Source organism: Chenopodium album, chromosome 12 (assembly GCF_948465745.1).
Source record: "Chenopodium album chromosome 12, dcCheAlbu1.1, whole genome shotgun sequence".
NCBI lineage: Eukaryota > Viridiplantae > Streptophyta > Magnoliopsida > Caryophyllales > Amaranthaceae > Chenopodium > Chenopodium album.
The window spans coordinates 55,057,613-55,127,368 of record NC_137845.1 but is presented as its reverse complement, the minus strand read 5'-3'; the positions used below and the strand labels follow the sequence as shown (position 1 = coordinate 55,127,368).

The 69,756-nt window shown below is 34.5% G+C and overlaps 2 protein-coding genes and 2 pseudogenes across 4 annotated transcripts; 2 read left to right on the top strand and 2 right to left on the bottom strand.

The window, feature by feature from the left end:
- Nucleotides 1-7,264: 7,264 nt before the first annotated feature.
- LOC145571407 (serine/threonine-protein kinase TIO-like) lies at nt 7,265-24,287 on the bottom strand (annotated as a pseudogene).
- Nucleotides 24,288-40,946: 16,659 nt separating this feature from the next.
- LOC145570649 (U-box domain-containing protein 16 pseudogene) lies at nt 40,947-43,290 on the top strand (annotated as a pseudogene).
- A 17,153-nt stretch (nt 43,291-60,443) lies between these two features.
- LOC145572678 (uncharacterized) lies at nt 60,444-62,254 on the top strand. 3 transcript variants are annotated; one of them, XM_081631643.1, is made up of 5 exons: nt 60,444-60,579; nt 60,698-61,198; nt 61,276-61,467; nt 61,576-61,970; nt 62,048-62,254. In XM_081631643.1, the coding sequence occupies exons 2-3, from the start codon at nt 60,706-60,708 to the stop codon at nt 61,314-61,316; spliced, it is 534 nt and encodes a 177-aa protein (XP_081487769.1). In that variant the 5' UTR covers nt 60,444-60,579; nt 60,698-60,705; the 3' UTR covers nt 61,317-61,467; nt 61,576-61,970; nt 62,048-62,254. The 3 variants fall into 3 exon arrangements, with proteins under 3 accessions (XP_081487769.1, XP_081487768.1, XP_081487767.1); XM_081631642.1 differs by having other exon boundaries at nt 60,488-61,198; nt 62,057-62,254; XM_081631641.1 differs by having other exon boundaries at nt 60,488-61,198.
- A 6,019-nt stretch (nt 62,255-68,273) lies between these two features.
- LOC145571406 (uncharacterized) lies at nt 68,274-69,478 on the bottom strand. Its single transcript, XM_081630443.1, has 2 exons — nt 68,573-69,478; nt 68,274-68,447 (listed from the first exon to the last, which is right to left on the bottom strand). The coding sequence occupies exons 1-2, from the start codon at nt 69,476-69,478 to the stop codon at nt 68,274-68,276; spliced, it is 1,080 nt and encodes a 359-aa protein (XP_081486569.1).
- Nucleotides 69,479-69,756: the final 278 nt, after the last annotated feature.

The following is a 69,756-nucleotide window of genomic DNA, read 5'->3' as shown; positions in this document are numbered from 1 at the left end:
GTTAACAGAACCTCAACAAACTGTTTGTTTTTAATTCTCGCAGACCTACGTGGGGTAAGAGCAATAGTAGAAATGTTCTCTCCAACTCTTCGAAGATTTTCGCATGAATTAGATTCAAGTGGGACGATAGGAGTCTCGCTAGTCGAATTAGCTTGCTCCGACGCATGATTAATCGATTCATGTGCCCTCACCTCTGATGTGGTGTTATCTGCATCCATTTGTTGCTCGTCTCGAATTTTTTCGAGAACTACTTTACTCCCACTTGGCTTTCTAGAGAGGAATTCCTTTTCTAAAAAGATACCATCGCGAGCAACAAACACTTTGTTATCTTCGCGATTGTAGAAGTAATACCCTTTTGTTTCTTTGGGATAACCCACGAAGAAACATTTGTCTGATTTAGGGTGTAGTTTATCGCCTTGTAAACGTATTACATAGGCTTCACATCCCCTAATCTTGAGAAAAGATAACTTTGGAGCTTTTCCATTCCATATCTCATATGGAGTCTTTTCAACTGCTTTGGATGGGCATCTGTTTAGTACTCTAACAGCCGCTTCTAATGTGTATCCCTAGAATGATATGTGAAGATCAGTAAAGCTCGTCATGGATCGAACCATATCTAGTAAGGTCCTATTCCTCCTTTCTGACACACCATTTAACTGTGGTGTCCTTGGAGGGGTTAATTGTGAAAGTATTCCACAATTAATCAGATGTTCATCAAACTCTTGAGTCAAATATCCATCACCAGGATCAGATCGTAATGCTTTAATTGTTTTCCCAAGTTGGTTTTGTACTTCATTTTGGAATTCTTTGAACTTTTCAAAGGCTTCCGACTTGTTCTTCATTAAGTAAATGTAACCAAATCTACTTAAATCATCAGTAAAAGTAATGAAGTAATTAAATCCACCCCTAGCTTTTGAACTCTATGGTCCACACACATCTGTATGTATGAGTCCCAAAAGGTCACTAGCTCTTTGACCTATACCCGTAAAGGGTGACTTAGTCATTTTTCCAAGCAAGCATGACTCACAATTTTCAAACGATTCATAATCAAAAGAAGAAAGGAGTCCATCCTTGTGTAATTTATTGATGCGCTTTTGGTTAATATGACCAAGCCTTCAATGCCATAGGTAAGTTGTGTATGAACCATCTGTTCTTTGCTTTTTATGATCTATGTTGTAAACATGAGTTGCATAATCTAAGACATACAAACCATTAATTAACTTTGCGTTAGCATATAACATATTTTCTTTGGAAATAAAACAACACTTGTCACTTATGTCAAAAGAAAAACCTTCAGTATCTAAAAGAGGAACTGAAATAATGTTCTTGGTAATTATTGGGACATAATAACAGTTATTAGGTACCAAAATAAGACCAGAGGGAAGTTTCAAATGATAATTTCCAATAGCAAATGCAGCAACTTTTGCTCCATTTCCAACTCGAAGTGTCACTTCCCCTTTCGCTAACTTCTTACTCCCTCTTAGGCCCTGCATGTTATTAACAATGTGAGCACCACACCCAGTATCAAATACCCAAGTGGAAGATGAAGTAAGATTAGTTTCTACAACAAAAACATCAAGTAACTCCTTACCTTTTGTTTTCACTGATGTATCATGGGGACACCCTGGTGTGTGGCAAGACCACCTACCGCAATAGAAGTATTCGCTTCCTCCCTTTTTCAGGTACTCCTCAGTATGGTTTAGTAAAAGGTTGACTAATGTCACTGTCGAGCCCTCATCATTATGAATGAGCTTAACTATATCAAATCCATCGTGGAGTGAGAACAAGATGGTATCATGCGCAGAGTCATCATCGAACAGTCTCCCAAGGATATCCATCTGATTGAGTAAACCAACCAGTTCATTGACATGGGTCCTTACTAACTGACCATGCATGAGTTTCTTAGCCATTATCTTACAATGAATATTGTAAGTCTCATACCTTACACTGTCAGTCCAAGAGTAGTAAATCTGAGGGATCGAATTAACGATCTCTCTTACATTATGGTCATTGATACCTCCACTTTCTAATGCCCCAATGCCACCTCGACATATGGCACGAAGACATTCATGCAAGTTGGTCAACTCATAGTGCCCGAACCTTCTTTTCCAACAAGTTGGAATAGATTCTAAAATGAGATTCCTGATTTTTGTTGCATCTGAAACATCTTTCGCATGCCTTTCAGGAGTAAAACCAACAGTTAACCTGCTCTCAATGGGTATATATAAACGAGCTTCAAGCTTTTGGCTTTTGAGAACATTTCTCAGCTCGTTCTCCCATTCCCTGAAATTTCCGAGATTCAGCCTTAAATTTAGTTTCGTTGGCAAAATTGTGTTGCCGTTATAGTTATTCATCTACAAACAAAAACAAAACGAGACAAAGTTCAATAATTATGTTTAATAAAAGTACCGTAAGCGATTTAAATTTGGTAACTTTAAAGCATTTATTCAATATTAATTGATCCCTATTGAATTAAATGATTCCAAGATCCTTTATTTGTGCAATAATTGACCGGACTGAGGCCCTACCATCAAGTATTATATTTTCAAGGTGAGTAAACTCTTTACTAATTACAACTCTTGTAATTCTTGGTTGAATAATTATCCATCACATGTTTAATTATTACCCTTAACTTCAAGGTTCTAAACTCTTTAGGTAACCTTGTTGAGTATAACCAATTAAATGTGTAGAACGTGATCTACCCCAAAACACCTAAGATAACAAGTGACACTCTGCTGAGGCCGACCCATCACTCACGATCAAAGGGTAGTTGGGTATCTAATTTGGAAAGCAACCTCAATATTACTGGGACATAGATTTATTATGTTGTGATTATTTAGTGAACTCTAGTGCATCATCAAGCAACAAAAATAAAATCTAACATGCATAATCTACTAATGTATAAATAAAACATGACATAGTATGGCCCCTTAATCCTAAGAAAACTAATAAAGCAATAAAGGCTCCCACTTGAATCTTCATGGATCTCATCCATTTGGCTCCTTTGGGCCTTCCCTCCATTGGCTTTTTGGATCAACTGCAACATGTAATATTATTCTATTCTATCTACTACTTAAATAAATTAAAATAAATTACAAAAATACTTAACGGTACGCAAACCGTATTTAGATTACAAAAATACGTCACGATGCGCAGATCGTATTTAAAATCTATGGGCCATACTAGTCTATATATATATAGTAATAAACAATATCATATATTATAAAGTGCCATATAATAAATCACTCATCATGCTTTCCTAAACTACAACATCAAATGTTCACAATTAAGGAAACATGGCTCCTAAATATCTCATACTTTAATTAATTACTGCAATTAGATAATATCATATATTATTCATGACCAATCATAAAATATCATATATTTTAATTTAGGTATGAGATAGAATCAAATCTTATTTTAATTATAGAAGATAAATCATACTATTTCCCATGATTATCCTAACTAATTTAGGAGATTCTATCCTAATTACTAGCCAATCACATATTTTAAGTCAATTAATATCCTAAAATAATTATGGGATAATCACATTATTTAATCAATCATTATCCAAATAGAATCTTTTGCTCCATAATTATCCAAAATTAACAAAATTAACAACTTAATCTTGGTAATTACCTTTTTCAAAATCAAAACTAATTTTAAATTTTGAAATCTGATTTTATCCAAAATAAAATAAAATAATTTTTTTTTTAGAAAAACGTGCGCCAAGCCACGGTGGCCGTACACCTTGCGGTATACGCTGCACAGCAGCGACGCAACGGCAGCAGCAGCAGCACACGCAACACTTCCGTGGCACTACTGTCGCTGGTCCTGCTGTCCGAGTCCCCTGCCCAGCCCCGCCCTCCCTCCTAGACCACCTGGTGTGGCAGTCGCCGTGGCAGCGCCACCCAGCCGCGGCTGCCGTACCCAAAAACCCCCTTTTTTTATTTTTCATTTTAATTAAAACAAAACATTTTTGTTAAAATTAAATTAACTTAATGTTGTCCTTTTAATTTTAAAATTAAATCATATTTAATCTCAAAATTAGGGTTCTTCATGAATTTTAATCCCTAATTCAATTTAACTCTTAAATTAAATAATTTGATCATGAAAAATTCATAATTTATCATGAAATCAAATAGATTAAAATCATTAATAACATAGTAAACGAATTAAATCAAAACCAAAACACAAAATTCATAATTTAGGGTTAGGGTTTCGAAATTTTCGAAATTAGGGTTTGAGGGGGTCAAAATTTTCGAGTAATCTAGGGCAAAATTCGGATCTATGCATGACTAATTTGGAGCAAATTAAACAACTTTTAATGATTCTATATTGTTAAATCACATTTAATATGATAATTGACCCTTAATTAAATTATTCTCCCTCCTACTTGAATTGAAATTGTGGATTATCAAAGAATTAATACTCAATATATGTACATGCAAGAGGCTAACTGATACCACTGTAGGAGATTATAGGTACTAATTGCGGAATAAACATGAATCATATTCATAAAGCACCCAAACCAAGGATCTCATGCATAACACATAAAGAGCAAGAATTTATACCTTTTGAAGCGTGATTCCACGTATGATCGGGCAAGAACAAGGGAGACAAAGAACCTCAAGTGTAATTCCTCTACTTGGTCCACGGGCACGGATTAAGACCTCCACTAATGCTAGTTAGTTGCAATTGAACCCTTCAATTGACCTTCTACGGAGAAGAACGAACAACGAACCAATCATGAACCACCACACGCGCCAATAGGGGTGGCCGGCCGTGAGTCCAAGGGGGGAGGAGAGTGTCGTGAGTTTGAGAGAGAGAATTAGGGTTTTGGGATTAGGTTGTCTTGATTCACAATCTACTGTAAGTTGATTATGACTTAATTAATCAACCCTAGGCATGGATCTTATTTATAGATCTCATCTCTAAATAAGAGTCCATGACAAAGCCCAAATCCTAATTCTAATCAAACTACATTAGCCCAATCCTTCTCATGATTAGTTAATTGATCATGAGGCCCATTAATGGGCCTCTAACTTGCTTAACCCAATACCCTTGTGTATGACCTCATAGGATCCATTCTAGCGGGCTTTGGACTATTTGACTAGTCCAAAGATCATCGCTCATAGTCTAACAACAGATGATGACGACCTAAAAGAACGAACTAATTATCTCCATAATAGTGATCCTTGATATATCTAGTAATTGCACTTATCGAAGACACAATTCCTTCATACGTTCCAAGAGTTTTGGTGCGTATCTCTTATACTTTACGTGATTTATCAATTTAACATGTTAAGACTCCAACCAATCAATCAAGAATAAACATAACAACATTCAACACAAACTTCCAATTCATTCTTGAATTAATTAGGGAGCACATACTATTTATTTTAATAAAGGTTTCTTGCCTAGTTTTGTGCACAAAATTGCACGATTACTACATTGCATAGCAGTAGAAGAGTACAAATTTTTTTTTATTTTTTTGTGAAAGTTGAAAATTTCTAAAAGTAAATTAGAGAGGCAAAAATTAGAATAACCCAATAATAGATTAAAAAAAGTACAAATTTGTATAATTTACAAATTTTGAAGGGCCCCTTTGTTCTTTTAGAACAGGGCCCCAAACCATTGCAACGGTCCTGCTACCTTGGTGCATAAAATGCACTATTAACTTCCTTGACTCATAGTTGCCGAATTGACTTGAGGTTTTGGTGGCTGAGAATATGGTAATTTCAGACAAGTTGGAGGAATTTTAGTGTTTTGTTTGGCTTTATTTTGCTAATAATAATGATGTTGTTAATTGCATGTGGTTTAGGAATTAAGATGTCTCCTTATACAAGAATATTGTTATATCCCATGATTAAGATTTCAACCTTGATTCTATTCTTTAAATATTACATCAATCAAATTTAGATTTTAAAATTAGAAAATCTGAATTTGATATATTATGCTTCATAGAGTATATATTGTACATCATATAAATTTAAATCGGCAAAATAGCTAGCGTTTCACAGGAATTTATGGTCATCCCGAGGATGAAAATAAATACAAGATGCGGTTATTGCTTAAGGGGTTGTGGGACAACCAAGAGAGGCCGTGGCTTTGTGGTAGAGACCTCAATCTCATGTTATAGTCAAGCGAAAAAATGGGAGGCCGTGGCTTTTGTAGTGAGGAAGTCGATATCTTGAGGGAGGATGTACAGTACTGTCATTTCGAGGACCTTGGCTATATTGGCCATGATTTTACGTGGTCAAATAACCGAGGAGGAGCAAAAAATATTCAAGAAAGGCTAGATCGTTTCCTTGCAAATTGTGCTAGGAGAGATTTGTTTCCAGGCTCGTTTGTTACTCACCTCACCAAAAGGAAATCCGACCATCTACCGATCCTTTTGTGCATTAAGGAAGCTCTCTATACCGCCAAGAAAAAAAAGAAAAAAAAAAGAAGTTGTATCGTTTTGAGGCAATGTGGTTTCGTGATAAAAATTATGCAAAGATTGTATCTAATGCTTGAGAGAGAGGAGGTGATCTTTGCTCGAAAATTGCTTTTACATCCTCCAATTTGAGCGCATGGAGTAGAGAGAAATTTGGTGATTTCATGAAGGAGTTACAGGCTTACAAGGGGAAAATGGATGAGCTCATGAGTGAGGTACAAACGGAGGAAGTGATTGCTTAAATGAGAGCAATAGATGATAGAATGGATGAGTTGGAAAAAAAGGAGGAAATTTATTGGAAGTAGAGCAGCAGACAAGACTGGTTAAAGCATGGTGATAAAAAACTACGTTTTTTTCACACGAAGACGAAGCAAAGAGCTGCTCGAAATCAGATTAAACAAATAAAAGATGCGGCTGGGGCTGAGTTTGTGGAAAAAGAGCAGATCACAGAGGTGTTCGTGAACTATTTTCAGGAGCTTTTTGCAAAAAATAGCCATGTTGAACCGGAACCAGTAATTGAGAAGGTGGACTCTGTTGTTACTGAGTGACAATACAACGACTTAGCAGCCCCCTTTCACGTGGATGATGTAACACCCCAATAATTCTCCCTTTTCCAAACCACTTAATTTAAATAAAATAGAGGAGAACCATTGGAATGTTACTGCCACGTGTTAAAATGTTAAGGCTTTATTAAAGTATCGCAGCGAAAACCAAACATAAGTCTTTAAAATAACATAGTTTAGAAAACGAATAAGACAAATCAAACAAATTGGAACCATATAAGGCCCTTATTTATCATGGTTTATAAAAGTTCTGAATTAAATTTCAACTAAACAAATAAAATTGCAAAGTCGCATAAAGATAGGTGAGAGACCACCTAACCTCTAAAAGAATCCCCGCATACTTTTCCATGCTCTCTTTAATTGCTTTCGTGATGTCTTCATCCTCCTAATACACACTTGCACCAAGTGAGCTGACATTTAGAAGAAACCCACTATTCAGGGAAACAGTGGCAGACAGAAAACCAAAAGCATTTTCAATGGCAACAAAAGGGAAAACCAAAAACTCAATTGTTACATTGATAATATCTCTCACTCCATTCCTCCCCCCCCACCAGGCCCACTCCAAGATCTAATGAGCTTCAGATGAGCACCTAATACCAAGTCACTAATACCCTTGACCTGTACATTTACTAGCGTCATTTGTCGAAAAATTACAGCACTACATGTAAGGCAGTGACTTAGACATGAAACAGCCCATACAACTCTAACTGGAGACAGCCCCATTAGATCCTGTAAATGATCTTTTGCTTGGGAATCGACAAGAAGATCTTTCCCCAATAAATCCAGAAGAAATTGTGGAGTTCCAGTGGCACAAAATTGTTTAAAAGCCAACTGTCCTCCCCATCTCAATTTTGTTTTGAGCAAGCCAACACATCCATCCCTCAACCCATGCCAAGGTGAAAGCATGTAATTTGTTGTAGTGTGGTTAATCTCCAGATCATCTTTGTGAGTCATTTTCAGGTAGTCACAAAGAGCAGAAATACAAGGGATGTAAGGCATTGCAATGTCAGATACTGAAGGTGCAACAGATGTTCCACTCTCCATAAATAAAATTGATGCAAATGCTAACATGGCCGATGCACGATGAGGTTCAAGTGAGGCAATCACTCCACTAGAAGAAAACAGGCGAGCAAGTGATGAAAGACGTGATTGTTGTTTTTCAGAGGAAGTTGTTAGAATAAGACATGTTGAGTTTCTTCCAACTGAATGAAAATATTGTGCTATTGTTGCAAGCAGCAAACATGAATGCAAAGCAAGTCCATTAAGATCAGTGTATTTGCACTTTAAGCCATTAGCTTCACCAGAGTCTTCATTTAAATATGATCCACCTAGAGATATTATAGAAAATATGTTAGAGACAAGTGTTTCATCGCCTCCACCATTTATCACAGCTTCAACAGGAAAAGATCTCGGAAGACCATAAAGTATACTATGGACAATTCCACTGTGCATGCAGCACCTAAGTAGCAGCTGAACAAACAAAAATTCAGGTTATAATATGAATATGTATAGATTAATAACAAAAACTGAAAGCCAGTTAGATATTGAACTTCTTAATACATTAGATAATATCATTATTCCATCAAAGTAAATCCTATTCCTGACTCCTGAGCCTAAAATTTACAAAAACTATCTAATTTTAATTCCTAAGAACCGTAATATCAGTGGCATTTGAAAGAAAACCTTTTTCATGGTTTTCTATGGCATTCCTATTGACATGATATTAGATGTTCTACTATAACCCTGCATCCAAGAAACAAAATCATCATCGAAAAGACCCTTGTTGACTTGTATGGGATTACAACAATCAAAGTATACGTTTTGACTAGAACATATGCGGGTCTATACTTCATATTGAGCCTATCCTATTACATTTTCCTCCACAACCCTTCCATAGGCTCAAACCATTGAAGTGAGTCCCAAAAGCTTTTTTGTGGGTGGAAAAAATGGTTAAGACAAAAGCAAGCATGCCTATTGAAATCTGCGGTTATGACATTTAATACTAGATGGCTTGATGTCATTGGAGTTGTTTATGTGACTGAAAAGATAGTTGAGTCCTTTATTTCTTGTACACCTGGACAACAGATGAATGTTGACAGGAATAAAATCAAAGAAACCTTTACTAAGTGGCAGTGTGATAGCAGAAGTCGCTCGAAATGAACCTACGTTAAAGCATGTTGTGAATATGATTGACACTCATAGGAAGTGGGAATTGACATAATACGATTAGAGACAAATAAAGTAAAGAGCCGCCAACAAGTTTTTAAGGAACTTGTAAACCGTACACGGATCATAAAAGGCAACCACAAATAAGGGACAACGATAGGCAACAACGATTGACCCGTGAAGGTTACACCCCATTCATAATCCATGAGATTACTAACTCCATATGGTTCGGAACCACGAAAGGAGGATCGGAAATGATGGTACGAAGTGAGTCATGGAGTCACGTTCACCCGTATTGGCCTCTACTCGATTCTTGTAGTGAAAAGTGATTCCTGCGATCTCAAAGGCATACAAATAAAGATTCAATTCGCTCCAAACTATTATTAAGCTAAATTGGTTGAATATTAATGCAGCATATAATTCTAAAATTTAGTGATCACTTGATTTAATAACAAGATTAAAAAAGAACCTAAACCGGTTGTCCAAATTATCTTATAAGACATGATTTTCAATTACATATTCCCTTTAACATGCATTATGGTGATCAGAAATAATAATAGAACAAAAATTAATATTGGAAGCAATTTAACAATAATAGCCTTAGTCAAATCGAATATAAAATAACCTAATCATGATACTAGCAATATTAAAATAAAATAAAGTAGCTAAATTAATTAATTAATCACATTCCGCGCGTTCCTTTAAATTGCTACATCATGAATAACTGTTAGTAACTTCAATAAATAATAAATCAAATGGAAATTAAATTAAATAAATGCAGATTTGAATTGGTCCAAACCCTCAGTTATTTGTACCTTTCACGCCTTGGTTTAAGGACGGAACCTCGAGTTAAGTATGGACTACTTGGAGTGCTTAAGGGAAGAATGGTGTAATTAGGAATATAGGTTTAAGGCTTAGAATATGGGAGAGAGAGAATAAAATGATTTTTGGTGTAAAAGAGAGGAAGAGAGAATGATTTGATGCCCCGAACTGCAGAAAGGAGGGGGGTATTTATAGGGAAAACGAGTAGAGGGAATACACGGAACCCTAAAAAGATAAAAACCCTAAAAATTAACACCACGACACGGCAGTGAACACCGTGACACGGTGCCAAGCACCGTCAGACGGGGGAAAATCCCGTGACGCGGGGAAAATTGGAGTGACGCGGGACATATTTGACCTATGGGAAGTGAAAACGCGTGAAAGGTTTACGCGGAAAAGACACGAGAAAATTCCGTGACACGGCAGTGTCCACCGTAGAACGGTACAGTACACCGTGTCAAGGTATGGGAAAACGCGAAAATTACACGGAAAAAGCACCGTGACACGGTGAGAAATACCGTGTCACGGCAGCAGGTACCGTGTTACGGCAACAGGTACCGTGCCACGGTGGATTTTCACGTATAAAATCTTTGAAAATAGCACCGTGACACGATGTAAATTACTGTGTCACGGCACCAGGCACCGTGCCACGTCAGCAGGCGCCGTGACACGGTGCTTTTATATTGTGCGCGGTAATTCCAGTTTTTTTTACCCATTTTTAAAATTATCATAACTTTTGATCCGTAACTCGGAATAAGGCATATAATATATCATTGGAAAGCTTATCAAGTCTACTTTAAGATATGGCCGTTTTAGTGGAAAGGTGTCGGTTTTGGGCCGAGTTTAGTGTTTTGCTCATATCTTTTTCGTTATAGCTCGGAATTGGGCTTATGATATATGGTTGGAAAGCTTATTTCAAGGCCTATCCAACAAAATGATAATTGGATCAAAATTATAAGACCAAAAAATCAGTTTCTCTCGGTTTTGCGATGTGGACACGAAAAGTGGATAACAAGTTATTGTTTAGGGAAATGAGCTAGGAAATGGATTGGTTTATTAAATGTATTGGATAATGGATTTAAGCACTCCAAAGATTAAATACTCAACCCGACCAATAATGGCGGTGAAAGGTGTTCATCATCGGGTTTGGTTTTGGGGAGACATTTTTAAGTGTCTATAGCCCTTCACTTATCTCTCTTATTCACTAAGCTGCTCTTCCTTTCTTCTAAAATAAGTGTATAGAATAAGAGACCTAATTGCATTCCTAGCAACAACCTACTCAGCATTCCTAGCAATCAGCAACAAACACTCCACTATAGGGATGAAGAAAAAAAAATTAGGGCATTACAAACCTGGATAGCAGCTAAGAGGACTTCTTCAGCACGCTGGTGAAGGCAGTAGCGCATGACAACACGAACTGGTTTGAAATTCAAGAATGCTTTTGTTATAGCCTCAACAACCTTTTCAGATGTTGTTCCAATGTCTGGAAGCCTGTCACAATCCATACTGTTATTTAAAACTAACGAATGTCTGCGCAAAGAGGTGAGTGGAAATGCCCTAGATTTTTCCTTCAAAGAGAGATTTTCCAATGCATCTACCAAACACCAAAGTGCTCTACACCCTTCAGAAGCAGCAATTAAAAAATTATCAGAACCCAAATGGTTTGTTCCTACAGTTTTTAAGCTCATACACAGGCAATCAACTAAGTTGCTTGTTTTTGCATGGACAAGGATTTGCTTCAGCGTCTCAATAACGTTAAGGGGGGCAGAAAAATCAAATTCCTAGAAATTGATAGCATGTACACCAGAGCACTAAAAATTTCTAGAGCAGTCACATATTTCTATATGGCACATAATTTGTCATTCTTTCACATGGTTCCACATCGTAAGCAAATCCAATAGGCTAATATAATCCTCTCAAAGCAAATTGGTTACCTTCTCAGCAAAATATAATGAGTTTACTCCCCTTGTAAAATAGTATATCACATGAAGTAAGAAAGCATATAATTAACCTTTCATGACCTATCGCAATTGTTGTTGTATTCCTAATTTATGGCAGGATCAATAAACTATCGCAATTGTTCCTTTTAAACTCCTAATTTATGTTTGATTGTAGTCAAACACTGCAGTTACTAATACATAGCAAATTGTTACAGCTTAAAGTGCCCAAAAAATGCAAAATCCTCTAGGAAAAGGACTACATGTGAATACAACTCAACTAGCGCAACCCACTGAGTAAAATAAGAGGTTCCAGAGCTGAGTCCGCTACCATCAATCAATATTCGGATGATATACAAAGTCTGCAAAGAAGGAAAATCACATTTAGTAGTAATGATTGCATTCTATAGCACACACCTAGGCTAGCTTAGTTGCATTGGGATTCTGTTTTTTAAAAGAGCAATAAGCTAGGTGTCTCTTAGTAGTAAACAAATCAATTCTCTAGTTAACAACATCCCTTCCACTGTAATCAAATCAAAGAACAAAGAGACAACATACCTTAGCAATCAAATCACACAAGTCATTACTTTTCTCCCTCATAAGAAAAGAAGTAAGCCCCAAAAGATTAAAGATTATTTCATCCACACAAGTACTTGTAACAGCTTCAACAGCCACTAAATTCGAAAGAATTCTGAGCGACTGAGTTGTATTATGAAGCGCTCCTCTTCTGTGAAAGTAAGACATATAAGATAAGTTATAATTCTGCAGCTTAAGCATGCAATATTCTTGCTGTCTGCAAAACTCAAACTTCACAAGCATATTACTTAGTGTAGGGAATATTTTAAGCCATTAACCCCAAGCTTGAACCCCACTGTGATCATACACTTAAGTATGGTGGCGTCCAAAGGGAAGAAAGCTAGAGCAAATGAGTCGCTAACAAGTTTTAGGAACTTGTAAACCGTTCACAAGGTGAAGATTACACCCCTTAACGATCCATGAGATCGTCAACTCCAAAAGGTCTTGAACCAAATAGGGTTCGGGGATGAGGGTACAAATCCAACCTAAAAGAGATTAAACCTGCCCTAAAAATAGGCCTCTACTTTATTCTTCTCGTATTCATGTGCGCTTTCTGACTAACATGCAATCAACAGATTAACCCTAAACCTGTTTATCTATATTGGTTGAATTAAATGCACAAGCAAAACTATTATTGGCGATCACTTGAATTACAATCGAATTAGCCTAAACAAGATTATTAATTATCTTATTAAGCGTGATTACAAGTACAAATTCCCTTTAAACATGCATAAAAGGCGTGATCAAGCAATAACAATAACAATCATCAAACAACATAATAATAATAATCACAACAATTATAATCATGTTAATAGTAAAGCTTAAATATAATAGCAAGATCCTAGGCATGATACCAACAAGATTAATAACAAATCTTAGCATGTCACTAACCAATAAAGATCAAAGCTTTAGCCCTAACATGATACTAACATGCTATTAGAAAAGAGTAAAAGGCACCCTAAACATTATACTAGAAAACAATAAAAACATCCTAACATGATGCTAGGAATTAAAAAAATTTAAACATGCTTTCCACAAGAATAGAGCAATAAGATTACATACTTTGATGTCTCGTATCTCTTTCTAATAACAAAATACACGCGTTAGTAACTTCAAGGAAAATATAAAATCAAACAATCAAATTAAATAATTGAAATAGAGATTAGGGACCAAACCCTCAAAAATTATAACCTTTCACGTCTAGGGCGAAGGCAACTTCGAACTTGGCTAGGTGTATCTAGATCTCGTGAATGCGGAATTTTGTAAGAGGGAAGGTTTAGAAAAAGAATAGAGAGAGAAAGCTTCTAACTTTAGAGAGAGATGATGATTGTTGAATTGTTGATGAATAAAAACGGAGGTTTAGGATCCTATTTATAAGAAAACAATCCGGAAATAGGTAGAATTTTATAAGGAATAAAACTTCACTCTGTCGCTGCAAAACCAACCTGTCTGTCGCGTGGCGACAAGGCTTGTCGCGTGGCGACAGCCTGGATTCCTACGCGCTTTCAAACACGGAGTCCACTTATCAATCAAAATCGATTTGTAAAGTTCGTATGAAAATCGAAATCGTATTTTCCATAAAATAATATTTTATTCCAAATGAAACTTATCCAAATATAATTATTAATTCTAATTCTATTAGGATTAAAGAGAACCTTCTAAAGAATTCTAGAAGACTATAATCAATTCTAATAACTTTAGGAATAATAATTAACATTGGGCCCTCCCCTAGATCATTGGGCCGCATGTAAGGATCAAACCGGACCCAGTTTAGTATTTTGGCCACAACTTCCTCATTACTCATCGGAATTGGGCTTATAATATATCGTTGGAAAGCTCTTTACAAGCCCCATCCAACTACACTATTATTGGACCCTTGTCGTGGAACAAACTAAACAGGATTGGCTGTTTTCATAAAATAGAGTTGTTTTTCGAAAACAGAAAGAAAGAATTTTTAATTAAAACCAACCGCAACACTTGACTTTTCACACTTTCACCTCATTCGATAATCATTCGACGCAAAAGGTATTCATCACTGGGTTTGATTTTGGAGAGACACATTTGGGTGTCTACACTTAGTAAAACATGTGTAAACCAAATTAATATATGTTTAGCTGCAAACAAATTACAAACCCAACTTACCGAGTTTGCATAGAACCATCCAAATAAAATTATTTAAGGTCAGAAAGCATTCTTCACAATAGTACTAATTGATTCCCAAAGATAGTTGAGATCTTTTATTGCAGCTAAAGCTTATCAAACAGCAATAGTCAAAGGCTGAGGAATCTAGGGATTAGGGGCATAAAAGAAACACAATGACATAATAACAACCACAGTCTTACATACTAATACAAACAACAATCACATCCTGGTTCAAGAAGTATATATCATCCAATTTCAAGTAAGAGCTGCAAGTCAAGTAAAAAGAAAGAATCATTTACCTGCTGGAGGTCTGTGCGCCTTGAGAAAATATCTTAATCGGTTCCAAAATAAGTTTCAGTGCCTCAACCTCTTGTCCTATAATCTTTGCACCTTCAACTGTGCACGAATTGTTTTCCAGTCTCTCTAATGGTTGCCAATCTGAAACAGTGTTCATTCTTGACATACATAAACTGACAGAGAAAACTACAACAGCAACAACAACAGTCAACAGACAACCACCACCTAGTATGATCTTCTTGTTGAAACCCTTAACAATGTAGCCAGTAGAGTATGATATTGATTGTGTACACAATCTTATGTATCCAATTTTAAGCATCCATTTTACCCGAAGCTCACTTCCATACAACTTTATGCATCAGCAGATAATCATAAATGGGCTCATAATCACTCGAAAAAGGTAAGTGAACTGCTCAAGGACAATGCGACAAATGAGTGAAGCAATGCATTATGCATGTGTAAGCCAAATTGGATGTGCTAGGCTGAGCATCTCAAAGAAAGCCTGAAGCACCGGGAAGACAGGATGTAATTTCTGCCTATGGTAGATCCATTCACAGTTCTTCAAAAAACATAAATCAAATGAAGTAAATTGAACATTGGAGAGACGGTTCAGGCCTTACTTTCAGAAGTCGGAGTGTTAGAGTGCACAGGCATAGGCATCATTGAAGTTTTGCCTTTCTCAGCAGCTTGACTCCCCGCTGATATCTTTGCAGCAGGAGACTCTTGTGAAAAGTTTCAAGAATGGGTTTGTACGATGTTTGCACATTACAAACAAAAATGCAACCAAACACAGAAAAAGTCTGCTACCTTACCTCCAAATCAACAGAAGATTCTTTGATAAACGGGTGCTCAAGAATGGCAGGCCAAGAGAGTCTTTGTTGCTGGACCAGATTCCAACAAGAATTCTGCACTTAATTCCTCATAAGCAAGTAAGTTAAAGACCAAACAAGGGCCAAAAGTTTTGACATAAACAACCTTATTAAGCAGCCCCTTTAAGAAGCTTTTAAATTCTGGGCTCATTTATTCTGGATACTTCACTGGGTCCTGCTGAGAGAACAAAACTAGCTTAAATATTTCGACACCATTCCTTTTCAGAGCCCTTAATACAAAAATGAGCTTTTTGATACCTATATACCTTGACAATGTGTCTGATAAGTGTATACATTGAATTTGTATAAAATGGAGGTTGGCCAACAAAAAGCTCGTACCTATTGCATGCACAGGTTAGAAATTTCACATTTGATTGAGTTGGTGAAGTGTAGCCATGTAGGCAAAATTGAATTTGAACTGAGTCACGGCAAGAGAATATTAAGGTACATACAAAATGACTCCAAGAGACCACAAGCCAACTGAGTGGTTGTATGGTTGTTCATGAACAAGCTCAGGAGCCATGTATAACGGTGTACCTTATAAATGTTATACTAATAAGCAATAAACCAGAAATAACTTATCTCTTGATGCGTGAACCAAACTGACAATAGCCGCGTCGTGGAGAACCACTGACCTAAAAGACGATTCCGCGCTACCTCCCGGTGCAGTAGACAATTGCGGTCGCCCTCCAGGATAAGCACGGCGCCGGAGTTTATGTGCACTCACAAACCCGACTGGAACTCAAAATACTCGCCCAGAAAACAGAACAGAAAGAACATGTATTTAGATAAGTTTAGAGAAAAGAGAAGACTGATTGTGTTGTGTGTTTTGGCTAAGAAAACCACCGAATATTTATAGGGTGAAGAGGAAAAACGGAAAGCATGAAAGGTGGGAAGAATCTGGCCAAGAAAACGACCAGATTAATCTGGTCAGTCAACAACCGAGGCAAGAAACAAGGAATTAATCAGTCAGCTACAATCAAGGAATTAATGGCTGATTAATTCTCACAACAGTCAGAAAAGAATAAACCCAACAGACAAAAAGGAATATTCTGTTTAACAAAGAAAAGGGAAATAAAATTTCTCCAAAAAGATAACAAGGACCCACGCCCGCGCATCGCATTCCCCAAGACCCCAAGTCCCGAGGCCCGAGCCCGACCCGACCCGACCCGGCTCGGCTCGGCGCGCGCGCGCGCGTGTGTGTGTGTGGAGTAACACACACCTCCAACTCACTCAACTAAGTAGTGCTAAAGCACTACATTATAAAAACAAGGAAAAACCTTCCTCCCCAATCAATGTGGGACTTTTCCCCTTCCATTTATTTCTCTCTCTCTTTCCCTCTTATTTTTCCCAACACTCTTGTTTTATATCAAGAACTTCCAACAATCCCCCACAGGTTCGAAGATATGAAAAAGAAAGAAAGGAAAAATGAATTCTGGGCAAAACAAAACAATTGCATAAGTGTCAATGTCTCGCGACTTGAATTAACACATAGTGGACATCAAGCTATGATCCCTCACCTAACAAGTGACCTTCGTCTTGAACTCAATAGGGAGTTAGGGACCCGTCACTTTGAGCCACACAATTGAACATGTATAATATTCTGAAATTCCGCGAATAAAGATGACGCATTATACTGGCCATACGTCCAGCCTGGATGCTCATAGGTGCTCTAGAGTATAAGCCCACGAAATACTCATAGGAAGCGGCCACACTTCCACACCTAAGTAGGTGAACTCCATCAAGTGTGAGCTACAACACACCTCCAAAAATATGGATATGGGTTCATTAAGAGCCGTATGCTCAACCTCCTTCTCATATGTAGCTAAGCACAAAACAAACATCTAGAGATGGACAAATAAAATAAAAATGTGCTTCCGAATTATTACATAACGTTCCCCTTTGAACTCATAGTGAGTAGGAGTTCATTATTTCACAATTCATACAACGGGCTTTAGCCCCATCTCTTCCGATGTTTCCAAAACTAGTTTTTTACATAGGCCTTTAGTTAACGGATCCGCAATGTTCTTTTCGGACTTAACATAGTCCAGTGATATCACCCCTTCAGACAACAAATTTCTGACGGCTTTATGCCTCAGACGGATGTGTCTCTTCTTCCCATTATAGGCATGGTTGTGTGCAACAGCAATAGCAGCTTGCGAATCACAATGAAGTGCAACTGAAGGAGCTGGCTTCCCCCACAGAGGAATATCTGCAAGCATGTTCCTCAACCATTCTGCCTCATGACCTGCTAATTCAAGAGCAATAAACTCAGATTCCATAGTAGACATAGCAGTACAAGATTGCTTACAAGATTTCCAGGATACGGCTCCACCCCCAAGGGTGAAGACATAGCCACTAGTGGAGTTAACTTCATCATTATCGGATACCCAGTTGGCATCACAAAAACCCTCCAAAACTCCAGGAAATTTGGAGTAGTGCAAACCCCAATCCATAGTACCCTTAAGGTACCTAAGCAACCTCCTTAGAGCAATCCAATGATCACTGCTTGGATTATGAGTGTACCTGCTCAACCTACTAACAGAATAAGCAATGTCAGGTCTAGTGTAGTTCATAAGAAACATAATACTACCAATAATTCTAGCATATTCAGACTGATTAACTGGATTACCATTATTTTTCCTTAAGTGGAAACTTGGGTCATAGGGAGTCTTAACTGGATCGACATTAAATGAGTCAAACTTTTTAAGAAGTTTTTCAACATAGTGTGACTGATTAAGACAGATGCCATTTGGAGTCCTCTTGATTTTTACTCCCAAAATCACATCTGCCTCACCCATGTCTTTCATTTCAAAATTCGAACTCAAAAACTGTTTTGTCTCATTTACACGATCCAAGTTAGTCCCAAAAATCAACATATCATCCACATAAAGACAAATAATTACACACCCATGACTATCATGCTTAAAATAAACACAAGAGTCACCTTCATTAACATGAAAACCATTACCAGTCATAGTCTTATCGAATTTGTCATGCCATTGCTTTGGAGCTTGTTTAAGCCCATACAATGACTTGACTAACTTACAAACCTTCTCCTCTTGTCCTGGAACAACGAACCCTTCAGGTTGGACCATGTAAATCTCCTCATCCAAGTCACCATTCAAAAATGCAGTTTTGACATCCATTTGATGAACAACAAGACCAAAAATGCAAGCAAGAGCAATTAAAGTCCTAATGGTTGCAATTTTAGTAACAGGGGAGTAAGTATCAAAATAATCAATGCCAAACTTTTGAGTAAAACCCCTTACCACTATCCTTGCCTTATACTTGTCTATGGATCCATCGGCCTTTAATTTTTTCCGAAAGATCCATTTACAAGTAATGGGCTTACAACCTCTAGGAAGTTCAACCAATTCCCAAGTGTTATTATTGAGAATTGATTGTAATTCACTATCAATTGCTTCTTTCCAAAATACAGCATCAACTGACCTCATTGCCTCATCATAGGTTCTTGGATCATCTTCCAAAACAAAAATATGCACAAAATCATCATCAATTAAGGAAGATTCAGATAAATAAGAAGTAATAAAATCAGGACCAAAACTATTTTCCTTTCTTCCCCTTTTGCTTCTCCTTGGCTCCAAAACAGAATCATCGTTAGTAATAGGAGCATTAGCAATAGGTAAACTAACAGAACTACTAGCATGCAATTCACTATCATTAGAAGGAGACATTTTCAAAGGAAAAATGTTCTCAAAGAACTCAGCATCTCTTGCTTCAATGATATGACCACCTGCATAAGAATTGTTAGCACCTTTAACAAAGAAACGATAAGCTGCACTTTGATAAGCATAGCCAATAAAAATAGCATCAACAGTTTTGGGACCAATCTTATCCCTCTTGAAGCTAGGTATGCCTACTTTTGCTAGGCACCCCCACACTTTCAAGTATTTCAGGTTTGGCGCTCGACCTTTCCATATTTCGTATGGAGTCTTGTCAAGCTTCTTGTGAGGAACCCTGTTCAAAACATGACAAGCAGAAAGAATAGCCTCCCCCCACATGTTATTAGGAAGCCCAGAACTAATAAGCATAGAATTCATCATATTCTTTAAAGTTCTATTTTTCCTTTCAGCTATACCGTTTTGTTCGGGTGAATAGGGAGCCGTCGTCTCATGAACAATGCCAAGTTGCTCACAAAATGCCTTAAGAGTGTCAGGGCTGTACTCCCCACCCCTGTCACTCCTAACCCTCTTGATCTTTTTGTCCAACTGGTTTTCTACCTCAGCTTTATATTTGAGGAACATTTCCTCAGCTTCGTCCTTAGACCTGAGAAGATAAACCATACAAAAACGTGAACAATCATCAACAAAAGTAATATAATACTTTTTACCCCCTCTACTTTCGTGATTATTAAAATCACCTAAGTCACTATGAACAAGTTCTAGTACTTCAGTCTGTCTATCTACTGATTTAAATGGCTTCTTAGTAAATTTGGCTTCAACACAAACTTGACATTTCGAAAAATCAGTTTTAGAAAAACTTGGAATCAAATTTAAGTGTTTAAGCCTTTTAACAGAATCAAAATTAACGTGACCTAATCTAGCATGCCATAAATCAATAGACTCAGCAATATAAGCAGAAGAAGTACTAGCATTCTTATTCATAGTGTCAATTTTAACATCAAGAGTAAAAAGCCCCCCATTACAAAAGCCCTTCCCCACAAATTCCCCATTGCGAGTAAGAACTAATCTATCAGAATCAAAGGAGAGCTTCAGTCCAGCTTTCATGAGCAAACTGCCAGAAATTAAATTCCTGCGCATTTCTGGAACATGCAAAACATTAGTGAGAGTAAGCAATTTTCCAGAAGTGAGAGCGAGAACGATCTTCCCTTTGCCTTGGATAGAAGCAGAAGCTGAGTTGCCCATGAAGACATTTTCACCTTCAACCTTGTCATAGGTAGTGAACATGTCCTTGTTGGCGCAGATGTGCCTGGTAGCTCCAGTGTCAACAATCCACTCAGCAGCATTACCTGTAAAGTTAGCTTCTAAAACAACAGCAACAATAACGTCAGAATCCTCAATAAGATTTGCTTGACTTTGCCCATTCTTCTTCTTGACCCTGCAATCTCTAGCCCTGTGACCAGTCAAACCACACTCATAACAGATTCCCTTAAACTTGTACTTCTGAATTTTCCCATTAGGCTTAAGGTTACTGTTTTTGGCTTTGGACTGGTTGTTTGATTTGGGTTCAACAAGGTTGGCTTTGGCAGAAGAAGAGGAAGGGAAAACAGAAGGGGTTTTGTCTTTGATACGGTTTTCCTCCTCAATTTTGAGGTGGGCAGCAAGTTCCTCTAAGGTTAGGTCTTTCTTTTTGTGCATGAGTTGGTTACGAAAATCCTTCCAAGAGGGAGGGAGTTTCTCAATAAGAACAATAGCAAGGGTAGTATCACAAATAGACAGACCTTCAGCAGCCATATTAATACAAATACTCTCATAAGCATGAATCTGATCAATAATAGGCTTATCATCAACAACTTGAAAACTTAACCACTTACTAACACAATAACGTTTAGTACCAGCATCATCAGTTCCATATTTTTTCTCTAAAGCATCCCAAATATCCTTAGCATGATAGAAACCCATATAAATATCCAACAGACTATTCGACATATAATGCAACAACATGCCCTTACAAGTTCTATCATCCTTAGAAAACTTAATCTCAGATTCAGACAAATCATCTTTATCAACAGGTTCAACAATATCATCAAGAACATATGCAACATCAATCTGCTCCAAATAAAAATGCATCCTAACAGCCCAACGTTTATAATTCTTTCCATCAAGAGGTTCTAGTTTAGACATATCAGGAACAAGGAATTTGGAAGCCATAATCGTCTTTTAGATTGTTATACTAATAAGCAATAAACCAGAAATAACTTATCTCTTGATGCGTGAACCAAACTGACAATAGCCGCGTCGTGGAGAACCACTGACCTAAAAGACGATTCCGCGCTACCTCCCGGTGCAGTAGACAATTGCGGTCGCCCTCCAGGATAAGCACGGCGCCGGAGTTTATGTGCACTCACAAACCCGACTGGAACTCAGAATACTCGCCCAGAAAACAGAACAGAAAGAACATGTATTTAGATAAGTTTAGAGAAAAGAGAAGACTGATTGTGTTGTGTGTTTTGGCTAAGAAAACCACCGAATATTTATAGGGTGAAGAGGAAAAACGGAAAGCATGAAAGGTGGGAAGAATCTGGCCAAGAAAACGACCAGATTAATCTGGTCAGTCAACAACCGAGGCAAGAAACAAGGAATTAATCAGTCAGCTACAATCAAGGAATTAATGGCTGATTAATTCTCACAACAGTCAGAAAAGAATAAACCCAACAGACAAAAAGGAATATTCTGTTTAACAAAGAAAAGGGAAATAAAATTTCTCCAAAAAGATAACAAGGACCCACGCCCGCGCATCGCATTCCCCAAGGCCCGAGGCCCGACCCGACCCGGCTCGGCTCGGCGCGCGCGCGCGCGTGTGTGTGTGTGGAGTAACACACACCTCCAACTCACTCAACTAAGTAGTGCTAAAGCACTACATTATAAAAACAAGGAAAAACCTTCCTCCCCAATCAATGTGGGACTTTTCCCCTTCCATTTATTTCTCTCTCTCTTTCCCTCTTATTTTTCCCAACACTCTTGTTTTATATCAAGAACTTCCAACAATAAAAAGAGGCAGGAATAAGCAATTATTATCTGCAGCAAAAGCACTACCTTGAAGCAGGTAACACATATGGGCACCAAACATATATATTATTGGTTTGTTTTCAATGGTGCAGATCCAAGACAAATTTGTTCAAGAGTATATTAAGGGTCTTGACAGCTTGACAACATTGAATAAACCGACTGAAATAGGAATCAAAACCTCTGAACACTATAGCAAGTTAGCACCCACTCAAAAATGAATTTTATCAGTGATACCCAACTTTCATTGAAAAAGCAGACTACATTATAGAAGAAAGATATGATAAGCCTGACCTTTGACAGAGTGAAGAACAACAGTCTTTGTTGACATGGCACGTGCAAACCCAAAATCGCAAAGCTGAAATATAGAAGTAAGAATAAGCTTTATACTGTCACCTCAAATAGGCAAAGTGCATCCGTGAAGGTGTGGGAAAGATAATTTAAAAGGAACTGAAGAGAAGAAAAGGTTGTATGGTAATGACAAATGAGAATGAACTTATTAAGGCTACAGGCAATTTAACCTTGACAGTGGAGCCTGAGCAAATGAGTATATTCTGTGGCTTCATGTCTCTGTGAATAATTCGATTGGAATGCAAGTAGTGCAATGCTTTCACCTGGATTTTCGGACAGAGACAATTAGAGACATCTTATTCAAGTGGAAAGAACAATTAAAATGACATGTTTTTTGAAATGATAGTATAGCTTCATGATATAATTCATAAAGCTAATGTAACAGAAGCGAAAAGGAAATAGCACCAGCTGCTTTGCAATTGCTTGAACTTGTGCTTCAGTTAAACATTTGTCATCCTCAAGAATTTGAAATATTTCACCCTATATTGCAACAACATATATTAGTCAGCACGTAGCATAAATTTGTTTACTTATTAATTTAATTGGAGTAAGTGGACTACATTTGGCAAAAATGGAATAAGTGGACTAAATTTGGCAAACATAAACTGTCTGCAATTGATGTGTTGCCTGTTTTGGATCAATTGTAAGCCTCTCCTACCCTCACTAAAAGCGGGAGCCTTTTTAGTGGCAATTGGTAAGGTAAATTTTAAAGTAAAATCATACACTTACGAAATTATAAGAGACAACCAAGAGTATGCTCGCTATTATGTGTGCATTACAATAATAATTATTAAGAACTTGCATGGTTCACATCACCAAGGACACCAACTATGTCATTGCCATAAACCTAATATGCCTATAATCCTGATTGTCCTTAAAAAAAATGATTATGAAAGTAGAGAGAAAATAACCTGAGCGAATTCAGAAACTACACAAAATTCTTCTTCAGTCTCAAAAGAGTCGAGCATATCAATGATATTTTCATGCTTTAGCTTCTTAAGGATCTGCAGTTCATAAAACAATAGTGAATCATGGAATAAATTATATGGAAAGAAAGTGACGTGATAAAGATTCATACTTTGTATTACACTATTATTTTTAGCTCCAGTACATATCAGCATAGATCAGTCCATTGAAAATGTTATTTCTAATATACTCTTTATTACCTCAATCTCCTGCCTAAAATTCCGAAGATCTTTGTCACTCTTTCCATTTTTCATTATGAACTTCATAGCAACAATCTGAAATTCATAAACCTAACTTTCTTAATGAAAAACAATAACATATCATCAAATAGCAAAATCAAACGAAAGATGAGAATTTACTTGGCCTGTATATTTTCTCCTTCCTTTATAGACCTTCCCAAATGAACCTTCACCAACAAGCTCAATCACATGGTAGTTCTCAACACCCATTTTCTGCAACAAATATACAAGATTACGAAAATTGGCATACAGTGACAAAATTAAAATGGAAAACACACACTAACGTTATTTAGTATTGTAAAGTTATTGAACTTAAATTTGTGCTAAGGAAATGTCTATGATCTAGTTACTTTGCCACATGCTTCGAAATCTATTATTTAAATGCGTGCATAGTTTACTCTACCAGTGTTGAATAAATGAAAATTTTGTTACACAATTCTAAAAAAAATTCAACGATCATAACATTCAGACAAAGAGTTAAGATCACAATAAACACTCTAATGAAACAAACTACAAGATTAAGGGGTTAACCAAGCCATCATTCCATCACAATAGGAATCATAACTACATTATTACAACATAGATGCTTAATTGCAATAATAATCTAGAAGAAATTACACATTTGAATCATACTAAAATCATAATACTCGTACGAAGTAACATTATTACATAAAGTTTAACTCACTTTTCATTTTAAGTCATTCCTAACTTAAACTCTTAAAAAGAAATACTCGAGTATTATTTTATCTCAATTAGGCCCCACTCCATGAGGCTCCACTTACGTTACTTAATTCATTTTCCTTATAATCAAACTACACAGTAAGTGGGAAGAATTTTATGGAACGGAGAAATCATTATTTTATACTCTGTAATTATTAATTCCTTATATTTCCGGTAAATCTACTCTCTACATAGTAAATGGGAAGAACTTTATGAAACGGAATAGTCATTACTCCATAATTTAATATTGTGATCAAGCAACTAAACAGAAAAATGAATAAAACTCAATAAATTTGCAACAATTTCATCAACTTAACAAATAATTTTAATGAACAAGATTATACACAAATAAATCCACCCCAAACCCTAATTCTTAAACAAGTTCAAAATTAAAAATCAAGTAATCAAATACATCAAAAAATTGAAGCAATTAAGCTCGTAATTAACTGACCAAATTATGAAATTATCTCAATTTCACCAATTGGAGCCCTAAATCAGAAGAAATACGATGAAAGAAGTGTGATGGACGCTGTTCACGGCTTGCTGTTTCATTGGGAAATTGGAGAGGAGAGAAAAAGCGCGGTTTTAATTCTCAATAATATGTTTGAATGTTTCCTTAAATATGTATGTCTTCCTTATTATTCTAGGCAAAGAATTGGATATAGTATACGTTTTATTTTTTTGTACTGTAATAGTATTTTCTTTTAGTTTAAAACTAGTGTAAGACCCGTGCCATGCACGGATACAATTGAATTATTATATAAGACCTTTTTGTAATGGATTTTGTTTTGTTCTTTTTTTTGTTATTTTTTTTTATGAAGAATTGTTATAGGGCTATATCCATCTATAAGAGATAGGTTTTTTTTTTTTTTTTTTTTTTACGAAGAATTGGAAGTTAAATTAGTAAGTGTTAACCATTCTTATAATCATATACTTTAATACATATATCGTCACAAGATTGTTCTTTTATATTGAATTTTTTTTTATACCATACAACATTTTTGTAGTTAAACTTTTAGATTCATGTATAAGGTCGTGGCAGGTACATACTCCATCCGTCCCTTATTGATAGTCACTTATGATCAATTTTAAATTCCAAAATGATAGTCCCATTTGCTTTTATCAAGTACCATTAATATCATTTTTTTACCAAAATTTCCTCCAATTTACAACAATATTTGTGCAAATTTAATTTTCCCATGTACATTTGTCTTTTCCATGTTCTTTTATTACTTTGTCAATCATGCCCATTTTTTTTTAGTGTTAAATTTTGTCCAATACATAGTTTTAGGCACTTTAATTGATTTAAATAAAATAAAAGGTAAGTGGGGTGGGAGAGTCTACACTACATGACATATATTGCTATATACTACTGTATTAAATTATATACTTCGTATATAGATTTAAAATTTAAAATTTTTTTTATTTTTTTTTTAAATAAAGTCCATTCCTCCTGTAAAAAAAACAAAAGGTTGATCTTTTCCTCGCATCCCTTTTCTCCTCATTCTGCTTTCCTCTTTAATTATTTCATGTAGCTTGAAGCAAATTATAATCGGAAGGAACAAAATCACTCAATATCATTGAAGATTCAATTGAGGAAAACTAATTTGATGTTTGTCAATTTAAATCCCCCTCACAGATCTAAAACACTAATTTGTGTTTCCAGTAATGAATCAATCAATTACCTTCATTGAGTTTCCAATAATGAATCAATCAATTACTTTCATTGAAATCGGTATCATGCCTTTTTACTTAATTTTGAGATTTTATTAAGATATATCAATCAATGAATTTGCTAACTTTTGAATTTGCTAAATTTTTTTTTCTTTTTTTCTGGGGAGGTGATGGACAAGGAGATCGAATTGATTAAGGACAGAGCCTTGCAGAACCTTCGAATGCTGGAAACATTTTGTCAAGAATTTTGGTGGGATTACTTTTGAAAGTGATTATCTACAAGACTACAAGAATGTCGGGTGTTTTTGCTTTTGAAAGGAAAGACGTAGTGCTTCTGTATAAAATACCTAGTGGCTAGAGTGCTGTTGCAAACTTGCAACTCTAGAATTATTGTATGTCTCTTATTGTTATTTGCTTCTCCTTGGTTTTTTCTCAAGTACACGGATTAGAAACTCTTAAGATTGAAATTTGAAAAAATTGTTGTCATCTATAATGATAGATCACTTCATAATCAATTGATATATGATTATCATAGGTAATAATAATACTACCTAAGTGTCGTATTGCCAAATCAAGTGTTTGCTCAATTACTCTTATGAGTTACATGGTTTGTACTAGCTTATATATATATATATGTAATAAGAAAAGCCGGGTATTCAAATCAAATAATATGTAAAACTATTATATGATAAGCACTATAATTGAAAAATAAAAATAAAAATTATGATTTGGAAAAAAAAATCGATCCTGATACCTTCAATTGAAAATAGGAAACACTTTACACTTTACCATCTTAGCTAGATTTGAAGTTTGTTTAAAAATACAAATATTAAATAATATTTTTATAAATAAAATTAGTGGTACATAGCGGTACATTACTTTAGTGATACATAGCAGTACATGTCATTTACTATAGTATTTTCGAAGTGGGGTAGTTAGAGTGTTAAAAACTTGTAAAAAAAAATACTCCCTTTGTGTTTTATTTAGTGTCAAACTTTTATCAGCACATAGTTTTAGGCAATATAATTGACTTAAATAAAAAAAGAGGTGAGTGAGGGTAGTTGGAGTATTTAAAAATAATAAAAAGAAATATAACAGGGTTAATATTTTATTGAAAAGTAATGAATGTGAGAGAAAAAAATAATAAAAAAGTAATAGTAGATTTGGGTGGCCTGGGAATCAAAGAGGAGAGAGATATTATATAAATATAATTTTTTGCCAAAAAAGAAAGTGTAACACTAATTAAAACACGATTGCATTTAGTAAGTGTAACACTTATTAAAATACGACGGGAGTAGTGGAGTTAATAATAGGTCGTGAAATAATTGTACGTGAAATGAGATCCTCACAACAAAAGTAACTTATTATAAGGACCCTCTTCACTACTGTTCTTCACAAAAAGTAAACATATAAATACCTTCTTTAACAAATTTTCCTTTTTATTTTATTTTTTACGGTTTTCAATTCTATTACTTCCTCCGTTTTTTTATTATTGCACCATAGGGGTTGGGTACAAATATTTTGGTAGTGGAAAAAAGTAAGAGAGAGAAAGGTAAAAATACAAAATTGCCCATGTGACATATTGATAAACTAAAAAGTAAGTGTGAAAAAGTAAGGATATGTTAGGTATTTGTAGTGTGAACACAAATAATTTTTTTCCTAAAGAGAAAATGGTGCAATATTTGTGAAACTTCCTAAAAATACAAGTGGTGCAATAATAAAAGAACGGAGGAAGTATTAAATATGGTGAGCTAATAATAAGTAGTGAAAATAATTGTGCGTGACACGAGATCTAACCTTATTGAAATTATATATAAATGTTAATCTTTAATGACCCTCCTAATTAAAGCATGCAATATTGGTTCTCTATCATGAGAATCTCCTTGTCCTTCATACAAAAGAGATCGACAAAGTCTAGCTAACATGTATCTAAACCGAACTTGTCATCTAATAATAGTGATTATGATTTGAACGGTAATATTCTTGCAATCCACCTAATAATTCACATGAAGAGATTCACATAACCTACAATTTTGTCTTTATGAATTACAATGCTTGTGTGTAGTTTGTGTGATCTAAATATGTTTAGATAAGCTTTAAAATTTTTGTTATACCTACATATGGTTACATTACTTACATATACATCCAATCCTAATTATTAAGCTACATGTAATTTGGGCTCATGCCTAAGAAATTTAAATGAAATATTGTGAATATTATCCATATTAATTTTGTTCAAAAAATATAATACTGTTTGTTATTACAAATTCTTAAATGGACCTGGTTCACACTAATTTATTGTGGACCACTAACATTAGAGAAACTATGATTATTTTATTAAAAAAAAAAAAGTCACTATAATAAAATGAAGGTCACTATGTTGAAAATAAAAGTCTTTTTAGTAATATATAGGCTATAAGAGGTTAATTTTTTTAATAAAATATTTTATAAGGTCAATATTAATAATAAAGGTCACTATGTTAAAATTAGGGTCATAACGTCGTACTTCAAGTTTACAATAGTATTAAACATTATACAACTTTTAATAAAGGTTACTATGTTAAAAATAAGGTTACTATGTTAAAAATAAAGGTCACTATGTTCAATATAATGTCAGTTGCGTGTGTATAAACCTTGGGTCCACAATAATATTATTGTGAACCAGGTCCACACAAGTATTTCTGGTTTGTTATTAGGATGACTTTTTCAATCAATTGGTAAGGAAAACAATATGCAAATGGAACTCGTCAAAAAAAAAAAAAGGACAATTTGTTATTATTAATCCCAACTTTGGGCCATTTACTTTCATTAATCCCAACTTTCGATTATATTTAAATAATCCCAACTTAAAGGGGCATTTTCTTCTATCAGGTCATGACCGGTTAACAAAAGTCAATAACCTATTATAACAGGTTACTTGACACGTGTTAAGACCCTTATTGGTCCAAAAAAATAAAAATTAAAAATTAAAAATTAAAAATGAAAAAAAAAACTACCACCAACCCCCCTCCACTTACCGGAAAACAGCCCATCTAATCCCCCCCGGTGGAAAACACCCCATCCCCTCCCCTCTTTCCCGCCGGAAAACATGTTACGCTTTCCCTTCCCCTGCTACCCTTCCCCTGCTCCCTCGAAAGATTCACCAACAACCTCAGATCCACCTAGCTCGCTCTCTTTCTCACGCCCAACAACAGCAGCCACGCAACACAAGCCTTGTCCACCACCGAAGCACCACCTATCTCCCTCAAACTCGCCAGCTCCAACGCAGCGCCACTCAAACTATCGTCAACAACAACATCGAATTACCCAACATCAATTGCGTGTAGGGGAGGGCAGGAGGCTTCGAGAGTGGTGGAGTGTTGGTCGGCGTTTTCTGTGGGCCGGGAAAAAGCAGGAAGGAGGAAGTATGTTTTCCGGCGAGGGGAAGGGGGAGGGGATGAGGTGTTTCCGATATGATGGGGATGGGGGAAGCCGGAAGCGTAAGGGCTGGGAAGGGGTTTCAGTTTTATTTTTTATGTGTTTTTTTTTTTTTTTTTTTTTTTGTTTTCATTTTTTTTAAGTAATGAAATGTGACAAGTGGTGTTTAAAGAAAATTAAAATAAAAGAGGTAACCTTATAATCAGGTCACCGGTCATTTGGCCTATTAAAAGAAAACGCCTCCTAAATTGTAATTATTAAAAAATAATTAAAAGTTGGGATTAATTAAAGTCAATGGCCCAAAATTGGGATTAATAATAACAAATTTTCAAAAAAAAAAAAAAAAAAAAAAAAAAAAAAAAAAAACCAATATACAATAAAAACTCAAAATCGATCAATTGGTAGCTCATACACTTTTGATTCAAATTGACAATAAGGCGCTTTGGGTCTTAGGGTTGCCCTATACATTTGTTTTTGGGCTGTAACACCAAAAATATGTGTTAATATCTAATTAGTAATTAGTATCTCGTTATTGTGTTAATATCTAACTAGTTTAGGTTTCGTATCATGATAATTTTCAGTGTTATTATCAATTTATAACTATTTTAATCAATAAAAAAATGTCAAAAATTACTGTGAATTAAACTACCGAAAAATTTACTAAAATGAAACTAGTCATAATGAAACTAGTCCTGAAAAAACCGATTAGCTAAATATGTACTTTAAAGTTAAGCATTTGAGCATATGGTTATTTTATATATTTTGGTGTGGTATTGTTAAGTGTTATTTTTCTTCTTAACTGAATGGAATTTTTTTAAGTTTTGTACTAACCTTGCGAATAAATTTTCTTTGTACACACTATTAAAATCTCTACTATTTAATTAAAATTGTGCAACCTAAAATAATATCATTACATATCATTCCGACAACATATTATTTCTTATTCAACTTTTCTCGGTCCTGGTATAAACTCTAATTAGATGTCAATATATTTTAAATTATATTTTGGTAATATTTTATATAATAAGTAATAGTTATCAATCAATAAATTACTCGTATATAGTTTTTGATTGATGTTCTTACATAAATATTGGTTATCAAGGTAATTTACTCAACAAAAATAATTAATAAAAATCTTATGTTGATAATCTACTACGTATATGATATTTTTTCCTAAAGAAGTTATTGTATTTTATTCTTTCTATAATTAAAGATCTAGATAATAATTATTTTCTTACAATTAAGGTTATTTACATTTATTCAATTTTTTTACCTCATTAAACTTTACTTAAAAGAATATTTTCTCCAAGAAAATAAAAGAAAATAAAAAATATAAATTTAAAGACACACCAGACAATGACACGTGTCAATACTGGTGTATCTTTTAGTATATAGTTATTGATGATCGATTGATTGATGAGTATTGATATTGATTGATGATTATTGATTTATGCAATGCTAAATGCCTTAAATAATGTTGTACTCCCTCCACTTTTTCTATCTTCTCATATATTGTTCACGAGGTCAAATTTATAAAATTTTGACCGTATTTTATAATTATTATAATAGGAAAAAAAATTATCATGTGGAAATGTGTGGAATATTGTTAGATTTGTTACAGTTTTTAATTATACGATTTTATTTATACAAAATTAGAGATATTATTGGTCAAATTTGCATATTAGAGATCTTGCAAAACATAAATGAAAAGATAAAAAGAACGGAGGGAGTACAACACTTCAAAGTACTAAAAAATTAGATTGAGAAGGCAGACTTAAGAAGGAAAAAATTATCGAAAATAAAGTAAAGAACTAGAATTGCCATGTTGTAAAGAACACAATAACAACAAAACACATCAATTAACCCAAGAACATACATCATAATTGGCTAATGTAAACAATACATTGCATCCCAGACAAAAATATGATAGGACTGAAGATCAAATCAGATTATAATATTAATGTTACATAATAATTGTGTATATATAGTGCTGTCAAATTTCAAACCGAAACCGTTTAACTGCCCGAAACCGACCGACCCAAATGAAAACCGAACCGATTAAAAACCGATTTTTTTGAAACCGAAAACCAACCCGAACTGTATTTTAGTAAACCCGGAACCGAATCGACCCGATTAATGTTAAACCGTATAAGAACCGAACCCGTTAACAAACCGAACCAAATATAAACCGAACTGAAAGAAAACCGAACCGAAAAAAGAACCGAACCGTATCTAACCCGAAACCGATTCCAACCCGAAACCGTTTAAACTGGCAAAAAAACCGTTTACACCGAACCGTTAGCAAACTGCTACCCGTTTGCACCGAACCATTTAAAAACCAAACTGATTGTAAATCGAACTGGTTATAAACCGAACCGTTTATGAACCAAACCGAACTGGTTATAAACCCAAACCCCAACCCAGATCTACCCAACATTGCAATATACTATCACAACATGTAGTAAACCTTAACTTCGAACAGTAAATGTTGAATCGGCATTTCAATATACTGTCACAACATTTAGTAAACCCAACATTGCAATATACTGTCACAACATTGCAATTTACCCGACTCGAAAATCATAAAGGTATAAGGAATTTCAATGACATAACATTTCTCAGTAATTCTAGCTCAAAAACTTCAAGTTCAGCACAATTTTAGAAACTCAAACAATCTAGCAATACAATCACACTAAAACCACCAGAAAAATCCATAATCCAACACTACAACAAAATCAACAGAAACATGTAAGAATTGCAAAAGTACGCAATACTCAAGCTCAAATCAAGCAATCAAACAAACAAAATTAAGTTGAATTCAGCATAATTTGAGTAAAATAGAGAGAAATTACAGTGAAGAATGAACCGATTTGGAAGGAAGAGGAAGAGGGAAACACAACTTCTGGCGACAAGACCAAGCACGACCAAATTGACGACAATAACTGGAAAGTTTACCGATGAAAGGAGAATTGGAGAATTGAGACCAAAGATAATTGGAGTAGAGCAAAGTTAGGGTTCTGAAATTCTTGGATTGATCATTCTCTTGCGAAGGTGATGCAATTTCCATGGAGTTTCTCGATTCGGAGTTCATGGCTTTGTTTTGGCGTCGTTGACGAGCACAACCGTTTCGCCGGAGTAGTTCTCAACTTGTAATTAAGCTATAAACTGAATTTGATCACTTAAAACCTCGGAATTGGGTTTACAAGGCCAAATTCGACCATGAAAACTCTAGATCTAGAGTTTTCATGGTCGAATTTGACCTTAAAACCGTCGTTTTGAACCATTGATGTTGATGTAGAGTATGTGTTGGTGTTGCTCACGACGGTGTTGTGGCATTTGGTGGTTGATAGAGTTGGCGGTGGTAGTATAGTCGATGGCGGTGGATAAATCAAAAGAGGGGGGAAAGAAGATAAGGAAGATGAGAGAAGAGAGAGGCGAGAAGAAGAAGATGAAAGGGAAAGGGTTTCAAAAGGATTTCCTGTAAATCTAACCATTGATTTTTTAATCTATGGTTTAGATTGGTGATCTGTGTGTGTTATGGGAGAAAGAATCTAACCATTGATTTTTTTAATCTATGGTTGAGAGTGGTGATCCGTGTGTGTTGTGGGAGAAAAAATCTAACCATTGATTTTTTAATCTATGGTTGAGAGTAATGATCCGTGTGTGTTTGTGTGTTGTACATTCATCTACAAAAATATTATTCCCTCAATTCTTTAATATTTTTTTGCCCCATTTAATCGGGATCAGTGCCCAAGACACGTATTAAAACATCTACTAGAAGTCTAGTATATCTTTATTTTCATACACGTAAAAATTATAAAAACGTTATATTAATAAAATGTATAAATAGATAAATTTAAAAAGATCACTAATGAGTTTATAACTTTGTACTAATACATACGAATAATGATGATACGAATACTTAACTATGAGATGGTTAGATGCGATGTGTTAATAATGTTTACATATGATCGATTGAACTAATCAATATTACCTTGTTAATTAGTCATTAGTGTTTTCTTTCATTATACAAATCAAAGCACTTTGTAATATCTTCATATATAATGATAAACGAGTCATAATTATCAGTCTTGTTGACTAATCAAGTATCGAATTATCAAATTGCAAATTTCCATTTCACAAGAAGTCAAGAACTCATCAAATCATGATTATGATACTATGTGTAGTATATAAATGATTAAATAAGAAGCATATAATAACTTAATTGTAAACAATAATACATTAATACACTAACTCTTATAATCTACTTCGTAATAAAATAGTAAAATCAGTATGACTAAACTTGAAACAGAACATAATATGTATTTATAAAATCAATGAGAATTTGTTTATAATATGATGCCTAAATAAGAAATGATTTGCGACTTGCCGACTTTATATAAAACTTGTGAATGCAAAAGGTTAGCAAGTACTATCAAATTTCAAACCAAAACCATTTAACTGCTCGAATCCAAACAACTCGATAAACAATTTATTTTTTGAAACCGAAAACTGAACCGAACCGTAATTTAGTAAACTTGAAATGGAACCGATATGAATAACGTTAAAGTGGTTAAACCATCGAAGAACCGAACCAGTTATAAACTAAACCGAAAAAGAACCGAACCAGTTATAAACTGAACCAAAAAAGAACCGAACTGTTTCTAACCCGAAACCGTTTCCAATCCGAAACTGTTTGAACCGGGATAAAAACCGTTTACACCGCACCGTCAACAAACCGCAACCCGCCTGCACCGAACCGTTTACTACCCGGACTGTTTACAACCCGAACCGAATTAAAACCGCTTAAGAATAAACCGAAACCGAATCGAACCGATAACTATTTAAACCGAACCAAAACCGACCCGTGAGACAATTAAACCGATTCCAAACCGACCCGATTAACTACCGAACCGATTTCAAACCGAACCGAAACCGAACTGTCAAACCGTTTTGACAGTGCTATGTATATATATATAATATAAAGTGTTATGTATGAAGTACGATTAATTCGATAAGAAATGGGGACCTAGCTTAGTCATCCCTAGACAAATTAATATTTTATAATTCGTATTTACCAATTCAACTAAGAAAATCAACATCAGCAGTTGGTCCATAGCTGCTTAATAATCAGCCTTGCTAGCAAAAGTGTTTAAATTATCACTTATATTATGTAATCCCTAGATAAGCTCAATGACCTCTGTTTATTGAATAAATATAGCACACTATATTAATTCTAAACTTTGACATAATTTTTTTTGGCTTACTTTATTGTCTATAAAGGTTTTTATTAAAAACAAATTAATGTGTTTTATAAGCAAGATGAATTACGGAGTATAAATTCAAAATTAATTAAAAAAAATCGGTTAATAAATAAACAAATACAAACTTTTAATGAATCTATTTATTTGAATAAGTACTCTATTTTAAATTTAAAATGTGTATGATAAAATCATGTTTCAATCGACATGTATATGCCACCATCTCTAAAATATAGTTCCCAATCTTTTAAACATTACTTTATTTTTGTGAGACAATCACCGTTAAAGTGACAGTATCACTTTTCTAAAATCAAACAATAAATCAATTGTTTTTTTTTAAAAAAAGGTTTTCGGGTAAAAAATAAGATAGACATTATGTGTGCAATCCTTTATGCCTCACACAATATATATTTTCTTGTTTGAAGAACCTATCTATTTTCAATTATGTATTTATATATTCCTATTTTTAGTCAAAGTAAAAGTGGCTAACAATTTGGCTTTTATTATTAATGATTTTGAATACAATACTCCACTAACAAAAGGGATTTTGTAATTTTTTTTCTTTTTAATTAGGGAATAATCATAATTAACTTGCATCCTCACTTAAAATATACATACAAGTAATAAAAATTAATTCTTCGAAGAAAATTAATCAAGCAGAGGAAGGAATGCAGAATACCATTATGGTGCTCAATTCAGTCAACTGCACCTATCTCTTTCAAGTATGCTAAGATGCATTAAGCTAAAGTGGATCACACTTCACATTTCACTTTTATTTTGTACTTTTATCTTGGTTTATTTTCTTTATTCTTTGCTTATATGAGTGCATTGCTCGTGATAATAGTTGTTTACTACAACATACACCCTCCATTATTTCCCATGCATTTTATAACTATGCATACATATTATTAAATTGTCAAGTTTAAATATCGATAATTTAATTGACTATAGCTCTATTCTTTTGTACGTACAAAATGCATCTGATGATATGAATTAAATTGAAAGAAATTATCGATAGGAAACTATTGAATCAATTGATGGGAAATTGAAATTTGAGTTCAGAAGAATAAGGTCTAATATAATACTCTTGCTTTCCTTCTCAGGTATATATGTTTACAACAATTTAATCTACGAAGTAATCATCATATTGTCATATCCCTTGGCGTTGATGTACGTAGTACTTGTAAATGGTTTTTTTTTTTTTTTTTTTTTGGCTCGATTGGCTCGATCTACTTTGTTGTGATGTGTTTTTATACTATCACTTTATTCTATTTTAGCACACTTTTTATCATCTTATATATTCTTATATTTCTCTTCCTCAACAATTTATATTTGTTACACACCTACTACGTATTTCTTACACACCCATTTCAAATTCACTACTCTGTATTATTTATTTAATCTTATTCAGATATTTCTTACTTTCGCTTATCTTAATTTCTAACTTTCCAAGTATTCCTACTAATGGGAGTTTACTAAGAATACTTAAATATTCACACAACATAAAGTACTTCAAAATTTAAAATAATGCATGTTTTTTTTTTTTTTTTTTTTTTCATACAATCCCATGCATGTATCGAAAATTCTACTATGCATGTATACTCTTATAATATTTTTAAATTTATAGGGATACTTTTTTTTTTTTTAAATGAATTTCATTATATATTTATTTATAAATTCATATAAATCAAAATATACACATCCTGATACAGCCTTGCAGTTGTTAGGGAAGCCCCATCTTTATTAGGTACGTGTTCCCAACTGCCTTACGTAGATCACCTAGATATATATAGTAGGTTTATGTTATCGGTTATTTCCTTTGTCCCAAAATCTCGTAAGTTGAAATTTCATTATCAAATCCAATTCAATTTTATACTTATATATTATATTGTCATTTATTGTTCGATCGAGTAATACTCCCTGTATTTTAATGTAGAGGAATATCACCAAGACACCAACGTCCGTCCTGCCCTTAAGATTAGCATTATCAAATATTAATACTACCAATTGGCTGTTGGTGTAATGGTGATTGAGACTTATCAAGAACACTTGATAAGGAGGACCCGTGTTCGATTCCCCGCAGCCAGTGCCGGGGCTAAAATTGCAAATTATTTATGTGGCCCTGTTTAACTTTTTGAAATGGGGCCTTCTACTCGATAAATTCATTACCCAATTATATATCTAAATTTTGGGGCTCTTCAAATTTGGGGGCCTGTTCCGTCAACCACCCCGTTCCACCCCAGAACCGCCACTGCCCGCAGCAACAATTAGAAGGGGAGTGGAACCTAACCACCCAGAACTGATCCCAAATATACGGAGTATATTTTGGGGTTTTGCACCTCTCTTTATTATTTGCATTTAAAAATAATTATACTACGTAATTCTTTTGTTGCAAGTGGCATTTAAAAATAATTATACTACGTAATTCTTTTGTTTTTTCACTTGCAACAACTGTTACTATAACATTTGTACTTCTGAGAATAATTTTCATTTTCATTTATAAATAATCTTTCCATCAACTTTTTGTTCTACGGTAAGAATAAACATAATAATACATATAAAGATTTTTATTTTTTCTAAATAAGCCACGAAAACTTACAAACTACAAATTACAAATGAAGAGGTCGGGGAAATTTAAACTTATGATACATTATACAAGATTCGTTAATTTTTGCTACCAGTCATTAGTTGATACTATCAATAATTTAAAAATATTACTCGTAATAGTTAAATTTATTTAGTAAAACGAGGAGTAGCATGTTGACAGCAAGAATAATGATTGCATTTTCCAAAGGAGTACACCGATCCGTAAAATAATTGGTGTCGAATCCGTTGTACCAAATTTGGGTAAGTTCAAACACGAGGAAAATAACGTCAAGGAGATAGCATTTCAGTTGGGGCAAAAAAGAATAGTCCTTCAAAAACATTTACTACTTGTACTATTGCAAAAGGTGTAAAACCTTGATTGGGTTAATTGATTTCAATACGGCAAAAGTTGAATTTGATACCATACCATGTGATTGTGTAATACTCGTACTTCGTATTATTACAATCTCCTCCTTATCTAGAAGCAAATTGAGTAATTTTAATTCCCAAATAAGATAAAGTCTAGTAGCAAATTTGAATGACTTGATCAATTATACTAGAACTTTAATAATGGAAATTGTTTGCAACTTTACTCCACTATTGCATGCGTATTTCTAAGGAATTTTGGAGGAATTCATCATGTATACAACCGTTCACAAAGCAAAATTAAAGGTTTTTTCTTTCTTTCTTTCTTTTTTTTTTTTTTTTTTTTTTTTTTTTTTTCCACACTTGCTCCCTACGTACAAGTATATTTACAAAGAAACTATAGCCTTGGTTGTAATTATAAAATTGACACTTAACAACATACAATTATGTATGAGAAATTAAATTTACGAGTGTCGTGTAAGATTATGAATATACTCTTTCAGTCTCCCTTTTTAATTTGCCTTATTTTGTTCTCCCATGCATAGGGGTTCAAGTGGTTGTAGTTGATTAGAGAAAAACATGCATGACTTCATTGAATTGAGAATGTGGAGGTTGGTTCTTTGACTTGTTCCTCTACTAAACATGAACTGATCTAGGCAATATATTATTTTGAGTTGTTTCTTTGATTCATTTTGGGCTATTAGATATTTGACTCAACTCTTTGGTGTAGTCTAGCTAGTCCACTAGCGTCAGACGTCGTTGTTGAACGTCGGTGATTAACCATCGGAAAACAGTTGTCAACGTCAAACATCAGAGTTTGGTATCACTATATATAGTTCATTTAATTTGATGTCATTGCAGTCATCATACATCAAGCACCGACATTTGGCGTCACTAAAACATAGAAATTAGTGTCGAGCATTGCCTTGATTGTCTCAACTACCTCTTTGATACTCTCTTCCATATTTGAACATACGAGGACTATCTCATTGACCTTTTCCAACCGACTGAACCTTGAACACTTCACCAACACTTGTGTAACATTATTGAATCCCTTCTTGATAATAGTTTAATAATTAACCTTGTTGAATCCATCACTGTTGCAAAATTAACCTAGTGTCATCATACAAATTATACCCATAACAAAAATCTTCTTGTTATAATACGTATCTAAACATTTAATCCAAATAATTATGGACATAATAAAAAACATTACAAAGATTAAAGTTGAGTAACTAATAACTTTATAATTACTAACTTCTTTAATTTGACGGATGGATAATATAAGAAAGTTATCCATACTATTTGAAAAGTAAAATTTCAAAAATGTCCTTAAAAAACTATATCCTAGCTACATTTGGTACCAAACTTAGAATGGTGATGAATGAAGTAGCTAGCCAATTAAGTTGCTTGAAGGCAATGACTAGTCGGATACTCTTGTGTTAGTTGATGGCTTGAAGCAATATAATGGTGGCTATCTACTATTCTAGTCTGTATATATTAGACCATACTTGCTTTCATTGCTTTGGTTTCAATATTGTATGCGCAGCCGTCGCATTACTTTTGCATGCTAATGGAATTGGTACTAACTAATTAACCAAAGCTAGAAGAGTAGGTACCTCGTGCTTTCTTTATTTTCAGGATGTTACAGGGTTCATGTTTTACGTGCTTTAGCAATTTAACCCCATTTTTTAAAATTCTAATTTTTTAAATGCCGGATTAATTGGAATATATAGTTAAATTATGTAATTATTATTGTGGATATCAACTACTATTCATACGAGTAGTTGGTTAAAATGTTGGGATTGTATTCAAAATCTAATTAAGATGAAAATGTTTATTTACTTAGTTGCCTTTTCATTGTACATTTTTCTACAAACTAAGATTTTAAATGTCTTAAGCAAAAGGCAAAAGCTAACGAACGTCCCGGGGGCGTTGGATAAGCTACCTAAAAGTAGAAAGATTAAATTAAAATGAACATTAATTTCACTGATCGACTCGTGATTTTGTCATGCTTTCCCAAATTAATACCAGTTTAGGTATTATTTTAAATGCTTGTTCGTTAGCAAGATCCATATTTAAAAAAAAAAAAGAAAATCTTCAAGGATATTGATACAAAGTAGATAAATGTAACAAAATATTCAATCATAGGGCCTGTTCTCATTGACTGAACTCAGCTGAACTGAACTGAATTGAAATGAATATTTTATAAGAGAAGGAAATTAGGAGCTGAACTGAATTGAGCTGAACTGAATTGAGCTGAACTAAATTTCAACGTAAGAGAACAGACCCATAATTCTCATATTACCCATAGAACATGACCAACATACTTTTTTAACATCTATTTCAATAATTAAACCTTATCAATTTCGCTTATCTACCAACTTACGAAACTTAATCGCAAAATACTTAAATTATAAATGTATCCATTATTCATTATTGATTATTACCTAAACCTCTTGACAACTACTTGGTCATGCAATTATCACATACGTAGTACAAGTTATTTTTAAAAACTTGAATTAATCATACAGCACACAAACATAAAAAATTTGCACAACCATTCAACTATATTGGTTTGACCAAAAATAATTTTAACAAGCACACAATTAAAGAATAAGATCAATTGAATTAGTAGTAGTGCTAATACCAAACACCTCAAAGAATAATTCAAAAAATTAAACTAAACAAACCAACTTTCTTCAATCCTTCCTTTTTTTTTTTTTTTTTTTTTTTTTTTTTTATATCACTGTAATAAAATTATCATTATTAATAAAGTCTTCCATTTTTTCGGCTTTAATGTCTTAAAATTTTTCCAATCAATCTACCTTTTATTATTCTTACATAAAAAAACCTTCATTTCAATTTATAATACTACGTATATGCTTTTATAATTTCATTTCATCTGATTATTACTGGGAATTTTTCTCTCTCTTTCTCTCTCCTCCTCCATTAATGGCGGTTTCTCCGACGGTTTTCCCGCAACGCCGGCGACGACCATCTCCGACGTCGTTTCTCTCTCCTCAGCTCTCCACCGCCCACCTCCTCCGCGCACTCCACTCTCTCTCCTCCGAGATCTCCGCCCTCAATCCTCCTCGCTTCCTCTTCAAGCGAAACTCCACTTCGATTATCCGGAAATGCTGTCTTCTCGCCGTCATCTTCGAAGAAGTTTTCCGGCAGTTTAATCACCATTTCTCTGCGCGTTTTTCGCCTTCCTCGCTTCTCTGCTTCGAAGAGATGTTCATCGTTTTACAGCGAATCAGAGCTTTGATTGAAGATTGCTCTAATGGCGGAAGCAAACTATGGCTTCTGATGCAGATTGAGCCGATTTCCAGTAGTTTCCATGAGTTGACTTTGGATTTGTGGACTTTGCTTGAAATTCTCCCCAAAAGTGAGCTTAATTTGAGCGAAGATGTTGATGAATTGCGGAATTTGTTGATCAAACAGTGTCGTGAAGATAAATCGTTTGTTGATCCTTCCGATAATCGATTGCGAATTGAGGTTTTCACCATGCTTGATTCGATTAAGAAGGAGATTGTTCCTGATCACTCGAAACTCGCCGAATTGTTCGCGAAACTCGGAATGAGCGACTCAGCGAGTTGCAGAGAGGAGATCGAGTGGTTGGAAGACGAAATTCAGTGTCAAACCGACGAGAAATCAAAATCAGAGGTGATTTCGTTGATCGGACTTGTGAGATACACGAAATGCGTGCTTTTCGGCGCTTCATCGAGTATAAATTCCGACGAAAATTTTCGCCGGAATTCTTCGTCGGAGGCGAATATTCCGGCGGATTTCCGGTGTCCCATTACGCTTGATCTGATGTCTGACCCTGTTGTTGTGGCGACAGGACAGACGTACGATCGAACCTCAATTATGCTTTGGATCGAATCAGGTCATAACACGTGTCCCAAGACTGGTCAAACATTGGTCAACACAAACTTGGTGTCTAACAGAGCGTTGAAGAGCTTGATTGCTATGTGGTGTAGGGAGCGGAGGATTCCCTTTGGGGCGGCCGAGAGTAGTGAAGGTCAAAACGGCGTCGCTTTGAATAAGGCGGCGCTCGAGGCGACAAAGATGACGGTGTCGTTTTTGTTGGAGAAGTTAGGGTCTGATTCGCAGGCGGTTGATATGGTTAACCGGGTTATATATGAGCTTAGGGTGTTTGCTAAGACCGATTCGGATAGCCGAGCTTGTATAGGGGAAGCCGGGGCAATCCCGTTGTTGGTAAGGTACTTGGGGTTGGATCATCCAAAGCTACAGGTTAATGCTGTTACGACGATACTTAACTTGTCGATTCTTGAGGCGAATAAGGCTAGGATCATGGAGACCGATGGGGCGTTGAATGGTGTTATTGAGGTGCTACGTTCGGGTGCAACATGGGAAGCTAAGGCCAATGCGGCTGCAACAATGTATAGTTTATGCGCGGTGAGTGCTTATAGGAAGAGACTTGGGAAGAAGACTCGCGTTATTAAAGGATTGCTCGAGCTTGCTAGGGAAGGGCCTACGAGCTCTAAGAGAGATGCCTTGGTCGCGATATTGACCTTAGCGGGAGATAGAGAGACTGCAGGGAGGTTGATTGAAGGTGGGGTGTTGGATATGATAAAGGAGGTTATGGTCGAGCTACCAGAGGAAGCAATGACTATTATGGAAACGGTTGTTAAGAAAGGGGGTTTTGTTGCAATTGCTGCAGCTAGCCATATGATCGGGAGACTAGTGGCCGTGTTGAGAAGTGGTACCGATAGAACAAAGGAGAGCGCAATTGCCACCCTAGTAATTATTTGTCGGAAAGGAGGAGCAGAAATGGTAGCAGAGCTAGCAAGGATAACAACCATTGAAATGACCATTTGGGAGTTGATGGGTACAGGGACCGCGAGGGCTAAGAGGAAAGCTGCTTCGCTAATGCGAATACTCCGAAGGTGGGCAGCTGGTTTGGAAGGAGATGTATTGGAGGAGTTCTCTATGACCATGGCATTACAATGAATTCATAGTATGCGCCATTGTCGTTTAATTGTACAAAAACAAAGGTAGTTTGACAAAATTCTTTTCTTTTTTTCGCCTTTGAATTTAATTCCAATATCATTTGTACATGTCCTACATAGTTGTAATTGTTTCCTTTGATCATTTATACACAAAACATGTCAATAGTCATTTGTTTTTCTGTTGTGTGAATAAACTTAGAACTTCTTGTTTGTTATTAGCTAGCTACACTTGTTCCCCTGAAACCTTTTCGAGATAAACACAACACTACACTTGTTCTGTATTAGCAGTAACTTAAAATTCAGAACTTGTTTGTGTGTAATTAATCCTAGAAAGTTAGTCCAATAAACATTGAATTAATTCCGTTTTAAACTATCGAAAGTTTGCTTCAGTTTTTCTGCTATGATTTGGTCGAGTTTACTGCAGTGTAGCACCTGTATTAGATTGCTAACTTGGTTGTCCAGTGGCTTATGGTTCTGATAGAAACGAACGTTCTGTTATGAATCGTTATACCGAAATTCAGCTAGTGACGTTCTTTGAATTAAGGCAACAAGTTGTCTTGTATTAGCTGTTGCCAGCCTCGCCACCTCTGGCTTTCTCTAAGCATGTCTGAGTGAATATGAAGTTAACTTATTCATGCAGCCAAAACCTAAGCCTAGTAGAAGAAACAGTGTTCCTTTATCTACCACCAACTAGTTCTGGTAGAAAACTTCTCTGTATGCTGCAAAGTTTCTCATCTATTCTTTGACATTTCTTCTCAAGATAGCTAAGACATAAAACAAAAATGTGAGGAATAATGCAAGTATTTTAGTATTTATGTTTGGAGCATATTAATTTCATATAATCAATTGATCATACATTCGAAAGTGTAGGTTGGTGTAGTTGGTAAATTGGTAGATTGGCATGATTCTTATTACATTTTGAGTTCACTGAGTGAGTATTTCTTTTATTCTCATGTCCCACTTCATGAACCTAATCTATAGGTTGATATTGAATTGGATTTAGAAAATTTGTCTTTTATGCGAGTTTTATTAATTTTATCTATTATATGAGACAATTATTATGAAACAAAACAAACTATTAGTTGAATATGAACCTCAACCATTGCTTAATTCTTCTCTTATAAGTTATACGGAGTACACAAAGTAGAAAAACAATTTTTGACAATTGGAAAAATATTCTCCACTAATTACTTCCTTTTTCTTGGTGCTAAAAAGTAAAAATATTCTCCACTATAATAGAATAGGGAATTAAGGATCATTTCTTAGTCATTGCTCTTTAATTTTTTTCCTACATCACCTTTTCCTTTTTATTTTTTTAAAAAAAAGGTAAAATAAAAAAAAAAAAAAAAAGGCGAAATTGACAATCCCAATACCAAAATCTACTTGAAAACATTATCTGCCTACTCATCATTGACATGAATCACATGATAAAAAAAAAAAATAAATAAATAAATAAAAACTTTATCCAACATAAAAATAAAATTGACATTTAAAAAAAAAGCAATAAAATTGACATTTAAAAAAAAAAAGAAAAAGAAAAGAAAAGAGGTGGGTCATATGATATGATATGACGGCCCAAACTTCGAATAAACTGAATGTGCCGCCAACAATGTTAAATGTTACAGTGAATGCCATCTATTTTTGTCTCCCACCTAAATTAATTAAAACCCACAGTCCCACCTTATAAAAAAAAAAAAAAAAAAAAAAAAAAAAAAAAACACTCTTTTTCTCTTTCTTTCACGCGGTTATTTTTTTGGATCTCTACAAATCTACAATGTCTCTACTCTAGTCTAGCCTTTTGAGCTTAATAGATTGATTCTATGTTTCATTATTTGTATTTTACAATTTTCTCTGAAGTGTGAAGAAAAGAATATTTTACCATTATGGTTAAGGTGTCGGCAATCCTCAATTTACGAGCAATATTGTATACTCCCCCCTCCGTTAATGATGGTGCCTTATGAGCAATTTTCACGAAAAGTAATAAACATAAATAAAATAAAGTAAAAGTATATTAGAAAGGTAAATTTACATTGGGTAATAAAAAAAGTAGAGAGAAAAAGTAGATAATGTACATGGAAAAGCAAATTTTATATGAAAAAGTTAAATTTGCACAAATATTGTTGCAAAGAGGAAATTTTAGTAAAAAATTAATATTTATGATACTTAAAAAAATCAAATAGGACTAATTTTGAGAGTTAAAATTAGTCATAAAAGACTATTAATAAGGGACAGAGGGAGTAAGAGTAATTTCTCATTATTTGATTTTTGTAGGAGTGTATGATTTGGATGATGCCTCAAATTATTCTAATGTTTCATGTAATTAATAGGCTTCATATCACATGCCCGAGTTACTGCATGCATTATTTATATCTTTATTAATGTTTAATTTTTAGCATATATTCATAATAGGGTAATAGATTAGTGACTAATATTTTAGAGTTTAAACCAATATATGACGACTCTTCTAAATGTTTTTTCACACCATAATAATGTAATACGTAGTATAAATTTAGATTCTTGATTAAAAAAATTTGATTTTAAATAAGAGTAAAAGAAAACATGATAGTTAATAATAGGTGAGAACAATGAATATTACTCTGCAGTACGTGGTAAAATACATATTTTCATACTTCTTTCTAAGGGTCTATTCACTTCAGCTTAATTTCAGCTTAGTTCAGTTCAGCTCCAATCACTTCAGTTCAGTTCAGTTCATTTCATTTCAGCTCCAATCAGTTCAGTTCTGTTTAGCTTCTATTTCCTTCTCTCATAAAATATTCATTTTAACTCTATTCAGTTCAGTTCAGTTCAGCTCCAATAAGTTCAGTTTAGTTCATTTCATCTCAGTTTAGTAATGTGAACAGGCCCTAAGAGAGCTCCAGTTTATATTCATGTTTCGTTTATGCAAGAACAACTTTGTAAATAACTCAACAAAATATTCCAGTCAACATTTACGAGACCTGTATTTTATAATATTTATTGACTTATTTATAAAAATGCCACTAGATACACTTTTTTTTTACTTATCATGAAGATAAAAATGTATTTAATAAAAGATCTTGACCAAGCTTGTGAAAGTTTCTAAGATTTCCAAGATGTAAATTTATATCTCCACCGCTCAAACTACCTTATGAAAAGACAAAGTAAATATCTTTAGGGAAAGCAAAAGCTTTACAAGGTCCCATTTAAAATTGGCACTTTGGGCACATTTGAAGTAATAAGACATGATTTATCACGAATTTGATGCAACCTACCACAACATTGTTCGTATTAGGTCGTGAGAAATCAACATGCCAGGACAAACTTCAGCCTAAAATTTTTCTATGGATAGAACTATATATATTGCGTGACTCGATATGTAGGGCAATATATAATGTCTGATTTGATGGCTTGAATTGGCACAAGACTCAATATGTAAGGCATATAAAATATACTCCGTAATGTCTAATTTGACGGCTTGAATTGGCACGAGACCATCATGTTGTACCATGAGTCATGCTTGATCGATAATAGGAGCCTGAGTATGATCAATTACCATACGCTCATATTTAGGTATATGACTTTTAATAATCCCCACTAGAAACACTTTGATGGTGGAGATCTCTTACCCTTCCTTCTCACTTGAAAGTATATGACCCGTAAATGGATCAAAAAAACCATAAGCGTTAAGGTACAATTAGTCGATTAGGGTCTTTCTTCTTACCTTTATAAAAATAAAAAAATAATAATAATAAAAAAAAACACCCTTGGTATAGGGCTATACCAAAAATACAAGTGTAATTTTGAACGGAGTACTTTTTTTGCTTGTACATGAGTGTTAGATTTCGGGAAAACTCCTTGGGTTGGAGTGTGTACCATTGAATAATATATATAGTGTTACAATACTAGTCCTAATCTTGTTAGGAAACCTAGTACGATAAGAATACAAACTATATCACAAATATATACAAATATATCCTACTCTGCGACAAATATTATAATTATCCTATAATATCTATCACACCCCCGCAGTCGTAGCGGGAGGAGGGCGTACGCTAAGACTGGACCTAAATTCCAGAAATAAATCTCGTGGTAGGCCTTTGGTGAAAATGTCTGCAAACTGATATCTAGTAGGAATATGCAAAACCCGAACTTGTCCCAAAGCAACCTTTTCTCGAACAAAATGAATATCCATCTCCACATGTTTGGTGCGTTGGTGTTGTATCGGGTTGCCAGAAAGGTAGATAGCACTGACATTATCACAATAAACAATAGTAGCCTGCCATAGAGGACAATGTAACTCAAGTAAAAGATTACGAAGCCAACATGCCTCTGAGACAACATTCGCGACGCCTCGATATTCTGCTTCTGCACTCGACTTATTACTTACAAATTGGGTAAAGAGTCCATTAGTTATATTATTCATGCCTAATTTTATTAAGGGCTATTGTGGTTGTTGATGGAAACATGAAACAAAGACCTAATTTTCTCATTATTATATTGATAACGAAAAGTCATTTATAACATGCATATATTTCCTCTACTCCTCTATATGAACGTGGAAGCGCAGCCATTCCACCCTTATTTAATGAATCCTCTATTCGGACCAATGACTTATTTGACTAAAATTAGTAGCAAAGAACCATTGGAATTGTTTATGACCATCCCTATGTGAATGTGACCATTCCAACGGTAGGTTTATTTAATACTCCCTCCGTTCCCCTTTAATAGTCTCTTATGGGCATTTTTCACGGAAATTAATAAACACAAATAAGAATAGTAAAAGTACATTGAAAAAGTAAATTGATATTGAATATGCAAAAAAAGTAGAGAGAGAAAGTAATAAAAGTACATGAGAAAACAAAATTTACATGGAAAAGTTAAATTTGCACAAATACTGTTGCAAATTGGAGGAAATTTTGGTAAAAAATTAATATTAATGGTTGTTGAAAAAAAGCAAATGGGGTGAACATTTTGGGACTAAAATTTGCCCATAAGATACTATCAAAAGGGGACGGAGGGATTACTCATAGCAATAATCATGGTAAAATCCCAAATAGATTATTCTCTATTTAGAATTTTTATGCGCTACCAGTTAATTCAATTTATACTTGTAGATGAAACACGTATCAAGTATTCAAGTTAGACCCTTACACGCGACGTCTAGCGCAAGTCACCCATGAGTATTTTAATAAGTCACCCTAAATAATTTTGAAAGTATTGACATGCATGGCTAATCAATGAGAGCATAACCTGTTGACCCAAACAGTCCAAATCAACCCTTCAATCTAGCAAGTTTGGTGATTAAGTTGGCACAGCCCAATCCATTCTCTTAACTTAAAATTGATGATTTTTAAAAGAAATTGATTTCTGAAATTAAAGATACAACCGATTGCAAATAAGAATTTGCACAAAACCTCTTAATCAATCTATTAACTAATATTAAAACAAAACGTTGTTGACATCATTTCTTCTTCAAATTGTATATGTCACTTTGACATAAATTTTTTTTTTCTCGCAAATTTGCTATGATGATGTCATTAGTTTTAGTTATTTATTTTTTATTTTTTTTATGCTTTATTCTTTATCCCTACCGAGTCTTTTTTTTTTCTTTTTCATATTAATATTTCAATGTTCAAAAGTGTTCATTATGTTTTTTTTTGGCATATTTTATAAGTAATATGCTTACAGTAGAAATTACTTACCATGTATACTAAAAAATTAAAAACTTTCTATATCCGTATTATAAACAAATCTTACAATGTGTTTTGTTTAAAACTGTGCATCGCACGAAAACTAAACTAATATCATATAAAATAAAACCCTTACAAATACTAATAATTAAACGACATATAATCACTTTAATCTTTACAATAAAAAAAGTTGATATTCGCAAATACAGGTACAACCGATTTCACATACAAATTTTATGTTCCGATTTAGGAAGGCCCAAAGTGAGAACGAGTGCGGACATTAATGTAATGAACTACCACAAGGCCCATCTCAATGTGTGTGTTAAGTTGATGGCACCGACACGGCTGTATAGCTGACCCAAATCCTATTCCCCCCAACAACACCAAAGGTGGCACAGCATTACTTACTACTACGTACGACTACTCGTACTTAAAAAGTCTCCTTTTAAAAACCAAGCCAAAAACACGGTTACACACTGTTTCAAACCACCTTACTTTCAACGAACTTTCATAATATTAGTCTACCTTTTACTTTTATTTGTCATACCTCAACCACCCCCTTATATTAGATTTTCTTATATAATCTCAACCTTAGGTTATAGCACCTCATTTATTTCATATTCCATATTTCATTTCATTTTTATTCTTTCTTCCTCTAAAAGAAGCTTTATTATTTTATACCTACACCAAAATTAAAAAACAACATCTCATCATCTATTCATCTTTATTTCAAAGTTGAAAAAATGGCATCAAAAGTGTTGTTTATGTTATCATTGGTAGTATTATTGGTTACTACTTGCCATGCAAGGCCGCTCTTAAAAGGGTTTGCTCTAAATAACAATGTTTTGATTGCGACCGCCTCAGCACCAATCTTAAACATTGCTCTGCCTACGCAGTTTTTCAAGGCTGCCACGGAGCAACCATCTTCGCTTCCAAGTGGTGGCAATGCTGGCGGAGGCACAAACCTTGACGTTGAAGATAATAACAACATGAGCAAGTACAACAACATGAAGTTGAGGTCATTGGTGTTAGCTGCCCTACCAAGGGGCACTAAGGCTAATTCTGGCCCTAGCAAGAGGCACAATGAGTTCAATACTTAGAAGATCATAAACAAGCTCAAGTTTTTCAAGATCATATTTTTTAAAAAAACTGACCAATACTATTCTTTTATTCATTCTTTGATTTCATAGCTGTTATTAGGATTATTATTTAATCATTCCTTTATTCTTTAGTTAGATTTTGACACTTTGTCATTGTAAATTATTTATGCAAATTCATTATATACTTGGTAGGTAATATAGTAGAATTGAGAGAGAAAAAAAAAAAAAAAAAAAAAAAAGTTAAGCATATCATAGTGATGTAATAGATTGATTCCAATACCTACTTTTTATTCGAATATTGGACGGCATGTGAAATATAAACAACATTTTCTCATATGTCTATCTTTGTCACTTCTATAATTAAATCATCCTTTGGTTCTCGTTGGTAAATTGTTTTCTTCGACTTATTAATTATAAGTTTTTAATTGAACGTGTGATCGAGTTTTGTGTAATGTAAGTGATTTTAATTAATTAATATGAAAATATAAGTTTTGTTTGATTTACTAGTGTTTTTATTACGTATATACAATTAGTTTTCGACATTTACAGATCAAATATGATTGGTTTAAGTTGAAAAAATAAGCTTATGTTATTTATAAACTTTTGAAAGTGATGATTATTGATATCAATCTTAATGACGATTAGTTGCATGATTAGATAAGATTCTATTTCTTAAGATTTAGTGTACAAGTATACTCTTCCTAGCTTAATTAGTCTACTTCTAGTACTATATAGTCAAAAGAACTTATAATCCTTATTAATTAGAAAGTGACGTTTTTAAAAAGTAGTAACTAATCACACCAAGAACAAATAAATAAAACAATATGATGTGTAAAGAATAAAGTATAAAGATGCATCATTAACCTAAAATTTATGATTCAAAAGCAGTGGCCTGCAGGAGACACTTATCTTTGGGACTTAGTGACTTATAGCTATAAACTTATTGTATCATGCCAAAATAAATTTACATATTCAAATGAAAATGAAATCTACTCTCTCCATAACTATTTAATCTTTACATTTGGAATCTTTTTATGAGAGAAAAATGATATAAGTGTAAAGATTAAAAAGTGACAGAGGAAGTACGTATTACTCTCGAGATGAATCCATAGGACAATAATACTTATGCGGGATTTTGTTTCATTCTACACATTGTGTAATTTTAATATCAACCTTTTATAATCTTGTCATTCATGAATTGAAATCTTTAACGACAATAGATAGAACTATTTAGACTTTTTTTTCTTTTCAAAACATAATATTGGTCATTAGACAAAGTTGGCTTTCTTATTGCTTGTGAATGGACACCATTAAATAATTATAAAATAAGATAAGATAAAATGCATTGCACCCGTACGTGCACAACTTTATTTGTATCAACAACAACACACATAAACTAGGATTTGAACAAACAAGAATGATGGCAAATACAAAATTTCAATCCAAATTTGATTATGTTCAAGAATTATGACATAATTTAGAAGATAGAAGAATTACTAAACTTCTTATCAATATGTGTGAAATAAGTGCATGGATGAAAATTTCAATAATTCAATTAGTCATAGTTTAGTTAAAGTTGAACCACAAAGTTTTGGCCCTAATTTGAAGATGGAAGTTATGTTTGTTTGTTTTGTGTGTGTGTGTTTTTTTTTTCATGAATAATAACTTTGACTTCTTAGTGGCCAATTTTAATACCTATCAATTAATTTCTTTCTTATATTTATTTTTATTAAAAAAAACCATGATTAGGGGCCAGCAACCAAGGCAAAGGCTGTTCCTTGTTTTACACGTTACATGTTGACTGGCTAATTCAATTATTTAAATAAATTTTTAATTCAGAAACTCAACAAAAAATTTGGCCGTCAAACTTGACTAAAAATTAAGTACATGTCACATTTTATTACTAACAAGTAGGCCTGGTTATTGGGAGGGTCGGTGCGGGTCATTAGCGGGGCGGGTCGATTGCGGTTCAAGAGAAATATTTAGCGGGTCAGGGGCGGGTCAGGGTCGTTGTGGGTTAGGGGCGGGTCAGGGTCAATGCAAAATTTAAAGGGTCAATAGAGGGTCAGTACTAAAATTCAAAATCAATTAATTTAAGTCAAAAACTAAAAATCATACCCAAAAATCTCATAATATTTACATACTCATCTTCATATTCTCTCTCCTCCTCTCTCACTCTCCATCCATGCGTGCTCTATGGCAGGGGCTTCAATGCATCATCTTCCCCAAATCTTCCAAAATCTCAATTGCAATTTGCAATGTTACCTTCAGTTGATATTAAATTGACATTCTTACCTTCAATACTTCATCTTTCCCAAATTTCCAAAAATCTCAATTGCAATCTTACCTAGTCATTTGCTTGATATTGTCAATTGCAATCTTATCATCAATTTCCTTAAATCTCCCCACCGTCATCTTGGAAATAGATGGATTTTATTTTGATAAAAAGTAAATTAAAATCGAAAAGAGAAGAAGGTGAGAATTAGAATAAAATCAGAATTTGATTTTGATTACGAAGTACAGAGTAGATGAATTTTTTAGGAAAATAGGGATTTGGGGTTGAGAATTAGGGATTTTGACTGAATAAAAAAGAGACTAAAATTTCAGAGTTAGAGAGAAGTAGAGAACGTAACTCTTAAGCTCTTATTGGGCTGTCTATTAGTATTTCCTTAATTATTGGGCTTTAACTGAAAAACCCTATAACAACCCTATAAGATATGACCCTATAAATACCCTGTCCATTAAAATTAAAAAGGGTCAAGACTCTTTAATTATGAGCCCGGCCCTTTTGCCATTGGGTAGCCCTGTCCAATTACCAGACCTACTAACAAGTATTTATTTATTTACTATAAAAAGATATACAAATATTGACTTTGGTGACTAGCAGTGGGCCGATCTAATCCAGTCCAGGTTGGCAATTGGTATCAGGCTTCGTATTTGGAGGACCCACTTTAATTAATATTTGATCCAATAACACCCATTTTATTTTTTTTCATTTTATTATTTTTATTTTATTATTAAAAGTAGGTAAATTGACGGCAACGTCCAAACCAAATAACATTCTTCATTCTTGTAATCTTGTATGAAAGGAAAGGGTTGTATTTTAGAAGAAATCGAAGACACAAATTCTAAGATTAAGTTTATAAATTTCTTATACTAATTTCGGTAAAATATGTATGTGAAAACTCCAACGTAATTAACATATAAACATATATCTCGTATTGACTAAAGAGTATATAATATCTTAAATTATTATCAGGTTGTTTAATAGATTTTTTTTTTCCTTCTAATAGACAAGTATCAAGCTCATAAACTTTAAATTTTCATGCTCCGATCTAGTTATACATACACGGAGAATCGTAATAATGATTTATTAAACTAAATAAATAAAAAAAAAACTTCTTAACCTCTACAAATATTGATTGTAGGCTAACATACAAAAACATAGGAAACCACCCGAGTTTGTAAGTGTTTTATAAGAATTCTAATATAGAATCTTTGATTAATTAGTAGGTATTGTGCAAATATTTTAGGTTGGAGAGAATAAGATCATAATATTTCTGATCTTTGTGCAAATATTAGTATATTTGATCACTAATTTGAATTTTGAGAGGAGAACGTCTAATCTAAAGAGCATGCTTGGATTGAGGGAGATGTATTAATAGAGTAACAAAAGTTAAACTAAGCAAAATGAAAGTGAATATAAGGAAGGAGGAGATAGTGATGGTGTGATTGTAAGGAGAATTATATAGTGATGGTGTGGTATGAGGTGAAGAAAGAGGAACGAATACCCTCATTTTGGGGGTAATAGTTACACTAGGGGGAGGGTGGGTAACTTTTACCCTCATTGTGAGAATAATGATTCCTCAATCTCTCTCTTTTCCTTATGGCACAACTATTTTATTTCATTTGTAAACACCTTGTCTCCTTCAACAACCCCTTTAATTACGTGTGTTTTATCAAGTTTGACTTTTATTACCCTTAATATATTACCCCTAATCCAAACATAGCCTCAAAGTAAAGAATGTCTAGGGAAATATGTTATATGTACAATGAGATTGGCAAGATTCGATCTCGACTCTCCTGATTTGAATCCTTTCCTTTCAGTAACTTCAATCAGTCAATAGCCAATTGTTATAGGCGGGGCTTCACTTTAGCTGCAGACTATTCGACCCAATAACAAAGCCCATTTTCTGTTATAAAAGATGCAAGTAATATTTTGGCACAAAACCTACCTTCTCTATGTACTACCTCCGTTAACTTTTAGTTACAAATTTAGAATATTTTATATCTCACAAATAATACCCAAAGTTACAATTAAAAGTTAACGGAGGTAGTACAATTTATAATTTAAGAATACAATTGAAGATTGTATTTTTGACTTTTATCCCTGTGTATTTCACTTTTTTGTTTTTCTCTTTTTTTTTTTTTTTTTTTTTTTTTTTTTTTTTTTTTTTCTGTTATAATTTTTTAAGAGAATAAGTTCTAAGCTAAACTTAGGACGTTATCTATCAACTATTGATTTGTAAAGTAATCGAAGATATGGGCTTTTTCGATGAAGATTTATTTAAGTTTTCATCATGTCCATTTCAGCCTTACTACAAAGATCCTGGGCCAGTGGGCCACCATCTATGATGGGCTTTTGGGCTTGAAGTATTTCTACTATCACTCCTATTACTAGACAAGACCCAAAAAATTAAATGTTTTTTTTAACAGACGAGAATAACAATCTATACTTAGTATTTAAAAACTCAAACCAAAAAATACATATGTCATCATTCTATCACGCTTCCCATCTTCTTCACCTTTTCAACCAAAAAGTCACTTGTCTAAATTTCCCTATCTTCTCAACTCCTTCGTAAACTTTTCATATTTCTTAAAATAAATACAATATATTAATTAATTAACCCACCAAAATCCAAACCAGCAAAATAGAAATGCATTTTCAGCTTCTTCATCTCCCCACGCAATTCATCTTCATCTCCCCCTTTTAAATTCAACTTTTAATCAAGCTTAATTGTCCATTTTAGCCTTTAATTTTAGTCCCTCAATCTTCTTCACCCTTTATTAGTAGCCTTATTTTGAATTCATTAGTCCAAATAATATTTCTTTAATCATTAAGAATTATATGAGAGGCAAAATTATTCATGCTCACAAACTAACTACCAAACAATACTTAGATCAACCATGTGTTCATAATACAAAACTTTAGAAATTATTCCTATAATAAGCCCGTACGTCGGACGGGTCAAAAGCCTAGTTTCATTAATGTATAGTCTTTCAACATCTAGAATAATAATATGGATTTGTAATTCTGTAAACCACAAATTTGAAAAAAAAAAAAAGAATACAACTTTTACAATCAAACTTGATGCAAGCAATTTGTCGATCTTGCTTTTACTAGACTTATGCTTGGTTCAGTTTACGGTTCACTTAATCTGATCTGGTTTGGTTAGCAACAGTCTATCAACCGAAATGAAATTTTGTGCAACTTTGTATAAGACTATGTTTATTACAAGTGCCATGTTTATGAAACCATTTTTTCCAGAAAAATATTTATTTCTATTCTCCAGTCTCAATTGTCAATGAATATATTATTGAAAAGTTACGAAGAAAGCTAAGTACTAGAGATCCATAAACTTGAATAATTACAAAAATTACTTCACAAATCTACATACAAATTCATTATATTACGACGTTTTTTTTTTGGCTCTTATCCAAAGCTCCAAACGGGATTGTTAGAGTAATAAGACGAATATTAGTGGGACATTTAACCTATATTCAAGTTGTACATCGTAATGTTCGTAAACCATGGTTGTAACTTGTACTTGTACCGGCCAATTTTTGAACTAGACAAAACTAAATACGGTCAGACGGCGACGGCGGCTGCTAGCAACAAAAATGTCTAACACTATATCTTGGCAATCTTGCACGTTCATGAAAGTTACAAAGATACGGACATCCGTTTCCACTTTAAAATTGCTAAATGACAACAATTTTTTTTTTTTTTTTTTAAAAAAAAATGGAAATGACAACAATTGTTTTTTCCTTATTAGCTCACCACATATTGCACGATCTTTAGTGTACATATTGCACGGTTTTTAATTAGTGTATTTGTCTTTATGACATTAAATAGATTTGATTGTAAATTATGAAAAGCTAATACATGAATATTATACATTGAGATTGAGATGGACCTAATAAGATTTTACATGCTAATTATGGCTCTCCATTCCATTATAATTAACAACTTTACTTTTTTTTTTTTTTTTTTTTTCACTATTTATATATAAACTTTGGTTATGGTTTTTTTTTTTATTTTTTTTTAACTTATAGTAATAATAAGTTATTATGTACGGAGTAAAATGTTTTAAAGTAGATATTACATAAATGTAAAATTTCATAATATATCTCAGCTTTAAATTTTTATTTTATTTTTTATAATATTTATATTTACTCTATATATTTAGGGTCAAAATAATGCATTGATAAGTGTGTCAAATTCGATTGTGTCAATTATTATGGATCAAAACTAGTGTATGGACAACAAAAGTTAAAATTCTTTTAGTTAGTTTGATCCATGAATAATAAGTGAATATTGAATAGAACAAAAATAAATAAAGATAAGTATAAATATTTTCTCTTCTCTCTTTCTTTTTTTTTTTTTTTTTTTTTTGAAGGAATTTCTCTAAAGTTGTTAAAATATCACAAAAAAAATGTTATTGGTATATATTTATGGTGATCTGAATGTAACTTCTAGAAATGGACATCAATGAATAATTTTTTTTTTTAGACATTAAATGAGACAATTTTATTATGGTCCCAAAAATGAACAATAACATGTTAATGTTTTATAAACTAATAAATAAATAAAATTCCAACCTATTTTCCTATAAAATAAAAAATAAAAATAAAAAAAAATCCAACATATTAACATGTAGGGCCTGTTCATATTTACTTAATTTCAGTTCAGTTCAGTTCAGTTCAGCTCCAATCAGTTCAGTTCAGTTCCAATCAGTTTAGTTCAGTTCATCTCTTAATTTCCCTCTCACATAAAATATTCATTTCAGCTCAATTCAGTTCAGTTCAGTTCCAATCAGTTCAGTTCAGTTCAGTTCAGTTCAGCTCCAATCAGTTCAGTTCAGTTCAGTTCATCTCAGTTCAGTAAATATGAACAGACCCGTAGTCTTTGACGCAGAAATTTTAGGCTGTAGGTGTATATTGTACGGGTGTATTATAGGTTTGTAGGGGACCAACTTATGATTATCTGATCCTCGTTATTATATCTGAAGCATATTAAATCCAAAATAGTTACAACCCCAATTTTTAGAATTGAAAGATGAATGTCTTTTAATTACTGACTTTTCCAGCATTTCAAGCGTGTGGCAGCACAACCCTTGCCACTAGCTTCTCATCACAATATCCTTTTATTTTTTTCCTCCATCAATTACATGTAGGATATGATCAATCTATTTTATCTTGAAATGAAAAGGTTTACAAAAGTTAGGACAATCTTATATTTATACTAAAATAGAAATTCTCAACAGAATTAATATAGAGTAATATACGAGTAACTTTTAATCACTATGTGCATGCAAACTAATATAACTTTTAATTAGCTTTTTACGTGGAGAAATGACCTAGAATTTGCTAAACATTATCATTAAGCTTATTGAATCTTCTACAAACATTGAGCTAGCTCGACCCTACAATATTTCATGACGATTAAATTGTTCAATAAAAATATTAATAAATTGTTACAGTGTATAAGGTAACGTCCATTTCAATTTAGTAATCCAAAAACTACGAATTTTGTGAAACTTGGCACATATATTTTGGCTACAAATGAAACATCGGTGTCAATTAGCTAGGTCAGTTCGTTGGTTGAAATTTTGGATATGATATCAACTTAAGCTAGTTCAAAACCTGTCTGCTCATAAACTATTTGTGACTTTTTCTACACCAAAAAATAAATTAAAGTTCAATTTGTATATGATGTTCCCGTCAATTCAATTATTCAAGCTAGATTTAGATAAGTTCATTTCAATTACATTTAAGGTCACAATGAATTTTAAAATATGATTTTAGTGCATCCATTATGAGAGCGCATTTTCTATGCTCTCGATATGACAATATCAATTTAGGGTGTCTCAAAATCAGTTTTCACACACACCGGACGTTACCTTACACCAATACACCATACACCTTAAATTAACAAGTGTATATGTCAAAGTTAGGCTGTCATATAAGTGTCAGCTTCAAGATTTAGGATAAATGGTCCTTCATTAGTACAAGCTTAGCTAACTTAATCATAAGGTTGTACGTGCTTCTCATATAATACTGGTCCAACCAGCTAGATCAGTTGTCAGTTGTACGTTCTAGGTTACCATAGATTGGGGTAACCTAATGTACTATGATGGTCCTAAATTTAGCTTGGTCGTTTTTTTTATTGGTCTGAGTCATTTGGTCTTGAACTTTGACCATATATTCATGCATGTTGGTTTAGGTCTAGGTTGAACTGGATTAGACCAAGAACTAGTTAAGCTTGGTTCTTTGTTAAAGAGTCGTTCCTTAGCTTCTTGTCGATGATTTTTATTTTTTCTTGAACACATCCTATATCTTATACTTCCTCCCTTTCTTACAACATGCAACAAGTTGATTTTATACACTCAGTCACTCACTAATAAAGTCAATTTGTTGCAAGAGTAGACTTTATAAAATTTTGAATTTTGCATCCAAGCATGTTTTATCGAAGTATATCGTATACTATCCCTATTTCTTATTATTGGCAATTGATCTATAAGCAAAATTTGTTTGCACGTGTATATTAAACAAAGAAAGAAATATAAGATGCATGCAATGAGGAGACGAAAGAAATGATAACTTAATACGGAGTAAGAAAATATAACATATGTTGTATATAATATGAATGGAAACATCCTTTATTGACAAATATTGCTACTAATATGAAACGAAAATAGTATTATTTTGAACGATTATCTAAGTACGGGAGAGGATTAAGGTTATGTGTATCGAAATACTAATTCCCCACAAAATCATCAAACGCTCTAAACCCTCGAAACCAATGTGTTAGAATAATTAAGGCTTTGAAGTCGACGAGGGTTGAAGAATCTAAGAAGCGGCTAATTGTAAAGAACAAAAATTAGGCAACAACCTCCTAGCTTACCGTGGGGCTTTGTTCTTCAATATATTCATATCATTCCTTCAAGGCTTCAAAGAATCAAAGTGCTTTGATTTGTAAGTTGCAAATATTATTTCTTTATTGATTTCTCTCATTTATTGTCATCATGGCGTGACTATTGGACTATTTTTGCAATCGTAAATTACAATTCTTAATTTTTGTGGATGTCAACTAGTTTAGTTAGTTAGAATACTGAGGTGATACCCAAGACAAAGAATTGAATCTTGTTTACATTACTACTTTTATTTGCGACTCTCCATATATACATCAAAAACCAAAAAAATATGATCCTTATATGTTAGTTGCGACTCTATATATAAACCAAAAAAACAAAAGTATATATTAGTCATCTATTGGATGTAGTTAACTAGCTATACTGAATTGATAGTTAAGCCATCCCAGGTTCGTAATGTAATTGGTAGGGTTCGAACTCATTACCTCAAAGTTACAAGGTGAGTTCTCCACCAACCTTACCAAGTTTGTTTGGTTTAATTTATTCCATACTAGCTTAGAGTAAGATATTTCAATTAAGACTCTAATCCCTTACCCTCATAGTACGTACACGAGTGTATGTGTTAATATAATGTATGTGACAGTAGAGCACTTGTTTATGCTAATTTTCGTTAGGTGGGATTGAGTATCAAAATCTAGGCTACGGATCAACTAAATAAAACCGTGAACAATAATAAAGCGAAAATAAAGAAATAACACAAGGAATTGGTGACGTGGAAAACCCAATGAAGGTAAAAACCGCAGGTAGAATGAGGATCTACCAAACTTTCACTATGCAAAATATCAAAGAGATTGGTTTACAATGTATGCTTAGAGTGTTTTAGTAGCTAGGTTGCAATGTGTCTTCGGTAGATGGTGCCCTATCCTTATATAGATGCTAATTAGGGTTCATAATTAGCCGTTGCAAGGAGATTAACCACTTCCTCTTCTTCCGGAATTATCCTCTCAAAGAATCCTTATCCTACTCAGCCCACTAACGGCTATATCCAGCTGGTGGGAAGACTAAGTCTTGTGTATATCACTTCCTAGAAAATAGGAGAGTTGTTCTCGTACCCTCTGTCCATCGAAGCTACCCTTTCGTCGTCAAGGCTCACAACTTGGTCTTCGTCGTTGACACTTGTTGACTTTTACTTGACTTTGACTTACAGAAATTTACCCATAACAATTTGCCCCTAATTGCTAAATATGGACATCTATGCACATTTTTGGCAATTACTAAAAAACAAAGATAAAAGAACTTACAGAGAAAAGAACAAAATTTAAAAACTACTTCTAAGGGGCAGAATCGTCCTTACACTTAGGCGCACTTACCCTTGAGGAGTTATCTCAACTTCCCACTCCTCCAATTAACCGTCATTTCAAGTCTTTATTACTGCTACACGCTTTCGTGCTTCCCTAAATTACCGCACTTTCTCTCTCTTATTTCTCTCTCTTTTGCTCAAGCTTTCTAGTGATTTCGAAGGCGGCGAACTGCGGCGAATCTTGGTTCCCTGCTCTTTTTAACTCCAATTAACAGGTAATTACTTCAATTTCTTGCTTTCGTAGTTCAATTCAGCAAATGTTGAGTAAAACTCCCAAAACTAGGTCTAGGTTTTCACTTCGAGTTGTTGAAAAAAGGGGGTCGATTGTTTCAGAAAAAGAAATGGTGGAGTCATTAATAACACCGGCGATGAAGGACGAATTAGTGAAGGTAGCTGGGTTTCTTGAGAGTGCCTTTGCTCATTTTCCTGGGAAAGGTAAGAAAGTAGAAGATTGCCCCAAGGGTTTTGTTGTGTTCTTTAGGTACCCATTCTTAGAGGCGAAGGCGACGTTTTCTTTTAAACCTTTAACTAGGTCTTTCTTTGAATTGCTGGGGCTAAGCCTTGGGCAGCTTATGCCATCTAGGTGGAGAATTCTGTCGATTTTCGAGGAGGTTACTAAGGATTGGGAGGATCCGTTTACTTTAGAGGATTTGGTGGAAGCTTATGATGTAAAGATGAGGAAAGATCGATTTCTGAGTTTGTTTAAGAAGGGGGAGCAATTGGTGTTGAACACCGATGTCAATGACAGGTTTTGGGCTAACTATTTTGTCTATGTCAGAAAGACTTCTCTGGGTGTCGAAGGGACATGGTTGACGGAAGGATGGCCAGAGGATGGTAAGTGAATCTTTATATGACTTGGTTTTCCTGGACTAAAGTTTTCTGTATGTTTGATATTGCTTTTGGTTGTATAGAGCTAGCCCTTGATTTTCTTGAGCCGTCGGAAGAGTCGTAGAACAAGGTCCAACGATTTCTTGAGATCGACAGTAAGAGGAGGACTTTCGTAAAGGCGAAACCATCTTTAGGCGAATCGTCGAGTCATAAGCGCCAAGGCTCACCAAGTGCATCTCAAAGAATCGAGGATTATGAGGAAACGATGTCTACTCGTAGGTTTATCGATGTTTCGTTGATTTTAGCATTGTCGTTTGCTAATGTCGTCGTTTCTTTATTAAGAGCGGTTGTTCATTGTGTTTGCCTTTCTTCTAAATTTGCAGCGCAAGGAGGTAGGCGCGAATAAAGCTTGTCCCAAGCGGAGCAGGATCTCAGGATGAGAAGAAAGCGGGGTTTGGCATCCCAAGAGCAGCTGCAATCGTCAACGGTTGACAGGACGGAACACCTTCATGCTCCGTCACCCAAAAATACTATCGATGCATCTATGCCCGTTACTCTGTCACCGTCCCCTCCTCGCAAGCAGCAGAAGGTCGAGGACGCTCCTGCAATTCCTGTTGTCGAAGCGCGCTTCTCTGCAGATTTCCTTAGCCTACATAGGGAGAAGCGTCATTCACTGTTTCCTCAGCTATATTAACTTTTATTTTCGGGTTCCAGGGAAAGTCTGGCTGGGACTTCTACCTCAGACATTGCTTCGGAAGCTGCTACTACTCATCTTTATGTAAGTAACTTCTTGTTTTGGTTTTCCGATTATTGTTGTTCATTTTTGGGTTTGTGATGTTGAATGTGTTCGATTAGTGTTTACAGAACTCGTTGGTGTTGAGGGAGAGGGTGATCGGGATGGCTAAGGAGATGAAAAGGCTGGATAACATTGCTAAGGATGCTGACGCGAAACGTCAAACAGCTGTGAGGACATTCCAGATGACCAAGACAGAGCTCGACGACGCAAAAAAGAAGGTGGACAATCTGGAAGGTCAATTAGAGGGTCAGTCGAAAAGGCTGCAGGATCAACTAAAGGTGCAAGCTCGGCGTTTGGAGGATAAGGTTGCAATCATAAATGCTAAGGAGGAGGCTTTGTTGAAGGCACAATAGGATATGGCGACGGCCTAGAAGGATTTGGACGACACTTTGGATGATTATGCAGAACTGGAAACCAAGGTTAAGGCTAGGTTGATGAAGTAATACTTGGACGGGAAGGATTCAGGGTGGTGTCCCCAAGAGGAGATAAACCGTTTTCTGGCCAATGGAGGGACTCTTGACGATCTTGGGGAGGATGTGGCAATAGCGTCGACTGTCACTACAAGAAAAAGCCAATTTAGTGACTGATATTTGCAACTATCCTAATATTTAGTCGCAAAAAATATTTTTGCAACTGAAAAGGACAGGTAGTTGCAAATTTTGCGACTGATTTTGTTGTAGTTGCTATGGGGTCGCAAATTTGCGACTCATATTTAAAACTACCCTAATTTTCAGTCGCAAAAAAACATTTTTGCAACTGAAAAAGACTAGTGGTCACAAATTTTTAAACTAATTTTACATTAGTTGCAATGCGGTCGCTAATTTACGACTTATATTTGCGACTACCCTAATATTTAGTTGCAAATAAAAACAATTGCGACTACTATTTGCGACTACCATAATATTCAGTCGCAAAAAAAAATTTGTGGCTGAAAGAGATTGAAATATTCATTCGTTCGATACTAATTGTGATGTTCATCCTTTTCAAACAAATATATGGTTGTTATTTCAGCTCATTCTACATTCCATTTGGTGTTTGAAAATAGGCAATTTGATAATTTTCTTAAATATGACGAAGTTATGGTTTCGTATCCCACGGTGAAAGTGTTATCAGTCTATTATGGTCCTGTTTGGTAATTAGCGGTTAGTTGATTGACAAGAGCTGGTTGCATCAACTGTTTTGACTAAATGGTTGCATTAGCTGCTTTGACTAGCTGATTTATAAGAGCTTTTTATGTAGAGTTGTTGGGTAAACTTATCTTGTTATTTGTAGTTGCTTGATAGTTGAACATATGAAATGACAATTTAGGACATTGATAATATTTTTTTTACTTGATTAGGGTAAGAAATCGGGAGGGCAAGAATGTGAATTAGAGTAACTTTTAGGATAAAATTGTCTTTTGACATTCATTACTCAATAAGCTAATCTTTTTTTAATTAGCTTTTTACAAATTAGCTTATTTGCCTCAATAAGCTTATTTAAAAAGCTCTTTTACCAAACAAACAAATTAGATGATTTATGTAGTGATTGTAGTCCAATCTCTAACTTAATTGGTCAAATAAGCTCATTTGTTGTAGAAACTCTAATTAACAAACATGGCCATAATCTAGGAACTTGTTTGCCTTAGTTAGGGTAAAATTAGTTCAACGATAGTATGCAATTACCCTCTTCATTCGCCCATTGCTTATAGTGTAGAGTCTGTAGAAAAAAAATTGAAATATGCACTACTTTAGCTTGCTGCCGTTCATACCCCAAAAACCCAGCAAAATTAACTATTCAAACCCCAATCATTCGACCTCAGAACCCAAAAAATTCAACTGGCAACCGAAATCCCCAGCAATTTTGAGCCAAATCCTCCCTAACTCGAACAATCCGAGCAGAAATTCCCCATTCTCGAGCAAAAATCAAACCCAAAACCCCCAGAAATTTCAAACCCGTTCAAAACCCCAAAACCCCAGCAATTTTCGACCCCAATCCAATATATTCGACTCCCAAAACCCAACAAATTCGATCAACAACTGAAAACCCCCATTTCTCTCTCTTCCTCTCTCATCTGCTCACTCTCTCCATCACTCTACCTCCACCACCGTCGTCGTCGCTCATGTCGCCAGATTCATTGAACTCCGGCGCCGATTCCTCTACATGTAAGGTCCTTTATATTTTAACTATTTTCGCGTATTCCAATTCTCAGTAGAATCAATTCCTTGTTAACCGATTCCTCTATATTGCTTGTTTTATTGCTATATTGGATCAATTTGTTGATTTTTTATTTGGGCTTGTTGATGAATTTTGCCCATTTATTGATTCAATGTCAAAATTTGCGTTTTTAATTTTTATTTTTTTATTATTCGTATAAATCTACATGATTTTGGTTGATTTTTTTGTTATATATTTTGGTTGGGTTTGATGATAGGAATTTGATTGAAATTCAATTGAAGTGACAAAAATTTGAAATTATTGGTGAAATTTTGGGGTTTTTGTGTGTGTTTGTAATCACCATTGCATTATTAGTGTTGCTGAGAGATTTGTATCTGTAATTACAATTTCAGTATTACTATTCTCATGTTCCTTACAAACAACCGAAAGAAGATGTAATATGCATTATACTAAGGCTAAATAATACCCTAAGAAACAACTGGAGATGTAATTTGTCTAACTATTTTATGCTCTTTGGTTCTTTATTATGGTGTTATCACCTCCAAATGAGTGTAGCTTCATTATTTTTTGGTTTTATCATTGAAGTGGTTAAGTGGTTCCATATTACAATTTTGAAGATTTGTTATTGCGCTAAAATTGAATGAGAATGTTAGACTGTGGGAACTATATCATTTACTGATGTAGAAAGGATGCTCATGCTATAACTTTCTCATTTAAGATATTAGGATTTGCTGTTAGGATTTTGGAGATTTATTGTTATGTTTTGGAATTTGAAGTGTTAGAGTCTTAGAGACTAAATGATATGTACATATGTTAATAATAAGCTTAAGCACAAACAAACATTGCTTATTGTCTAAAATGTGATCAATATTCATTACATTTGCAGAACAAGCTCATAATCTTCAAGCACAAGTGGAGACTAATCTCCATTTTTCGTGCGCTGCTCTGCTCTGCTATTTGGATCAAATTGGTTTTAATATTCGTTTCCTCTTCTTTCCGTTTCTAACATGGTTCTTGATTGGACTAAGAAAAATATATAGTACATATTATGCTTCTGTATATATTGTTTTATGCTGAAAAAAAGGTGCAGATGGGCTAGTTCATACCTTTGACAGGTTGAATGCTCTACTACTTACTCTATGGGATCAGAATTCTGAATTCTGCCATATTTTGTCTTTCTTTACCTTTGCTCTCTTTTGCTTCTCTATCTTTTTTTATTGCTTGTTCAGCTTCAAAATATACAATATGCATGTGAACTAATATTCCATCTTTTCTTTCATATTGTAATCTATATTAAATATTCGCTCTCTGTTAGGGTTTTATTTTTTGTTTAACTCTCTGTTAGGTGAATAACTAAGTTTTGTTAGGTGAATAACTAAGTTTCATTACTGACTCCCTATCAGCTTATAAAGTAAAGAAGCACCTCAGGAACGTTGACAAGGTTAGCCTTAAAATTTATACTTTACCTTAGTTTCCTATCTCTGTCTATCAAGATATTCTGGTAATTTAGTTATGATAAGAAGGATTTGGGATCTTTTGTATCTAAAACATTTCTTAGTTTTGTTTACAAAAGACGTGTAAAGTTTGATCATTATTGTTAGTCCTTGCATTGCTATGAATCTCCCCAAGCTTGCAAGGGGGTCTTGATGAGTTTAAGCATGTCTCTTCATGTATATTTTAATCATCTAGATAGCGCTATTATACTTCATCTACAATATTATGCTATTCATTCATGTCTTGGTTTTTAAACTGGTCTTCTTGTGTATTCTCTTGACAAATTTTAATCAAGGTACTTATTTGGTTTTCATTCTTGCAGACCTGTTGCTGATACGTTGAAGCCATTGATGTTGTTGTTGCTGCTGTTGTTGTTAAATGTTCTTATTAATGCTAATCCCAACTTTGTACAATTAAAATACTTTCTGTTGGGATAAAATTGTAATATTTATTACAATAATTATTATTGAAAATATTTAAGTTAATATATGTATGTGTATCTGTTTCAATTTAGAGGGAAAAAAACCATTTTTTTAATGGGAACATATTAGGCTATGTTTCAAGTAAGAAATGGCGCTTTCCATCATAAAAGACACCAAGCATTAAGGTACTTGTATTAGCAACTAATTGATTAGTAGCAAAAAATTGATCTTGGCAGTTGCTAATCAATCATAAAATTATTGGTCTCCGTAGTCGCTAATCTGTCGCAAAATACTAGTCTCGGTAGTCTTAAAAATTTGGTCAAAGTAGTTGTTAATCCATCGCTACTATTTTGTGATGGACAATGAATCTGTTGCTAAAATCTTATAGTTAGTCATTAATTGATAGTCGCAAATTAGTCGCTAATATTTTGCGACGGACTATGATTCAGTTACTAAAATTTTAAAGTTAGTTACTAAATTGCAGTTGCAAAGTCGTTGCAAATTCGTCGCTAAATTTGTGACTATACCAAAATTAGTCGCAAAAATGGATTTGCAACGAGGTCTTTAGCAACTAACCAAAGTAGTTGCAAATCCGTCGCAAATCCATTTTTGCGACGGATTTGCGACTAATTTGACCGTCGCTAATCCCCCTTTTTCTTGTAGTGTGCAGATTCAGAGCAAACTCCGTTGGTTGTCGTTCCTTCTTCCGTCGTCGTCACCAAGACTCCGTCGACTGTCGTCGAAGGTGGACTCCAACTCAATGAAGGTGCTGAGGTGCTGCCTCTGACGAACGAAGGCAATGATGACAATGTTCAAGCCGATGAAGTGATCAAGGATGTCGTCGAGGGACTGAATGTCGACGAAGCTGGTGCTGATGCTTGAAGGCCATCGTCTGTGATGGTTTATATTTCTTTCTGTGTATTTTGAACAACTTTGCTTTTGTCGGAAGACTTTGCTTTACTTTAGTCTTTGTTTTCTGTACTTTGTTCCACTTGAGGGCAAGTGGTTCTTTTGGACATCTTTGTACTCTTTGACGTTGTTATTTTACATGGTACTTTGCTTTCCATTGTTCGTTGTTACTACTGCGTGTTCTGTGAATCCAAAAAACATAACTTAAGACATAGTTCAAAATATGAGTAAGTAAAATAAAACAGAAAAAGGGTGACATGTCAAAAATTTTGTAACAAAGCGATTAAAAGGGCTTTGAGAATAATAAGTTTTATTGATTTCGAAATTTACTTAGACACGAAGATTTAATTTACAAAAGAATTTTTCTATTTATTCATTCCGACTACACAATGCATTCGTCGAAGACTTTGTTCTTTTGTTTTAGGCCTTTCGTTGCGTTATTTGCTAATGCCCCTTGTGTTCCAGCGTCGACGTTGAACACTGAAGACTAGTTCATGGTTCAGGTATCGGGTGTTTGGTGTCAGATGCTAAGGTCAGATTTTCCCTGGGCTTCATTTCGCTTCAACTGCGTTTGAACGGCAACTTTCCTCATCAATTTAAGGGATGTCAGTGTAGCCGAGTCAGTTGTTTCCTTTCGTCATTTACTTTGTAGGTCATGACTAGAGTTGTTTGTGTTCGTTGCTGTGCGTTTCGTCGGTCGGTGCTCTACTAAACCAACATGGTTAGAGTACCGTTGTTCGTTACCATGCCAACGGCCCTCCAATGCTTAAGTCAGAACACTTAATCAAAGTTAAATAATTAAACGAAAGAAATCAACTTGTAGTGGCTAGGGTATTACTTTTTCGTCAACGAACACTTTTGACATTCTACTAGAAGTAATATTTTCTGATATGGGTTGCGTTTCAACTTCTTGGAACGGGTTTACGTCGCTGGTCGGTTAGTCGATAAGCGCCATTCTCGACGACTTGGGTGATCTCGTAGGGGCCTTCCCATGGAGGAACAAACTTTCCGTCAGCGGGGTTCTTTGTGTTTTGGAACGCTTTCCTTAGTACCCAATCGCCTAATTGGAACACCTTTGCTTTGACATTCTTGTTGAAGCTTCTTGCGACGATCTGTTGTTGTGCTGCCATTCTTATCAGCGCTGTCTCCTTTAATTCTTCAACTGCATCCACGCTATCTTCCATTTCTTCCTGGTTCTTATCTTCCGTCATGAGACCGAAGCGGGACGTTGGGAAATCAACTTCGACTGGGAGGACGACTTCGCAGCCATAGACGAGGGAGAAGGGTGTTTGCCCGTTATGTATCATGGCGTTGTTCGATTGGCCCACAAGACTGCTGGGAGCTCGTCGGCCCATCTACCTTTCCCTGCTTTTAGCCTTTTCTTGATGGCATTCATGAAAACCTTGTTGCTGGACTCAGCTTGTCCATTGGCTTGGGGTATCTTGGCGTCGACATCCTTAACTCTATGCGGAATTTCCTGCAAAGTTAACGAGTTTTGTCGCTAATAAACTGTGATCCGTTGTCACAGACGATCACTGACGGGATACCAAACCTGCAAATAATGTTAGTCCATATGAACGAGATAATCTCTTTGTTCTTTACCTGTTTCAAGGCAATTGCTTCAATCCATTTAGAAAAATAATCAGTTAGTGTTAACATATAAACCCTTTGCCCTGGTGCTGTAGGTAACTTTCCGACGATATCCATTCCCCATCTCATGAAAGGCCATGGAGACAAGGTCTGATGCAGAGATTCCGAAGGTTTGTGGACGATGTTGGCGAACCGTTGACATCTATCACATTTGGCGACATATTGCATGATGTCTTCATGGAGCGTTGGCCAGAAGTATCCTTGTCTTTTTGCGATTTTGGCAAGCCCTCTACCTCCAACATGACTGCTGCATATGTCGTCGTGCAGGTGGCTAAGGATGGACTGTTGTTCAAGGCTTTGGATGCATCTTTGCGATAGTCCCGATGCTGATTTATGGAACAAGACTCCATCGACAATATGGTATCTGGAAGCTTTGTACTTTAGTTTTCGGGATTCTGCTTTGTCATTGGGAAGGATGTCGTTGGTAAGGTATTCTAGGAGGGGTTTGGTCCATTCGTCGTCGTTGTTAATGTCGTTGACGGGAAGGATTGCTTTTGTGGATACGGATGGCTTTTGCAAGTGGACTAAAGGAATATTTGTGAAGGTGGTCTTTTTGAGAGCAGAGGCTAAGTTGGCAAGTGCGTCGGCTTGGGCATTTTGGTCTTGTGGGATTTGTTGGATTGTAAATGGGTTAAAGTGTTTGGCTTTTTCTTTGGCTATTTCGAGGTAGGCTGTCATTTTGGAGTCTTTTGCAGCAAAATCTCCTGTTATTTGGCTAACGATGAGGAGGGAGTCACTGTATACGTCTAAAGCCGTTGCACCCAAGTCCTTGACGACGATCATTCCTGCAATCAAAGCTTCATATTCTGCTTCATTGTTAGTTGCTTTAAAATCACAAGATATAGATCGTACTATCATGTCCCCTTATGGCGACTTTAGCACTATTCCCAGGCCAGCTCCTCGTTGATTAGGTGAACTGTTGACGAACAGGATCCATTTGCTTTCTTTGTTGACGTTGTTGATTTCTTCTACTTCCTTGTCGGCTATGGCCTGTAAATCGGGGCTAAAGTCAACCATAAAATCTGGTAAGGCTTGCGACTTGATTGCTTTCCTGGGTTGATATTCGATGTCCATCATGCTTAGGGAGATGCTCCATTTCCCTAATCGTCCTGTTAAATCTGGCTTTCTCAAAACAG

Bases quoted from the DNA above. Each gene is read 5' to 3' on its own strand.
- LOC145572678 (XM_081631642.1), top strand. From the start codon at position 60,622: ATGTTGAGTAAAACTCCCAAAACTAGGTCTAGGTTTTCACTTCGAGTT. The intron at 61,199-61,275 runs GTAAGTGAATCT...TTGGTTGTATAG, and splicing joins GGAAGGATGGCCAGAGGATG to AGCTAGCCCTTGATTTTCTT.
- LOC145571406 (XM_081630443.1), bottom strand. From the start codon at position 69,478: ATGATAGTACGATCTATATCTTGTGATTTTAAAGCAACTAACAATGAA. The intron at 68,448-68,572 runs GTAAAGAACAAA...TTAACTTTGCAG, and splicing joins AAGCAATTGCCTTGAAACAG to GAAATTCCGCATAGAGTTAA.